This window comes from Gorilla gorilla, chromosome 19 (assembly GCF_029281585.2).
Source record: "Gorilla gorilla gorilla isolate KB3781 chromosome 19, NHGRI_mGorGor1-v2.1_pri, whole genome shotgun sequence".
NCBI classification, from domain to species: Eukaryota; Metazoa; Chordata; class Mammalia; order Primates; family Hominidae; genus Gorilla; species Gorilla gorilla.
Window position 1 is genome coordinate 113,290,113 of NC_073243.2, and position 72,089 is coordinate 113,362,201.

Consider the following 72,089-nt stretch of genomic DNA (forward strand, 5'->3'; position numbering starts at 1 on the left):
AAAGCTGTGTAGATATTTCCATGTATATGCAGATAGCTCTGTAGATATTTACATGTTAATGCAGCTAGCGGTGTAGATATTTCCATGTTCATACAGAGAGTGGTGTAGATATTTCCATGTTCATACAGATGGCGGTGTAAATATTTCCATGTTCATCCAGATGGCGGTGTAGATATTTCCATGTTCATTCAGATGGCGGTGAAGATATTTCCATGTTCATCCAGATGGCGGTGTAGATATTTCCATGTTCATACAGATGGCGGTGTAGATATTTCCATGTTCATAGAAGTAGCGGTGTAGTTATTTCCATGTTCATAGAGGTAACAGTTTAGATATTTCCATTTATATACAGATAGCTGTGTAGATATATTCATGTTCATACAGATAGCGGTGGAGATATTTTCATGTTCATAGAGATAGCGATGTAGATATTTCCATGTTCATAGAGATAGCGGTGTAGACATTTCCATGTTCATACAGATGGGCGTTTAAATATTTCCATCTTTATAGAGATGGCGGTGTAGCTGTTTCTATGTTTATAGAGATGGCGGTGTAGATATTTCCATGTTTATAGACAGAGGTGTAGATATTTCCATGTTTACACAGATAGCGGTGTAGACATTCCCATGTTTACACAGATAGCGTTGTAGATATTTCCATGTTCATAGAGATAGCATTGTAGATATTTCCATGTTTATACTGATAGCGTTAAAGATATTTCCATGTTTATATAGATGGCAGTGAAGATATTTCCATGTTTATACAGATGGCTGTGCAGATATTTCCATGTTTATAGAGATGGCGGTGTAGTTATTTCCATGTTTATACAGATAGCTGTGTAGATATTTCCATGTTCATACAGATAGCGGTGTAGATATTTCCGTGTTCATACAGATAGCGGTATAGATATTTCCATGTTCATACTTATAGCAGGGTAGATATTTCCACATTTATAGAGATGGCGGTGTAGATATTTCCATGTTTATACATATGGTGGTGTAGATGTTTCCATGTTTATAGAGATGACGGTGTAGATATTTCCATGTTTATACAGATGGCAGTGTACCTATTTCCATCTTTATAGAGATGGCGTTGCAGATATTTCCATGTTTATACAGAAAGTATTGTAGATATTTCCATGTTTACACAGATAGTGGTGTAGACCTTTCCATGTTTACACTGATAGCGTTGTAGATATTTACATGTTTATAGAGACAGCAGTATAGTTATTTCCTTGTTTATAAAGATGGCGGTGTAGATATTTCCATGTTTTTACAGGTAGCGATGTAGATATTTAAATCTTAATACAGATGGCGAAGATATTTCCTTGTTCATACAGATGGTGGTGCAGATATTCCCATGTTCATACAGATGGTGGTGTAGATATTTCCATGTTCATACAGATGGCGGTGTAGATATTTCCATGTCCATACAGATGGCGGTGTAGATATTTACATGTTTATAGTGATGGCGGTGTGGATATTTCCATGTTTGTTCAGACAGTGGAGTAGATATTTCCATCTTTATACAGATAGCGGTGTAGATATTTCCATGTTTATACAGATGGCGCTGTAGATATTTCATTCTTTATAGAGATAGCGGTGTAGATATTTCCATGTTCATACAGATGGCGGTTTAGATATTTCCATCTTTATAGAGATGGCAGTATTGGTATTTCCATGTTTATAGAGATGGCAGTGTAGATATTTTCATGTTCATACAGATGGCGGTGTAGATAATTCCATGTTTATAGAGATGGCGGTGAAGATATTTCCATGTTTATAGAGATAGTGGTGTATTTATTTCCAAGTTTATAGAGATGGCGGTGTAGATATTTCCATGTTCATACAGATGGCGGTGTAGATATTTCCTTGTTTATAGAGATGGAGGTGTAGATATTTCCATGTTTATACAGATGGCGATGTAGTTATTTCCATGTTTATAGAGATGGCGTTGTAAATATTTCCATGTTTACACAGATAGCGGTGTAGACATTCCCATGTTTACACAGATAGCGTTGTAGATATTTACATGTTTATAGAGATAGCAGTGTAGTTATTTCTATGTTTATACAGATAGCGGTGAAGATATTTGCATGTTTACACATATAGCGGTGTGGATATTTCCATGTTTATACAGATAGAGGTGCAGGTATTTCCATGTTTATACAGATAGCGGTGTAGGTATTTGCATGTTTATACAGATAGCCGTGTAGATATTTCCATGTTTATACAGATACCTGTGTAGGTATTTCCATGTTTATACAGATAGCGGTGTAAATATTTCCATCTAAATACAGATGGCGGTGTAGATATTTCCATGTTCTTACAGATGGCGGTGCAGATATTTCCATTTTCATATAGATGGCGATGTAGATATTTCCAAGTTTAAAGAGATAGCGGTGTAGTTATTTCCTGTTTATAGAGATAGAGGTGTAAATATTTCCATGTTCCTACAGATAGCAGTGTAGATATTTCCATGTTCATACAGATAGCGGTGTAGATATTTCCATGTTCATACAGATAGCGGTGTAGATATTTCCATGTTCATAGAGATAGCGGTGTAGATATTTCCATGTTCATAGAGATAGCGGTGTAGACATTTCCATGTTCATACAGATGGCGGTGTAGATATTTCCATGTTTATAGCGATGGCGGTGTCGATATTTCCATGTTTGTTCATACAGCGGTGTAGATATTTCCATCTTTATACAGATAGCGGTGTAGATATTTCCATGTTTATACAGATGGCGCTGTAGATATTTCCTTCTTTATAGATACAGCGGTGTAGATATTTCCATGCTCATGCAGATGGTGGTTTAGATATTTCCAACTTTATAGAGATGGCGGTAGAGCTATTTCCATGTTTATAGAGATGGCGGTGTAGATATTTTCATGTTCATACGGATGGCGGGGTAGATATTTCCTTGTTAATACAGATGGCGGTGGAGATATACCCATGTTCATACAGACGGCGGTGTAGACATTTCCATGTTCATACAGATAGCGGTGTAGATATCTCCATGTTCATACTGGCAGCGGTGTAGATATTTCCATGTTCATCCATATAGCAGTGTAGATATTTCCACATTTATAGAGATGGAGTTGTAGATATTTCCATGTTTATACAGATGGTGGTGTAGATATTTCCATGTTTATACAGATAGCGGTGTCGATATTTACATCTTAATAAAGATGGCAAAGATATTTCCTTGTTCATACAGATGGCGGTGCAGATATTCCCATGTTCATACTGAAGGTGGTTTAGATATTTCCATGTTCATACAGATAACGGTGTAGAGATTTCCATGATTATACAGATAGCGGTGTAGATAGTTCCACGTTTATACAGATAGCGGTGCAGATATTTCCAAGTTTACACAGATAGCGGTGTAGATATTTCCATGTTTATACAGATATCGGAGTAGATATTTCAATGTTTATACAGATAGCAGTGTGCATATTTGCATCTTAATACAGATGGCGGTGTAGATAAATCCATGCTCATACAGATGGCGGTGTATATGTTTCCAGTTTTATACAGATAGCGGTGTAGTTATTTCCATGTTTATAGAGAGAGCGGTGTAGAGTTTTCCATTTATATACAGATAGCTATGTAGATATTTCCATGTTCATACAGGTAGCGATGTAGATATTTCCATGTTCATACAGATAGCGCTGTAGATATTTCCATGTTTACACAGATAGCGTTGTAAATATTTTCATGTTTATAGAGATAGTGGTGTAGTTATTTCCATGTTTATACAGATAGCGGTGTAGATATTTCCATGTTCTTAGAGATGGCAGTGTAGATATTTCCATGTTTATAGAGAGAGCAGTGTAGTTATTTCCATGTTTATAGAAATAGTGTGGATATTTCCATTAATATACAGATAACTGTGTAGATATTTCCATGTTCATACAGATAGCGGTGAAGTTATTTCCATGTTCATACCGATAGCGGTGTAGATATTTCCATTTTAATTCAGATAGCGGTGTAGATATCTCCATGTTCATACAGACAGCGGTGTAGACATTTCCATCTTCATACAGATAGCTGTGTAGGTATTTCCATCTTCAATCAGATAGCGGTGTAGATATTTCCATGTTCATACACATGGCGGTGTAGACATTTCCATGTTCATAGAGATGGCGGTGTAGATATTTCCGTCTTTATGGAGATAGTGGTGTAGTTGTTTCCATGCTTATAGAGATAGCAATGTAGATATTTCCATTTATATACAGGTAGCTGTGTAGATATTTCCATGTTTATAGAGATAGCGGTGTTGATATTTCCATCTTTATAGGGATATCGGTGTAGATATTTCCCTTTTTATACAGATAGCAGTGTGAATTTTTCCATGCTCTTACAGATAGCGGTTTAGATATTTTCAACTTTATAGAGATGGCGGTGTAGATATTTCCATATTCATACAGTTGGCGGTGTAGATATTTACATGTTTATAGATATGGCGGTGTAGCTATTTCCATGTTTATACAGATGGTGGTGTAGATATTTCCATGTTTAGAGAGATGGCTGTGTAGATATTTCCATGTTTACATGGATAGCGGTGTAGATATCTCCATGTTTACACAGATAGCGGTGTACACATTTCCATGTTTACACAGATAGCGGTGTAGACATTTCCATGTTTACACTGATAGCGTTGTCAATATTTACAAGTTTATAGAGATCGCAGTGTAGTTATTTCCATGTTTACAGAGAAAGTGTAGATATTTCCGTTGATATACAGATAGCTGTGTAGATATTTCCATGTTCATACAGATAGCGGTGAAGATATTTCCATGTTCATACAGATAGCGGTGTAGAAATTTCCAACTTCATACAGATTGCGGTGTAGAAATTTCCATGTACATACATAAAGCGGTGTAGATATTTCCATGTTCATACTGATAGCGGTGTAGATATTTCCATGTTCTTCCAGATGGCGTTGTAGATATTTCCATGTTCATACAGATGGCGGTGGAGGTATTTCCATGTTCATACAGATGGCGGTGTAGGTATTTCCATGTTCGTACACATGGCGGTGTAGATATTTCCATGTTCATAGAGATGGCCGTGTAGATATTTCCATTTTTATACGGATGGAAATGTAGATATTTCCATGTTCATACAGATGGCGATGTAGATATTTCCATATTTATACAGATGGCAGTGTAGGTGTTTTCATGTTTATGCAGAGGGCGGTTTAGATATTTCCATGTTTACAGAGATAGTGGTGTAGATATTTTGATGTTGATACACATAGCGGTGTTGAGATTTCCAACTTTATAGAGATAGCCATGTAGAGATTTCCATGTTTATACAGATAGCGCTGAAGATATTTCCTTTTTTATACAGATAGCGGTATAGATATTTCCTTGTTTCTACAGATGGCGGTGTAGATATTTCCATGTTTATAGAGATGGCGGTCTAGATATTTCCTTGTTTATAGAGGTAGTGGTGTAGTTATTTCCAAGTTTATAGAGATAGCTTTGTAGATATTTCCATGTTTATACAGATAGCGGTGTAGATATTTCCATGTTTATACAGATAGCGGTGTAGATATTTCCATGTTTTTAGAGATGGCGGTCTAGATATTACCTTGTTTATACAGATAGTGTTGTAGATATTTCAATGTTTATAGAGATAGCGGTGTCGATATTTCCATTTTTATACAGATAGCAATGTAGATATTTCCACGTTCATACAGATAGCAGTGTAGATATTTCCATGTTTACACAGATAGCAATGTGGATATTTCCATGTTCATACAGATGGCGCTGTAGATATTTCTATGTTCATACAGATGGCGGTGTAGGTATTTACATGTTCATACAAATGGCCGTGTGGATATTTCCATGTCTTTAGAGATAGCGGTGTAGTTATTTCCATTTTTATTGAGATAGCAGTGTAGATATTTCCATGTGCATACAGATAGCGGTGTAGATATTTCCATGTTCATTCAGATAGCGGTGTAGATATTTCCATGTTTATAGAGATAGCGTTGTAGATATTTCCATGTTTGTTGAGATAGCGGTGTAGATATTTCCATTTTTATACAGTTAGCATTGTGAATTTTTCCATGTTCATACAGATAGCGGTGTATATATTTTCACCTTTAAAGAGATGGCGGTGTAGATATTTCCATGTTCATACAGTTGGCGATGTAGATATTTCCATGTTTATAGAGATGACGGTGTAGATATTTCCATGTTTATACAGATGGCGGTGTAGATATTTCCATGTTTACACAGATAGCGGTGTATACATTTCCATGTTTACACAGATAGCATTGTAGACATTTCCATGTTTACACAGATAGCGTTGTAAATATTTTCATGTTTATAGAGATAGCGGTGTAGTTATTTCCATGTTTATACAGATAGCGGTGTAGATATTACCATGTTCATACAGATGGCGGTGTAGATATTTCCATGTTCATACAGATGGCGGTGAAGATATTTCCATGTTCATTCAGATGGCGGTGTAGGTATTTCCATGTTCATACAAATGGCCGTGTGGATATTTCCATGTTCTTAGAGATGGCAGTGTAGATATTTCCATGTTTATAGAGATAGCAGTGTAGACATTTCCATTTATATACTGATAGCTGTGTAGATATTTCCATGTTCATACAGATAGCGGTGTAGGTATTTCCACGTTTATACAGATAGCGGTGTAGATATTTCCAAGTTTATACAGATTGCGGTGTAGATATTTCCACGTTTATACAGATTGCGGTGTACATATTTCCATGTTTATACAGATATCGGTGTAGATACTTCAATGTTTATACAGATAGTGGTGTGGATATTTGCATCTTAATACAGATGACGGTGTAGATTAGTCCATGTTCATACAGATGGCGGTAAATATGTTTCCAGTTTTATAGAGATAGCGGTGTATTTATTTCCATGTTTATAGAGATAGCGGTGTAGAGTTTTCCACGTATATACAGATAGCTATGTAGATATTTCCATGTTCATACAGACAGCGAAGTAGATATTTCCATGTTCATACAGATAGCGGTGTAGATATTTCCATGTTCATACAGATAGCAGTGTAGATATTTCCGTGTTAATTCAGATAGCGGTGTAGATACTTCCATGTTCATACAGACAGCGGTCTAGGTATTTCCATCTTCATACAGATAGTGGTGTAGATATTTCCATGTTCATACATATAGCGGTGTAGATATTTCCATGTTCATACAGATAGCGGTGTAGATATTTCCATGTTCATACAGATGGTGGTGTAGATATTTCCATGTTCATCCAGATGGTGGTGTAGATATTTCCATGTTCATACAGAAGGCGGTGAAGGTATTTCCATGTTCATACAGATGGCTGTGTAGATATTTCCATGTTCATACACATGGCGGTGTAGATATTTCCATGTTCATAGAGATGGCGGTGTAGATATTTCCGTGTTTATAGAGATAGCGGTGTAGTTGTTTCCATGTTTATAGAGATAGCAATGTAGATATTTCCATTTACATACAGGTATCTCTGTAGATATTTCCATGTTCATTCACATAGCGTTGTAGATATTTCCATGTTCATACCGATGGCGGTGTAGATATTTCCATGTTCATACAGAAGGCGGTGTAGATATTTCCATGTTTATAGAGATGGCGGTGTAGATATTTTCTTGTTTATACAGAGGGCGGTTTAGATATTTCCTTGATAACAGAGATAGCGGTGTAGATATTTCCATGTTGATACACATAGCGGTGTAGATATTTCCAAGTTTATAGAGATATCGGTGTAGATATTTCCATGTTTATGGAGATAGCGTTGTAGATATTTCCACGTTTATACAGATAGCGGTATAGATATTTCCATGTATATACACATGGCGGAGCAGATATTTCCACGTTTATAGAGATAGCGCTGTAGATGTTTACATGTTTATTCAGACAGCGGTGTACATTTTTCCTTGTTAATAGAGAGAGCGGAGTAGATATTTATATGTTTATCGAGAAGGCGGTCTAGATATTTCCTTGTTTATACAGAGAGCTTTGTAGATATTTCCATATTCATAGAGATATCGGTGTAGATATTTCCCTTTTTATACAGATAGCAGTGTGAATTTTTCCATGCTCTTACAGATAGCGGTTTAGATATTTTCAACTTTATAGAGATGGCGGTGTAGATATTTCCATATTCATACAGTTGGCGGTGTATATATTTCCGTGTTTATAGATATGGCGGTGTAGCTATTTCCATGTTTATACAGATGGCGGTGTAGATATTTCCATGTTTATACAGAAAGCGGTGTAGACATTTCCATGTTTACACAGATAGCGGTGTAGACATTTCCATGTTTACACTGATAGCGTTGTCAATATTTACATGTTTATAGAGATAGCAGTGTAGTTATTTCCATTTTTATACAGATAGCAGTGAAGATATTTCCATGTTTACACAGAAAAAGGTGCGGATATTTCCAAGGTAATACAGATAGCGGTGTAGATATTTCCATGTTCATACAGATAGCGGTGCAGTTATTTCCATGTTTATAGAGAAAGCGGTGCAGATATTTCCACGTTTATACAGATAGCGGTGTAGATATTTCCACGTTTATGCAGATAGCGGTGTAGATATTTCCACGTTTATACAGTTAGCGGTGTGGATATTTCCACGTTTATACAGATCGCAGTGTAGATATTTCCACGTTTATACAGATACTAGTGTAGATATTTCCATCTTAATACAGAGGGCGGAGTAGATATTTCCATGTTCCTACAGATGGCAGTGTAGATATTTCCAAGTTCGCGCAGATGGCGGTGTAGATATTTCCGTGTTTATAGAGATACCGCTGTAGTTATTTCCATGTTTATAGAGAAAGCTGTATAGATATTTCCATGTATACACAGATAGCTTTCTGGATATTTCCATGTTCATACACATAGCGGTGTAGATATTTCCATTTTCATACAGATAGCGGTGTAGACAATTCCATCTTCGTACAGATAGCGGTGTAGTTATTTGCATGTTCATCCAGATGGCCGTGTAGATATTTCCATGTTCATACAGATGGCGGTGTAGATATTTCCATGTTCATCCAGATGGCGGTGTAGATATTTCCATGTTCATATAGATAGCGGTGTAGATATTTCCATGTTGATACAAATGGCGGTGTAGATATTTCCATGTTCATAGAGATGGCGGTGTAGATATTTCCATGTTCAAACAGTTAGCGGTGTAAATATTTCCTTGTTCATACAGATAGCGGTGCAGATAATTCCATGTTCATACAGATAGTGGTGTAGATATTTCCATGTTCATACAGATGACGTTGTAGATATTTCCATGTTCATCCAGATGGCGGTGTAGTTATTTCCCTGTTCATACAGATGGCGGTGAAGATATTTCCATGTTCATACAGATGGCGTTGTAGATATTTCCATTTTCATACCGATGGCGGTGTAGATATTTCCATGTTCATACAGAAGGAAGTGTAGATATTTCCATGTTTATAGAGATGGCGGTGTAGATATTTTCATGTTTATACAGAGGGCTGTTTAGATGTTTCCTTGTTAACAGAGAGAGTGGTGTAGATATTTCCATGTTGATACACATAGCGGTGTAGATATTTCCAAGCTTATAGAGATATCGGTGTAGATATTTCCATGTTTATAGAGATAGCGTTGTAGATATTTCCATGTTTATACAGATAGCGGTATAGATATTTCCATGTATATACAGATGGCGGAGTAGATATTTCCATGTTTATAGAGATAGCGGTGTAGTTATTTCCATGTTTATTCAGACAGCGGTGTAGATTTTTCCATGTTAATACAGAGAGCGGTGTAGATATTTATATGTTGATAGAGATGGCGGTCTAGATATTTCCTTGTTTATACAGATGGCGGTGTAGGTATTTCCATGTCTATCGAGATAGCGGCATAGATATTTCCAGTTTTATACAGATAGCTGTGTAGATAATTCCATGTTCATACAGAGAGCAGTGTAGATATTTTCACGTTTATAGAGATGGCGGTATAGATATTTCCATGTTTATAGAGATGGTGATGTAGATATTTCCATTTTTATACAGATGGCGGTGTAGCTATTTCCATGTTTATAGAGATGGTGGTGTAGATATTTCCATTTTTATACAGATAGCGGTGTAGATATTTCCATGTTTACACAGATAGCGGTGTAGACATTTCCATGTTTACACTGATAGCGTTGTAGATATTGACATGTTTATAGAGATAGCGGTGTAGTCATCTAAATGATTATACAGATAGCGATGCAGATATTTCCATGTTTATACAGATAGCGGTGTAGATATTTCCATGTTTATACAGATAGCGGTGTGGATATTTCCATGTTTATGCAGATGGCGGTGTAGATATTTCCATGTTTATAGAGATAGCGGTGTAGTTACTTCCATGTATATAGAGATAGCGGTGTAGATATTTCCATGTGTATACAGATAGCTGTGTAGATATTTCCATGTTCATACTGATAGCGGTGAAGATATTTCCATGTTTATAGAGATGGCGGTGTAGATATTACCATGATTATACAGACGGCCGTGTAGATATTTCCATGTTTAGAGATGGCGGTGTAGATATTACCATGTTTATACAGATGGCGGTGTAGATATTTCCATGTTTAGAGACAGCGGTGTAGATATTTCCATGTTTATACAGATAGCGGTGCAGATATTTCCAATTTTACACAGATAGTAGTGTACATATTTCCATGTTCAGACAGATAGCGTTGTAGATATTTCCATGTTCATACAGATAGCGGTGCATAAATTTCCATGTTCATACAGATAGCGGTGTAGATATTTCAATGTTCATACAGATAGCGATGTAGATATTTCCATGTTCCTACAGATAGCGGTGTAGATATTTCTATGTTCATCCAGATGGCGGTGTAGATATTTCCATGTTCATACAGATGGCGGTGAAGGTATTTCCATGTTCATACAGATGGCGGTGTAGATATTTCCATGTTCACACACATGGCGGTGTAGTTATTTCAATGTTCATAAAGATGGCAGTGTAGATATTTCCATTTTCATACGGATGGCAGTGTAGATATTTCCATGTTCATACAGACGGCGGTGTAGATATTTCCATGTTTATAGGGATGGTGGTGTAGATATTTTCATGTTTACACAGAGGGCGGTTTAGATATTTCCATGTTTGCAGAGATAGCGGTGTAAATATTTCTATGTTGATACACATAGCGGTGTACGGATTTCCAAGTTTATAGAGATAACGGTGTAGATATATCCGTGTTTATACAGATAGCGGTATAGATATTTCCAAGTTTCTACAGATGGCGGTGTAGATATTTCCATGTTTATAGAGAAGGCGGTCTAGATATTTCCATGTTTATAGATATAGTGCTGTGGTTATTTCGAAGTTTACAGAGATAGAGCTGTAGATATTTCCATGTTTATACAGATAGCTGTGTATATATTTCCATGTTTATACAGATAGCGGTGTACATATTTACATGTTTATAGAGATGGCGATCTAGATATTTTCTTGTTTATACAGATGGCGGAGTAGATATTTCCATGTCTATCGAGATAGCGGCATAGATATTTCCAGTTTTATACAGATTGCAGTGTAGATAATTCCATGTTCATACAGAGAGCAGTGTAGATATTTCCACGTTTATAGAGACGGCAGTATAGATATTTCCATGTTTATAGAGATGGAGGTGTGGATATTTCCATGTTTATACAGATGGCGGTGTAGCTATTTCCATGTTTATAGAGATGGCGGTGTAGATATTTCCATTTTTATACAGATAGCGGTGTAGATATTTCCATTTTTACACAGATAGCGGTGTAGAGATTTCCATGTTTACACAGATAGCGTTGTAGATATTGACATGTTTATAGACATAGCGGTGTAGTCATCTAAATGTTTATACAGATAGCGGTGCAGATATTTCCATGTTTATACAGATAGCGGTGTAGATATTTCCATGTTTCTACAGATGGTGTTGCAGATATTTCCATGTTTATAGAGACGGCGGTCTTGATATTTCCTTCTTTATAGAGATAGTGGTGTAGTTATTTCCAAGTTTATAGAGATAGCACTGTAGACATTTCCACGTTTACAGAGATAGCGTTGTAAGTATTTACAAGTTTATAGAGATAGGGTTGTAGTTATTTCCATGTTTCTACAGATAGCGGTGAAGATATTTCCATGTTTACACAGATAGCGGTGCGGATATTTGCATGTTTACACAGATAGCGGTGTAGATGTTTCCATGCTTATACAGATAGCAATGCAGATATTTCCATGTTCATACAGACAGCGGTGTAGATATTTCCATCTTCATACAGATAGCGGTGTAGATATTTCCACGTTCATACAGATAGCGGTGTAGATATAACCGTGTTCATCCAGATGGCGGTGTAGATATTTCCATGTTCATACAGATGGCGGTGTACATATTTCCATGATCATACAAATGGCGGTTTAGATATTTCCATGTTCATAGAGATGGCGGTGTAGATATTTTCATGTTTATAGGGATAGCGGTGTAGTTATTTCCATGTTTATAGCGATAGCAGTGTAGATATTTCCATTTATATAGAGATGGCTGAGTAGATATTTCCATGTTCATACAGATAGCGGTGTAGATATTTTCATGTTCACACAGATAGCGGTGTAGGTATTTCCATGTTCATACAGATGGTTGTGTAGATATTTCCATGTTCATACAGATGGCGGTGTAGATATTTCCATGTTCATACACATGGGGGTGTAGATACTTCCATGTTTATAGAGATGGCGGTGTAGATATTTCCATGTTTATACAGAGGGCGGTTCGGATATTTCATTGTTAACAGAGATAGCGGTGTAGATGTTTCCATGTTGATACACACAGCGGTGTAGAGATATCCAAGTTTATAGAGATAGCGATGTAGATATTTCCATGTTTATAGAGATAGCGTTGTAGATATTTCCATGTTTATACAGATAGCAGTATAGATATTTCCATGTTTGTACAGATGGCGGTGTAGAGATTTCCATGTTTATAGAGATGGAGTTCCAGATATTTACATGTTTATAGAGGTAGTGGTGTAGTTATTTCCAAGTTTATAGAGATTGTGTTGTTGATATTTCCATGTTTACACAGATAGCGTTGTAGGTATTTACATGTTTATAGAGATAGCAGTGTAGTTATTTTCATGTTTATACAGATAACGGTGAAGGTATTTCCATGTTTACACCAATAGCAGTGTGGATATTTCCATGTTTATACAGATAGTGGTATAGATATTTCCATGTTCATACAGATGGCGGTGTAGATATTTCCAAGTTTATAGAGATAGCGGAGTAGTTATTTCCGTGTTTATAGAGAAAGCTGTGTGGATATTTCCATGTATATGCAGATAGCTGTGTAGATATTTCCATGTTCATACAGAGAGCGGTGTAGATATTTCCATGTTCATCCTGATGGCGGTGTAGATATATCCATTTTCATGCAGATGGCAGTGAAGATGTTTCCATGTTCATACAGACGGCAGTGTAGCTATTTCCATGTTCATTCACATGGCGGTGTAGATATTTCCATGTTCATAGAGATGGCGGTTTAGATATTTCCAAGTTTATACAGAGGGCGGTTTAGATATTTCCATGTTTACACAGATAGCGGTGTAGGTATTTCCATGTTGATACACATAGCGGTGTATATATTTTCAAGTGTATAGAGATAGTTGTTTAGATATTTCCATGTTTGTAGAGATAGCGTTGTAGATATTTCCATGTTTATACAGATAGCGGTATAGAAACTTCCATGTTTATACAGATGGCGGTGTAGATGTTTCCATGTTTATAGAGATGTCGGTCTAGATATTTCCATGTTTATAGAGATAGTCGTGTTGTTATTTCCAAGTTTATAGAGATAGCGGTGTAGCTATCTCCATGTTTATACAGATAGCGGTGTAGATAATTCCATGTTTATAGAGATGGCGGTCAAGATGTTTCCATGTTTATAGAGATAGTGGTGTTGTTATTTCCAAGTTTATAGAGATTGCGGTGTGGATATTTCCATGTTTATACAGATAGCGGTGCAGATATTTCCGATTTTACACAGATAGCAGTGTACATATTTCCATGTTCAAACAGATAGCGGTGTAGATATTTCCATGTTCATACAGATAGCGGTGCAAAAATTTCCATGTTCATACAGATAGCGGTGTAGATATTTCAATGTTCATACAGATAGCGATGTAGATATTTCCATGTTCATACTGATAGCGGTGTACATATTTCCATGTTCATACAGATGTCGGTGTAGTTATTTCCATGTTCATACAGATGGCGGTGAAGGTATTTCCATGTTCATACAGATGGCGGTGTAGATATTTCCATGTTCACACACATGGCGGTGTAGATATTTCAATGTTCATAGAGATGGCAGTGTAGATATTTCCATTTTCATATGGATGGCGGTGTAGATATTTCCATGTTCATACAGATGGCGGTGTAGATATTTCCATGTTTATAGGGATGGCGGTGTCGATATTTTCATGTTTATACAGAGGGCGGTTTAGATATTTCCGTGTTTACAGAGATAGCGGTGTAAATATATCCATGTTGATACACATAGCGGTGTACGGATTTCCAACATTATAGAGATAGCGGTGTAGATATATCTGTGTTAATACAGATAGCGGTATAGATATTTCCAAGTTTCTACAAATGGTGGTGTAGATATTTCCATGTTTATAGAGAAGGCGGTCTAGATATTTCCATATTTATAGATATAGTGCTGTGGTAATTTCCAAGTTAACAGAGATAGCGGTGTAGATATTTCCATGTTTATACAGATAGCGGTGTATATATTTCCATGTTTATACAGATAGCGGTGTAGATATTTACATGTTTATAGAGATGGCAGTCTAGATAATTTCTTGTTGATACAGATGGCGGTGTAGGTATTTCCATGTCTATCGAGATAGCGGCATAGATATTTTCAGTTTTATACAGATAGCTGTGTAGATAATTCCATTTTCATACAGAGAGCAGTGTAGATATTTTCACGTTTATAGAGATGGCGGTATAGGTATTTCGATGTTTATAGAGATGGTGGTGTAGATATTTCCATTTTTATACAGATGGCGGTGTAGCTATTTCCATGTTTATAGAGATGGCGGTGTAGATATTTCCATTTTATACAGATAGCGGTGTAGATATTTCCATGTTTACACAGATAGCGGTGTAGACATTTCCATGTTTACACAGATAGCGTTGTAGATATTGACATGTTTATAGAGATAGCGGTGTAGTCATCTAAATGTTTATACAGATAGCGGTGCAGATATTTCCATGTTTATACAGATAGCGGTGTAGATATTTCCATGTTTATACAGATAGCGGTGTGGATATTTCCATGTTTATGCAGATGGCGGTGTAGATATTTCCATGTTTATAGAGATAGCGGTGTAGTTACTTCCATGTATATAGAGATAGCGGTGTAGATATTTCCATGTATATACAGATAGCTGTGTAGATATTTCCATGTTCATACTGATAGTGGTGAAGATATTTCCATGTTTATAGGGATGGCGGTGTAGATATTGCCATGTTTATACAGACGGCGGTGTAGATATTTCCATGTTTAGAGATGGCGCTGTAGATATTACCATGTTTATACAGATGGCGGTGTAGATATTTCCATGTTTATACAGATAGCGGTGCAGATATTTCCAATTTTACACAGATAGTAGTGTACATATTTCCATGTTCAGACAGATAGCGTTGTAGATATTTCCATGTTCATACAGATAGCGATGAAGATATTTCCATGTTCATACAGATAGCGGTGTAGATATTTCCATGTTCATCCAGATGGCGGTGTAGATATTTCCATGTTCATACAGATGGCGGTGAAGGTATTTCCATGTTCATACAGATGGCGGTGTAGATATTTCCATGTTCACACACATGGTGGTGTAGATATTTCAATGTTCATAAAGATGGCGGTGTAGATATTTCCATTTTCATACGGATGGCGGTGTAGATATTTCCATGTTCATACAGACGGCGGTGTAGATATTTCCATGTTTATAGGGATGGTGGTGTAGATATTTTCATGTTTACACAGAGGGCGGTTTAGATATTTCCATGTTTGCAGAGATAGCGGTGTAAATATTTCCATGTTGATACACATAGCGGTGTACGGATTTCCAAGTTTATAGAGATAGCGGTGTAGATATATCCATGTTTATACAGATAGCGGTATAGATATTTCCAAGTTTCTACAGATGGCGGTGTAGATATTTCCATGTTTATTGAGAAGGCGGTCTAGATATTTCCATGTTTATAGATATAGTGCTGTGGTTATTACGAAGTTTACAGAGATAGCGCTGTAGATATTTCCAAGTTTGTACAGATAGCGGTGTGTATATTTCCATGTTTATACAGATAGCGGTGTAGATATTTACATGTTTATAGAGATGGCGGTCTAGATATTTTCTTGTTTATACAGATGGCGGTGTAGATATTTCCATGTCTATCGAGATAGCGGCATAGATATTTCCAGTTTTATACAGATTGCCGTGTAGATAATTCCATGTTCATACAGAGAGCAGTGTAGATATTTCCACGTTTATAGAGATGGTGGTATAGATATTTCCATGTTTATAAAGATGGAGGTGTGGATATTTCCATGTTTATACAGATGGCGGTGTAGCTATTTCCATGTTTATAGAGATAGCGGTGTAGATATTTCCATTTTTATACAGATAGCGGTGTAGATATTTCCATGTTTACACAGATAGCGGTGTAGACATTTCCATGTTTACACAGATAGCGTTGTAGATATTGACATGTTTATAGAGATAGCGGTATCGTCATCTAAATGTTTATACAGATAGCGGTGCAGATATTTCCATGTTTATACAGATAGCGGTGTAGGTATTTCCATGTTTATACAGAAGTCGGTGTGGATATATCCATGTTTATGCGGATGGCCGTGTAGATATTTCCATGTTTATAGAGATAGCAGAGTAGTTACTTCCATGTATATAGAGATAGCGGTGTAGATATTTCCATGTATATACAGATAGCTGTGTAGATATTTCCATGTTCATACTTATAGCGGTGAAGATATTTCCATGTTCATACAGATAGCGGTGTAGATATTCCCATGTGCATACAGATAGCGGTGTAGATATTTCCATGTTCTTACAGATAACGGTTTAGATATTTCCATGTTCATACAGATAGCTGTGTAGATAATTCCAACTTTATAGACATGGCGGTGTAGATATTTCTATGTTCATACTGATGGCGGTGTAGATATTTTCAAGTTTATAGAGATGGCGGTGTAGATATTACCATGTTTATACAGATGGCGGAGTAGATATTTCTATGTTTAGAGATGGCGGTGTAGATATTTCCATGTTTATACACAAAGCGGTGTAGATATTTCCATGTTTACACAGATAGCGGTGTAGACCTTTCCATGTTTACACAGATAGCATTGTAGATATTTACATGTTTATAGAGATAGCGGTGTACTTATTTCCATGCTTATACAGATAGCGCTGAAGATATTTCCATGGTTACACAGATAGCGGTGTGGATATTTCCATGTTTATACAGATAGCAGTGTAGATATTTCCATCTTAATACAGATGGCGGTGTTGATATTTCCATGTTACTACAGGTGGCGGTGTAGATATTTCCATGTTCCTACAGATGGCGGAGTAGATATTTCCATGTTTCTACAGATGGCGGTGTATATATTTCCATGTTCATACAGATGGCGGTGTAGATATTCCCAAGTTTATACACATAGCGGTGTAGTTATTTCCATGTTTATAGAGAAAGCTGTGTAGATATTTCCATGTTTATGCAGATAGCTCTGTAGATATTTCCATGTTCATACAGACAGCGTTGTAGATATTTTCATGTTCATCCAGATGGCGGTGTAGATATATCCAAATTCATACAGATGGCAGTGAAGATATTTCCATGTTCATTCAAATGGCAGTGTAGATATTTCCGTGTTCATACAAATGTCGGTGTCGATATTTACATGTTCATACAGATGGCGGTGCAGATATTTCCATGATTATACTGAAAGCGGTGTAGATATTTCCATGTTTACACAGACAGCAGAGTAGACCGTTCCATGTTTACACAGATAGAATTGTAGATATTTGAATATTTATAGAGATAGCGGTGTACTTATTTCCATGTTTATACAGATAGCGCTGAAGATATTTCCATGTTTACACAGACAGCGGTGTGGATATTTCCGTGTATATACAGATAGCGGTGTAGATATTTCCATCTTAATACAGATGGTGGTGCAGATATTTCCATGTTCCTACAGATGGCGGTGTAGATATTTCCATGTTCATACAGATGGCGGTGTAGATATTTCCAAGTTTACAGAGATAGCGGTGTAGGTCTTTCCATGTATATAGAGAAAGCTGTGTAGATATTTCCATGTATATGCAGATAGCTCTGTTGATATTTCCATGTTCATATAGATGGCGGAGTAGATATTTCCATGTTCATCCAGATGGCGGTGTAGATATATCCATTTTCATACAGATGGTGGTGAAGATATTTCCATGTTCATACAGATAGCTGTGTAGATATTTCCATGCTCATACAGAGAGCGTTGTAGATATTTCCATGTTCACAGATAGCGGTGTAGATAATTCCACCTTTATAGAGAGGGCAGTGTAGATATTTCTATGTTCATACAGATGGCAGTGTAGATATTTCCATGTTTATAGAGATGGCGGTGTAGATATTTTCATGTTTATACAGAAGGCGGTGTAGATATTTCCATGTTTACACAGATGGCGGTGTACACATTTCCGTGTTTACACAGATAGCGTTGTAGGCATTTACATGTTTATAGAAATAGCAGTGTAGTTATTTCCAAGTTTATAGAGATAGCGGTGTAGATATTTCCATGTTCATACAGATAGAGGTGTAGATATTTCCATGTTTATAGAGATGGCGGCGTAGATATTTCCATGTTCATAGAGATGGCGGTGTAGATATATCCATGTTTATACAGATAGCGGTGTAGTTATTTCCATGATTATAGAGATAGCAGTGTAGATATTTCCATTGATATACAGATAGCTGTGTAGATATTTCCATGTTCATACAAATAGCGATGTAGATATTTCCATCTTCATACAGATAGCGGTGTGGATATTTCCATGTTTATACAGAAAGCGGTGTAGATATTTCCATGTTCATACTGATAGCGGTTTAGATATTTCCATGTTCATACAGATAGCGGTGTAGATAATTCAACCTTTATAGAGACTGCGGTGTAGATATTTCTACGTTCATACAGATGGAGGTGTAGATATTTCCATGTTTATTGAGATAGAGGTGTAGATATTTCCATGTTTATACAGATAGCAGTGTAGATATTTCCATCTTAATACAGATGGCTGTGTTGATATTTCCATGTTCCTACAGATGGCGGTGTAGATATTTCCATGTTCCCAAAGATGGCGGTGTAGATATTTCCATGTTCATACAGATGGCGGTGTAGATATTTCCAAGTTTATAGACATAGCGGTGTAGATATTTCCATGTATATAGAGAAAACTGTGTAGATACTTCCATGTATATGCAGATAGCTCTGTTGATATTTCCATGTTCGTATAGATACCGGTGTAGATATTTCCGTGTTCATCAAGATGGCGGTGAAGATATATCCATTTTCATACAGATATTGGTGAAGATATTTCCATGTTCATACAGATGGCTTTGTAGATATTTCCATGTTCATACAAATGGCGGTGTAGATATTTCCATGTTCATAGAGATTGCGGTGTAGATATTTCCATGTTTATACAGATAGCGGTGTAGTTATTTCCATGTTTATAGAGGTAGCAGTGTAGATATTTCCAGTGATATACAGACAGCTGTGTAGATATTTCCATGTTCATACAGATGGCGATGTAGATATTTCCATGTTCATACAGATGGCGGTGATGGTACTTACATGTTCATACAGATGGCGGTGTAGATATTTACATGTTTATAGAGATGGAGGTGTAGATATTTCCATGTTTATATAGATGGCGGTGTAGATATTTCCATGTTCATAGAGATGGAGGTGTAGATATTTTCATGTTTATACAGATGGCGTTGTAGATATTTCCATGTTTACACAGATGGCGTTGTAGTTATTTACATGTTTATAGAGATGGCGGTGTAGTTATTTCCATGTTTATACAGATAGCGGTGAAGATATTTTCATGTTTACACAGATAGCGGTGTGGATATTTCCATGTTTATACAGATAGCTGTGTACATATTTAAATGTTTATACAGAGAGCGGTGCAGATATTTCCATGTTCATACAGATAGCGGTGTAGATATTTCCATGTTCATACAGAAAGCGTTGTAGATATTTCCATGTTCATACAGATAGCGGTGGAGATAATTCCACCTTTATAGAGAGGGCGGTGTAGATATTTCTATGTTCATACAGATGGCGGTGTTGATATTTAAATGTTTAAAGAGATGGCGGTGAAGATATTTCCATGTTTATAGAGATGGAGTTGTAGATATTTCCATGTTTATTCAGATGGCCGCGTAGATATTTCCATGTTTATAGAGATGGCGTTGTAGATATTTCCATGTTTATACAGAAAGCGGTGTAGATATTTCCATGTTTACACAAATAGCGTTGTAAATATTTCCATGTTGATACACATAGCGGTGTAGATATTATCAAGTTTATAGAGATAGCAGTGTAGTTATTTCCATGTTTATAGAGATAACATTGTAGATGTTTCCATGTTTATACAGATAGCGGTATAGATATTTCCATGTTTATAAAGATGGTGGTGTAGATATTTCCATTTTTATAGACATTGCGGTCTAGATATTTCCATGTTTATAGAGATAGTCGTGTAGTTATTTCCAAGTTTATAGAGATAGCGTTGTAGATATTTCCATGTTTATACACATAGCGGTGAAGGTATTTCCATGATTATACAGATAGCGGTGTAGATATTTCCATGTTCATACAGATAGCGGTGTAGATATTTCCATGTTCATACAGATAGCGGTTTAGATATTTCAATGTTCATACAGATAGCGGTTAAATTTTTCCATGTTCATACAGATAGCTGTGAAGATATTTCCATGTTCATAGAGATAGCGGTGTAGGTAATTCCACCTTTATGGAGAGGGCGGTGTGGATATTTCTATGTTCATACAGATGGCGATGTAGATATTTCCATGTTTATAGAGATGACGGTGTAGATATTTCCATGTTTATACAGATAGTGGTGAAGATATTTCCATGTTTATAGAGATGGAGGTGTAGATATTTCCATGTTTATTCACATGGCCGTGTAGATATTTCCATGTTTATAGAGATGGCGGTGTAGTTATTTCCATGTTTATACAGAAAGCGGTGTAGATATTTTCATGTTTACACAAATAGCGTTGTAAATATTTCCATGTTGATACACATAGCGGTGTAGATATTATCAAGTTTATAGAGATAGCAGTGTAGATATTTCCACGTTTATAGAGATAGCATAGTAGATATTTCCATGTTTATACAGATAGCGGTATAGATATTTGCATGTTTATATAGATGGCGGTGTAGATATTTCCATGTTTATAGAGATTGCGCTCTAGATATTTCCAAGTTTATAGAGATAGTCGTGTAGTTATTTCTAAGTTTATAGAGATAGCGTTGTAGATATTTCCATGTTTATACACATAGCGGTGAAGTTTTCTCCATGATTATACAGATAGCGGTGTAGATATTTCCATGTTCATACAGATAGCGGTGTAGATATTTCCATTTTCATACAGATAGCGTTTTACATTTTTCCATGTTCATACAGATAGCTGTGTAGATATTTCCATGTTCATACAGATAGCGGTGTAGATAATTCCACCTTTATAGAGAGGGCGGTGTGGATATTTCTATGTTCATACAGATAGCGGTATAGATATTTCCATGTTTATACAGATGACGGTGTAGATATTTCCATGTTTATAGAGATTGCGGTCTAGATATTTCCATGTTTATAGAGATAGTCGTGTAGTTATTTCCAAGTTTATAGAGATACCGTTGTAGATATTTCCATGTTAATACAGATAGCGGTGTAGATATTTCCATGTTCATACAGATCGCGGTTTAGGTTTCTCCATGTTCATACGGATAGCGGTGTAGATATTTCCATGTTCTTCCAGATGGCGATGCAGATATATCTATGTTCATACAGATGGTGGTGATGATATTTACATGTTTATAGACATAGCGGTGTAATTATTTCAATGTTTATACAGATAGTGGTGTAGATATTTCCATGTTTATACAGATTGCGGTGTAGATATTTCCATGTTTATAGAGATAGCGGTGTAGGTATTTCCATGTTTATACAGATAGCTGTGTAGATATTTCCATGTTCATACAGATAGCGGTGTAGATATTTCCATGTTCCTAGAGATAGCGGTGTAGATATTTCCATGTTCATACAGATGGCCGTGTAGATATTTCCATGTTTATAGAGATGGCGGTGTAATTATTTCCATGTTCATACAGATGGCTGTGTAGATATTTCCATGTTTATAGAGATGGCGGTGTAGATATTTAAATGATTATACAGATAGGGGTGTAGATATTTCCATGTTTACACAGATAGCGGTGTAGACCATTCCATGTTTACACAAATAGCGTTGTAGGTATTTACATGTTTTTAGAGATATCGGTGTAGTTATTTCCATGTTTATACAGATAGCGCTGAAGATATTGCCATGTTTTCACAGATAGCGGTGTGGATATTTCCATGTTTATACAGATAGCGGTGTAGATATTTCCATGTTAATACAGATGGCGTGTAGTTATTTCCGTGTTCCTACAGATGGCAGGGTAGATATTTCCATGTTCATACAGATGGCGGTGTAGATATTTCCATGTTTATAGAGATGGCGGTGTAGATATTTCCATGTGTATACAGAAAGCGGTGTAGGTATTTCCATGTTTACACAGATTGCTGTGTAGTTATTTCCATGTTTATAGGGATAGCAGTGTAGATATTTCCACTGATATACAGATAGCTGTGTAGATATTTCCATGTTCATACAGATAGCGGTGTAGATATTTCCATGTTCATACAGATATCGGTGTAGATATTTCCATGTTCGTACATATAGCGTTGTAGATATTTCCATATTCATACAGAAAGCGGTGTAGATATTTCCAAGTTCATACAGGTAGCGGTGTAGATATTTCCATGTTTATACAGATGGTGGTGTAGATATTTCCATGTTCATAGAGATGGCGGTGTAGATATTTCCATTTTTATACTGAGGGCGGTTTAGATATTTCCATGTTTAAACAGATAGCGGTGAAGATATTTCCATGTTGATACACAAAGCTGTGTAGATATTTCCAAGTTTATAGACATAGCGGTGTAGATATTTCTATTTTTATAATGATAGCGTTGTAGATATTTCCATGTTTATACAGATAGCGGCATAGATATTTCCATGTTTATAGAGACGGCGGTCTAGATATTTCCATGTTTATAGAGATAGTGGTGTAGTTATTTCCAAGTTTATAGAGAGAGCGGTGTAGATATTTCCATGTTTATACAGATAGCGGTGTAGATATTTCAATGTTTATAGAAATAGCAGTGTAGATATTTCCATGTTCATACAGATAGCGGTGTAGACCTTTCCATTTTCCTACAGATGGCGGTGTAGATATTTCCATGTTTATACAGATAGCTGTGTAGATATTTCCATGTTCATACAGATAGCGGTGTAGATATTTCCATGTTCATACAGATAGCGGTGTAGATATTTCCATGTTCATACAGATAGCAGTTAAATTTTTCCATGTTCATACAGATAGCTGTGAAGATAATTCCATGTTCATACAGATAGCGGTGTAGGTAATTCCACCTTTATAGAGAGGGCGGTGTGGATATTTCTGTGTTCATACAGATGGCGGTGTAGATATTTCCATGTTTGTAGAGATGACAGTGTAGATATTTCCATGTTTATACAGATAGTGGTGAAGTTATTTCCATGTTTATAGAGATGGAGGTGTAGATATTTCCATGTTCATACAGATAGCGGTTTACATTTTTCCATGTTCATACAGATAGCTGTGTAGATATTTCCATGTTCATACAGATAGCGGTGTAGATAATTCCACCTTTATAGAGAGGGCGGTGTGGATATTTCTATGTTCATACAGATGGCGGTGTAGATATTTCCATGTTTATAGAGATGATGGTGTAGATATTTCCATGTTTATACAGATGGCAGTGTAGATATTTCCATGTTTATAGAGATGGCGGTGTAGATATTTCCATGTATAGATAGGTGGCGGTGTAGATATTTCCATGTTTATACAGATGGCGGTGTAGATATTTCCATCTTTATACAGATGGCGGTGTAGATATTTCCATGTTTATAGAGATGGCGGTGTAGATATTTCCATGTTTATTCAGATGGCGGTGTAGATATTTCCATGTTTATAGAGATGGCCGTGTTGATGTTTCCATGTTTATGCAGAAAGCGGTGTAGATATTTCCATGTTTACAAAAATAGCGTTGTAAATATTTCCATGTTGCTACACATATCGGTGTAGATATTTCGAAGTTCATAGAGATAGCGGTGTAGATTTTCCATGTTTATAGAGATGGCATTGTAGATATTTCCATGTTTATACAGATAGCGGTATGGATATTTCCATGTTTATACAGATGACGGTGTAGATATTTCCATGTTTATAGAGATTGCGGTCTAGATATTTCCATGTTTATAGAGATAGTCGTGTAGTTATTTCCAAGTTTATAGAGATAGCGTTGTAGATATTTCCATGTTAATACAGATAGCGGTGAAGATATTTCCATGTTCATACTGATAGCGGTGTAGATATTTCCATGTTCATACAGATTGCGGTTTAGGTTTTTCCATGTTCATACAGATAGCGGTGTAGATATTTCCATGTTCATCCAGATGGCGATGCAGATACATCTATGTTCATTCAGATGGTGGTGATGATATTTACATGTTTATAGACATAGCGGTGTAATTATTTCCATGTTTATACAGATAGTGGTGTAGATATTTCCATGTTTATACAGATTGCGGTGTAGATATTTCCATGTTTATAGAGATAGCGGTGTAGATATTTCCATGTTTATACAGATAGCGGTGAAGATATTTCCATGTTGATACACAAAGCTGTGTAGATATTTCCAAGTTTATAGACATAGCGGTGGAGATATTTCCGTTTTTATAATGATAGCGTTGTAGATATTTCCATGTTTATACAGATAGCGGCATAGATATTTCCATGTTTATAGAGACGGCGGTCTAGATATTTCCATGTTTATAGAGATAGTGGTGTAGTTATTTCCAAGTTTATAGAGAGAGTGGTGTAGATATTTCCATGTTTATACAGATAGCGGTGTAGATATTTCAATGTTTATAGAAATAGCAGTGTAGATATTTCCATGTTTACACAGATAGCTGTGTAGATATTTCCATGTTCATACAGATAGCAGTGGAGTTATTTCCATGTTCATACAGATAGCGGTGTAGATATTTCCATGTTCATACAGATAGTGGTGTAGTTATTTCCATGGTCATACAGATAGCGGTTTAGATATTTCCATGTTCATTCAGATAGTGGTGTAGATAATTCCACCTATATATAGATGGCGGTGTAGATATTTCTATGTTCATACAGATGGCGGTGAAGATATTTACATGTTTATAGAGATGGCGTTGTAGATATTTCCATGTTTATACAGATGGCGGTATAGTTATTTCCAAGTTTAGAGAAGGCGTTGTAGATATTTCCATGTTTATACAGAAAGCGGTGTAGATATTTCCATGTTTACACAGATAGCGGTGTAGACCTTTCCATGTTTACACAGATAGCATTATAGATATTTACGTGTTGATAGAGATAGCGGTGTACTTATTTCCATGTTTATACAGATAGCCCTGAAGATATTTCCATGTTTACACAGATAGCGGTGTGGATATTTCCACGTTTATACAGATAGCGGTGTAGATATTTCCATCTTAATACAGACGGCGGTGTACATGTTTCCATTTTCCTACAGATAGTGGTGTAGATATTTCCATGTTCCTACAGATGGCGGTGTAGATATTTCCATGTTCATACGGATGGCGGTGTAGATATTTCCAAGTTTATAGAGATAGCGTTGTAATTATTTCCATGTTTATCGAGAATGCTGTGTAGATGTTTCCATGTATACGCAGATAGCTGTTTAGATATTTCCATGTTGATACAGATAGCGGTGTAGATATTTCCATGTTCATCCAGATGGCGGTGTAGATATATCCATTTTCATACAGATGGCGGTGAAGATACTTCCATGTTCATACAAATGGCGGTGTAGATATTTCCATGTTCATACAAATGGCGGTGTAGATATTTCCATGTTCATAGAGATAGCGTTGTAGATATTTCCATGTTCATACAGATGGCCGAGTAGATATTTCCATGTTTATAGAGATGGTCGTGTAGATATTTAAATGTTTATACAGATACGGGTGTAGATATTTCCATGTTTCCACAGATAGCGGTGTAGACATTTCCATGTTTACACAGATAGCGTGGTAGATATTTACATGTTTATAGAGATTGCGGTGTAGATATTTCCATGTTTATACAGATAGCGTTGTAGATATTTCCATGTTTATACAGATAGCGGTGTAGATATTTCCATGTTTATAGAGATAGCGCTGTAGATATTTCCATGTTCATAGAGATATCTGTGTAGATGTTTCCGTTTTCATACAGATACCGGTGTAGATATTTCCATGTTCATACAGATAGCGGTGTAGATATTTCCAATTTTATACAGATAGCGTTGTAGATATTTCCATGTTCATACAGATAGCGGTGTAGATATTTCCAAGATTATATAGATGGTGGTGTAGATATTTCCATGTTCATGCAGATGGCGGTCATGATATTTCCATGTTTATAGAGATGGAGGTGTAGATATTTCCATGTTTAAACAAATGGCGGTGTAGATATCTTCATGTTTATACAGACGGCGGTGTAGATATTCCCATGTTTATACAGATAGCGGTGTAGATATTTCCATGTTTAAACAAATACCAGTGTAGACATTTCCATGTTTACACAGATAGCGTTGTAGATATTTACATGTTTATGGAGACGGCGGTGTAGTTATTTCCATCTTTATACAGATACCGGTGAAGATATTTCCATGTTTACAAAGATAGTGGTGCTGATATTTCCATGTTTATACAGATAGCAGTGTAGGTATTTCCATGCTTATACAGATAGCGGAGCAGATATTTCCATGTTTATACAGATAGCGGTGTAGATATTTCCATGTTCATACAGATAGCGGTGTAGATATTTCCATGTTCATACAGTTAGCGGTGCAGATATTTCCATGTTCATACAGATGGCGATGTAGATATTTCCATGTTCATACGGATGGCGGTGAAGATATTTACATGTTCATACAGATGGCTGTGTAGATATTTCCATGTTCATAGAGATGGCGGTGTAGATATTTCCATGTTCATAGAGATGGTGGTGAAGATATTTCCATGTTCATACGGGTGGCGGTGTAGATATTTCCGTGTTCATACAGATGGCCATGTAGATATTTCCATGTTTATAGAGATGGTGGTGTAGATATTTCCATGTTTATACAGAGGGCCGTTTAGATATTTCCATATTTACACAGATAGTGGTGTAGATATTTCCATGTTGTTACACAAAACAGTGAAGATATTTCCAAGTTTATAGACATAGCGGTGTAGATATTTCCATGTTTATAATGGTAGAGTTGTAGATATTTCCTTGTTTATACAGATAGCGGTATAGATATTTCCATGTTTATACCGATAGCGGTGTAGATATTTCCATCTATATACAGACGGCGGTGTAGATATTTCCATTTTCCTACAGATGGCGGTGTAGGTATTTCCTTGTTCCTAGAGATGGCGGTGTAGATATTTCCATGTTCCTACAGATGGCGGTGTAGATATTTTCATGTTCATATGGATGGCGGTGTAGATATTTCCATGTTTATAGAGACAGCGGTGTTGTTATTTCCATGTTTATTGAGAATGCTGTGTAGATATTTCCATGTATATGCAGATAGCTGTGTAGATATTTCCATGTTCATACAGATAGCGGTGTAGTTATTTCCAGGTTTATAGAGATAGCAGTGTAGATATTTCCATTGATATACAGATACCTGTGTAGATATTTCCATGTTCATACAGATAGCTGTATAGATATTTCCATGTTCATACAGAAAGCGGTGTAGATATTTCCATGTTCATACATATTGCAGTGTAGATATTTCCATATTCATACAGATAGCAGTGTAGATATTTCCATGTTCATACAGATGGCGATGTAGATATTTCCATGTTCATACGGATGGCAGTGAAGATATTTACATGTTCATACAGATTCCGGTGTAGATATTTCCATGTTCATAGAGATGGTGGTGTAGATATTTCCATGTTCATAGAGATGGTGGTGTAGATATTTCCATGTTCATAGGGGTGGCGGTGTAGATATTTCCATGTTCATACAGATGGCCGTGTAGATATTTCCATGTTTTTAGAGATGGCGGTGTAGATATTTCCATGTTTATACAGAGGGCCATTTAGGTATTTCCATGTTTACACAGATAGCAGTGTAGATATTTCCAGGTTGTTACACAAAGCGGTGTAGATATTTAAAAGTTTATAGACATAGCGGTGTAGATATTTCCATGTTTATAATGATAGCGTTGTAGATATTTCCTTGTTTATACAGATAGCGGTACAGATATTTCCATGTTTATACAGATGGCAGTGTAGATATTTCCAAGTTTATAGAGATGGCGGTCTAGATATTTCCATGTTTATAGAGATAGTGGTCTAGTTATTTCCAAGTTTATAGAGAGAGCGGTGTAGATATTTCCATGTTTATACAGATAGCGGTGTAGATATTTCAATGTTTATACAGATAGCGGTGTAGATATTTACATGTTTATTGAGATGGCGGTCTAGATATTTTCTCGTCTATACAGATAGTGGTGTAGATATTTATATGTTTATAGAGATAGCGGTGTAGATATTTCCAATTTTATACAGATAGCGTTGTAGATATTTCCATGTTCATACAGATAGCGGTGTAGATATTTCCAAGTTTATATAGATGGTGGTGTAGATATTTCCATGTTGATGCAGATGGCGGTCATGATATTTCCATGTTTATAGAGATGGAGGTGTAGATATTTCCATGTTTATACAAATGGCGGTGTAGATATCTCCATGTTTATACAGACGGCGGTGTAGATATTCCCATGTTTATACAGATAGCGGTGTAGATATTTCCATGTTTAAACAAATACCAGTGTAGACATTTCCATGTTTACACAGATAGCGTTGTAGATATTTACATGTTTATGGAGACGGCGGTGTAGTTATTTCCATCTTTATACAGATACCGGTGAATATATTTGAATGTTTACAAAGATAGTGGTGCCGATATTTCCATGTTTATACAGATAGCAGTGTAGGTATTTCCATGCTTATACAGATAGCGGAGCAGATATTTCCATGTTTATACAGATAGCGGTGTAGATATTTACATGTTCATACAGATAGCGGTGTAGATATTTCCATGTTCATACAGTTAGCGGTGCAGATATTTCCATGTTCATACAGATGGCGATGTAGATATTTCCATGTTCATACGGATGGCGGTGAAGATATTTACATGTTCATACAGATGGCTGTGTAGATATTTCCATGTTCATAGAGATGGCGGTGTAGATATTTCCATGTTCATAGAGATGGTGGTGAAGATATTTCCATGTTCATACGGGTGGCGGTGTAGATATTTCCGTGTTCATACAGATGGCCGTGTAGATATTTCCATGATTATAGAGATGGTGGTGTAGATATTTCCATGTTTATACAGAGGGCCGTTTAGATATTTCCATATTTACACAGATAGCGGTGTAGATATTTCCATGTTGTTACACAAAACAGTGAAGATATTTCCAAGTTTATAGACATAGCGGTGTAGATATTTCCATGTTTATAATGGTAGAGTTGTAGATATTTCCTTGTTTATACAGATAGCGGTATAGATATTTCCATGTTTATACTGATAGCGGTGTAGATATTTCCATCTATATACAGACGGCGGTGTAGATATTTCCATTTTCCTACAGATGGCGGTGTAGGTATTTTCATGTTCATATGGATGGCGGTGTAGATATTTCCATGTTTATAGAGACAGCGGTGTTGTTATTTCCATGTTTATTGAGAATGCTGTGTAGATATTTCCATGTATATGCAGATAGCTGTGTAGATATTTCCATGTTCATACAGATAGCGGTGTAGTTATTTCCAGGTTTATAGAGATAGCAGTGTAGATATTTCCATTGATATACAGATACCTGTGTAGATATTTCCATGTTCATACAGATAGCTGTATAGATATTTCCATGTTCATACAGAAAGCGGTGTAGATATTTCCATGTTCATATATATTGCAGTGTAGATATTTCCATATTCATACAGATAGCAGTGTAGATATTTCCATGTTCATACAGATGGCGATGTAGATATTTCCATGTTCATACGGATGGCGGTGAAGATATTTACATGTTCATACAGATTCCGGTGTAGATATTTCCATGTTCATAGAGATGGTGGTGTAGATATTTCCATGTTCATAGAGATGGTGGTGTAGATATTTCCATGTTCATAGGGGTGGCGGTGTAGATATTTCCATGTTCATACAGATGGCCGTGTAGATATTTCCATGTTTTTAGAGATGGCGGTGTAGATATTTCCATGTTTATACAGAGGGCCATTTAGGTATTTCCATGTTTACACAGATAGCAGTGTAGATATTTCCAGGTTGTTACACAAAGCGGTGTAGATATTTAAAAGTTTATAGACATAGCGGTGTAGATATTTCCATGTTTATAATGATAGCATTGTAGATATTTCCTTGTTTATACAGATAGCGGTACAGATATTTCCATGTTTTTACAGATGGCAGTGTAGATATTTCCAAGTTTATATAGATGGCGGTCTAGATATTTCCATGTTTATAGAGATAGTGGTCTAGTTATTTCCACGTTTATAGAGAGAGCGGTGTAGATATTTCCATGTTTATACAGATAGCGGTGTAGATATTTCAATGTTTATACAGATAGCGGTGTAGATATTTACATGTTTATAGAGATGGCGGTCTAGATATTTTCTTGTCTATACAGATAGTGGTGTAGATATTTATGTGTTTATAGAGATAGCTGTGTAGATATTTCCAATTTTATACAGATAGCGTTGTAGATATTTCCATGTTCATACAGATAGCGGTGTAGATATTTCCAAGTTTATATAGATGGTCGTGTAGATATTTCCATGTTCATGCAGATGGCGGTCATGATATTTCCATGTTTATAGAGATGGAGGTGTAGATATTTCCACGTTTATACAACTGGCGCTGTAGATATCTCCATGTTTATACAGACGGCGGTGTAGATATTCCCATGTTTATACAGATAGCGGTGTAGATATTTCCATGTTTAAACAAATACCAGTGTAGACATTTCCATGTTTACACAGATAGCGTTGTAGATATTTACATGTTTATGGAGACGGCGGTGTAGTTATTTCCATCTTTATACAGATACCGGTGAATATATTTCCATGTTTACAAAGATAGTGGTGCCGATATTTCCATGTTTATACAGATAGCAGTGTAGGTATTTCCATGCTTATACAGATAGCGGAGCAGATATTTCCATGTTTATACAGTTAGCGGTGTAGATATTTCCATGTTCATACAGATAGCGGTGTAGATATTTCCATGTTCATACAATTAGCGGTGCAGATATTTCCATGTTCATACAGATGGCGATGTAGATATTTCCATGTTCATACGGATGGCGGTGAAGATATTTACATGTTCATACAGATGGCTGTGTAGATATTTCCATGTTCATAGAGATGGCGGTGTAGATATTTCCATGTTCATAGAGATGGTGGTGAAGATATTTCCATGTTCATACGGGTGGCGGTGTAGATATTTCCGTGTTCATACAGATGGCCGTGTAGATATTTCCATGTTTATTGAGATGGTGGTGTAGATATTTCCATGTTTATACAGAGGGCCGTTTAGATATTTCCATATTTACACAGATAGCGGTGTAGGTATTTCCATGTTGTTACACAAAACAGTGAAGATATTTCCAAGTTTATAGACATAGCGGTGTAGATATTTCCATGTTTATAATGGTAGAGTTGTAGATATTTCCTTGTTTATACAGATAGCGGTATAGATATTTCCATGTTTATACAGATGGCAGTGTAGATATTTCCATGTTTATAGAGATGGCGGTCTAGCTATTTCCATGTTTATAGAGAGAGTGGTGTAGTTATTCCCAAGTTTATAGAGAGAGCGGTGTAGATATTTCCATGTTTATACAGAAAGCGGTGTAGATATTTACATGTTTATAGAGACGGCGGTCTAGATATTTTCTGGTTTATACAGATAGCGGTGTAGATATTTCCATGTTTATACAGATAGCGTTGTAGATATTTACATGTTTATAGAGATGGCGGTGTAGTTATTTCCATCTTTATACAGATAGCGGTGAAGATATTTCCATGTTTATGCAGATAGCAGTGTAAGTATTTCCATGCTTATACAGACAGCGGAGCAGATATTTCCCTGTTTATACAGACAGTGGTGTAGATATTTCCATGATTATAGAGATAGCTGTGTAGTTATTTCCATGTTTATACAGATAGCGGTGAAGATATTTCCATGTTTACACAAATAGAGGTGTGGATATTTCCATGTTTATACAGATAGCGGTGTAGATATTTCCATGTTCATACAGATGGCGGTGTAGATATTTCCATGTTTATAGAGATGACGGTGTAGATATATCCATGTTTATACAGATGGCGGTGTAGATATTTTCATGTTTATACAGACGGCGGTGTAGATATTTCCATGTTTATTCAGATGTTGTTGTAGATATTTCCATGTTTATAGAGATCGCGGTGTAGATGTTTCCATGTTTATACAGAAAGCGGTGTAGATATTTCCATGTTTACACAGATAGCAGTTTAGATATTTCCATGTTTATAGAGAAAGCGGTGTAGATATTTCCATGTTCATAGAGATATCTGTGTAGATGTTTCCATGTTCATACAGATACCGGTGTAGATATTTCCATGTTCATACAGATAGATGTGCAGATATTTCCATGTTCATACAGATGGCGGTGTAGATATTTCCATGTTCATAGAGATAGCAGTTTAGATATTTCCATGTTCATACAGATAGCGGTGTGGATAATTCCACCTTTATATAGATGGCGGTGTACATATTTCTATGTTCATACAGATGGCGGTGTAGATTTTCCATGTTTATAGAGAGGGCGGTGTAGATATTTACATGTTTATACAAATGGCGGTGTAGATATTTCCATGTTTAGAGATGGCGGTGTAGATATTTCCATGTTTATACAGAAAGCGGTGTAGATATTTCCATGTTTACACAGATAGCGGTGTAGACCTTTCCATGTTTGCACAGATAGCATTGTAGATATTTACAAGTTTATAGAGATATTGGTGTACTTATTTCCATGTTTATACAGATAGCGCTGAAGATATTTCCATGTTTACTCAGATAGCGGTGTGGATATTTCCATGTTTATTGAGATAGCGGTGTAAATATTTCCATCTAAATACAGAAGGCGGAGTAGATATTTCCATTTTCCTACAGATGGCGGTGTAGGTATTTCCTTGTTCCAAGAGATGGCGGTGTAGATAATTCCATGTTCCTACAGATGGCGGTGTAGATATTTTCATGTTCATATGGATGGCGGTGTAGATATTTCCATGTTTATAGAGACAGCGGTGTTGTTATTTCCATGTTTATTGAGAATGCTGTGTAGATATTTCCATGTATATGCAGATAGCTGTGTAGATATTTCCATGTTCATGCAGATAGCGGTGTAGTTATTTCCACGTTTATAGAGATAGCAGTGTAGATATTTCCATTGATATACAGATACCTGTGTAGATATTTCCATGTTCATACAGATAGCGGTATAGATATTTCCATGTTCATACAGAAAGCGGTGTAGATATTTCCATGTTCATACATATTGCAATGTAGATATTTCCATATTCATACAGATAGCAGTGTAGATATTTCCATGTTCTTACAGTTAGCGGTGTAGATATTTCCATGTTGATTCAGATGGAGATGTAGATATTTCCATGTTCATACGGATGGCGGTGAAGATATTTACATGTTCATACAGATTCCGGTGTAGATATTTCCATGTTCATAGAGATGGTGGTGTAGATATTTCCATGTTCATAGAGATGGTGGTGTAGATATTTCCATGTTCATAGGAGTGGCGGTGTAGATATTTCCATGTTCATACAGATGGCCGTGTAGATATTTTCATGTTTATAGAGATGGCGGCGTAGATATTTCCATGTTTATACAGAGGGCCATTTAGATATTTCCATGTTTACACAGATAGCTTTGTAGATATTTCCATGTTGTTACACAAAGCGGTGTAGATATTTCCAAGTTTATAGACATAGCGGTGTAGATATTTCCATCTTTATTATGATAGCGTTGTAGATATTTCCTTGTTTATACAGATTGCGGTACAGATATTTCCATGTTTATACAGATGGCAGTGTAGGTATTTCCAAGTTTATAGAGATGGCGGTCTAGATTTTCCATGTTTATAGAGATAGTGCTCTAGTTATTTCCAAGTTTATAGAGAGAGCGGTGTAGATATTTCCATGTTTATACATATAGCGGTGTAGATATTTCCATGTTTATACAGATAGCGGTGTAGATATTTACATGTTTATAGAGATGGCGGTCTAGATATTTTCTGGTTTATACAGATAGTGGTGTAGATATTTATATGTTTATAGAGATAGCGGTGTAGATATTTCCAATTTTATACAGATAGCGTTGTAGATATTTCCATGTTCATACAGATAGCGGTGTAGATATTTCCACGTTTATATAGATGCTGGTGTAGATATTTCCATGTTCATGCAGATGGCGGTCAAGATATTTCCATGTTTATAGAGATGGAGGTGTAGATATTTCCATGTTTATACATATGGCGGTGTAGATATTTCCATGTTTATACAGATGGCGGTGTAGATATTCCCATGTTTATACAGATAGCTGTGTAGATATTTCCATGTTTAAACAAATAGCAGAGTAGACATTTCCATGTTTACACAGATAGCGTTGTAGGTATTTACATGTTTATAGAGATGGCGGTGTAGTTATTTCCATCTTTGTACAGATAGCGGTGAAGATATTTCCATGTTTACAAAGATAGTGGTGCCGATATTTCCATGTTCATACAGATAGCAGTGTAGGTATTTCCATGCTTATACAGATAGCGGAGCAGATATTTCCATGTTTATACAGATAGTGGTGTAGATATTTCCATGTTCATACAGATAGCGGTGTAGATATTTCCATGTTCATACAGTTAGCGGTGCAGATATTTCCATGTTCATACAGATGGCGATGTAGATATTTCCATGTTCATACGGATGGCGGTGAAGATATTTACATGTTCATACAGATGGCTGTGTAGATATTTCCATGTTCATAGAGATGGCGGTGTAGATATTTCCATGTTCATAGAGATGGTGGTGAAGATATTTCCATGTTCATACGGGTGGCGGTGTAGATATTTCCGTGTTCATACAGATGGCCGTGTAGATATTTCCATGTTTATAGAGATGGTGGTGTAGATATTTCCATGTTTATACAGAGGGCCGTTTAGATATTTCCATATTTACACAGATAGTGGTGTAGATATTTCCATGTTGTTGCACAAATCAGTGAAGATATTTCCAAGTTTATAGACATTGCGGTGTAGATATTTCCATGTTTATAATGGTAGAGTTGTAGATATTTCCTTGTTTATACAGATAGCGGTATAGATATTTCCATGTTTATACCGATAGCGGTGTAGATATTTCCATCTATATACAGACGGCGGTGTAGATATTTCCATTTTCCTACAGATGGCGGTGTAGGTATTTCCTTGTTCCTAGAGATGGCGGTGTAGATATTTCCATGTTCCTACAGATGGCGGTGTAGATATTTTCATGTTCATATGGATGGCGGTGTAGATATTTCCATGTTTATAGAGACAGCGGTGTTATTTCCATGTTTATTGAGAATGCTGTGTAGATATTTCCATGTATATGCAGATAGCTGTGTAGATATTTCCATGTTCATACAGATAGCGGTGTAGTTATTTCCAGGTTTATAGAGATAGCAGTGTAGATATTTCCATTGATATACAGATACCTGTGTAGATATTTCCATGTTCATACAGATAGCTGTATAGATATTTCCATGTTCATACAGAAAGCGGTGTAGATATTTCCATGTTCATACATATTGCAGTGTAGATATTTCCATATTCATACAGATAGCAGTGTAGATATTTCCATGTTCATACAGATGGCGATGTAGATATTTCCATGTTCATACGGATGGCGGTGAAGATATTTACATGTTCATACAGATTCCGGTGTAGATATTTCCATGTTCATAGAGATGGTGGTGTAGATATTTCCATGTTCATAGAGATGGTGGTGTAGATATTTCCATGTTCATAGGGGTGGCGGTGTAGATATTTCCATGTTCATACAGATGGCCGTGTAGATATTTCCATGTTTTTAGAGATGGCGGTGTAGATATTTCCATGTTTATACAGAGGGCCATTTAGGTATTTCCATGTTTACACAGATAGCAGTGTAGATATTTCCAGGTTGTTACACAAAGCGGTGTAGATATTTAAAAGTTTATAGACATAGCGGTGTAGATATTTCCATGTTTATAATGATAGCGTTGTAGATATTTCCTTGTTTATACAGATAGCGGTACAGATATTTCCATGTTTATACAGATGGCAGTGTAGATATTTCCAAGTTTATAGAGATGGCGGTCTAGATATTTCCATGTTTATAGAGATAGTGGTCTAGTTATTTCCAAGTTTATAGAGAGAGCGGTGTAGATATTTCCATGTTTATACAGATAGCGGTGTAGATATTTCAATGTTTATACAGATAGCGGTGTAGATATTTACATGTTTATTGAGATGGCGGTCTAGATATTTTCTCGTCTATACAGATAGTGGTGTAGATATTTATATGTTTATAGAGATAGCGGTGTAGATATTTCCAATTTTATACAGATAGCGTTGTAGATATTTCCATGTTCATACAGATAGCGGTGTAGATATTTCCAAGTTTATATAGATGGTGGTGTAGATATTTCCATGTTGATGCAGATGGCGGTCATGATATTTCCATGTTTATAGAGATGGAGGTGTAGATATTTCCATGTTTATACAAATGGCGGTGTAGATATCTCCATGTTTATACAGACGGCGGTGTAGATATTCCCATGTTTATACAGATAGCGGTGTAGATATTTCCATGTTTAAACAAATACCAGTGTAGACATTTCCATGTTTACACAGATAGCGTTGTAGATATTTACATGTTTATGGAGACGGCGGTGTAGTTATTTCCATCTTTATACAGATACCGGTGAATATATTTCCATGTTTACAAAGATAGTGGTGCCGATATTTCCATGTTTATACAGATAGCAGTGTAGGTATTTCCATGCTTATACAGATAGCGGAGCAGATATTTCCATGTTTATACAGATAGCGGTGTAGATATTTCCATGTTCATACAGATAGCGGTGTAGATATTTCCATGTTCATACAGTTAGCGGTGCAGATATTTCCATGTTCATACAGATGGCGATGTAGATATTTCCATGTTCATACGGATGGCGGTGAAGATATTTACATGTTCATACAGATGGCTGTGTAGATATTTCCATGTTCATAGAGATGGCGGTGTAGATATTTCCATGTTCATAGAGATGGTGGTGAAGATATTTCCATGTTCATACGGGTGGCGGTGTAGATATTTCCGTGTTCATACAGATGGCCGTGTAGATATTTCCATGATTATAGAGATGGTGGTGTAGATATTTCCATGTTTATACAGAGGGCCGTTTAGATATTTCCATATTTACACAGATAGCGGTGTAGATATTTCCATGTTGTTACACAAAACAGTGAAGATATTTCCAAGTTTATAGACATAGCGGTGTAGATATTTCCATGTTTATAATGGTAGAGTTGTAGATATTTCCTTGTTTATACAGATAGCGGTATAGATATTTCCATGTTTATACTGATAGCGGTGTAGATATTTCCATCTATATACAGACGGCGGTGTAGATATTTCCATTTTCCTACAGATGGCGGTGTAGGTATTTTCATGTTCATATGGATGGCGGTGTAGATATTTCCATGTTTATAGAGACAGCGGTGTTGTTATTTCCATGTTTATTGAGAATGCTGTGTAGATATTTCCATGTATATGCAGATAGCTGTGTAGATATTTCCATGTTCATACAGATAGCGGTGTAGTTATTTCCAGGTTTATAGAGATAGCAGTGTAGATATTTCCGTTGATATACAGATACCTGTGTAGATATTTCCATGTTCATACAGATAGCTGTATAGATATTTCCATGTTCATACAGAAAGCGGTGTAGATATTTCCATGTTCATATATATTGCAGTGTAGATATTTCCATATTCATACAGATAGCAGTGTAGATATTTCCATGTGCATACAGATGGCGATGTAGATATTTCCATGTTCATACGGATGGCGGTGAAGATATTTACATGTTCATACAGATTCCGGTGTAGATATTTCCATGTTCATAGAGATGGTGGTGTAGATATTTCCATGTTCATAGAGATGGTGGTGTAGATATTTCCATGTTCATAGGGGTGGCGGTGTAGATATTTCCATGTTCATACAGATGGCCGTGTAGATATTTCCATGTTTTTAGAGATGGCGGTGTAGATATTTCCATGTTTATACAGAGGGCCATTTAGGTATTTCCATGTTTACACAGATAGCAGTGTAGATATTTCCAGGTTGTTACACAAAGCGGTGTAGATATTTAAAAGTTTATAGACATAGCGGTGTAGATATTTCCATGTTTATAATGATAGCATTGTAGATATTTCCTTGTTTATACAGATAGCGGTACAGATATTTCCATGTTTTTACAGATGGCAGTGTAGATATTTCCAAGTTTATAGAGATGGCGGTCTAGATATTTCCATGTTTATAGAGATAGTGGTCTAGTTATTTCCACGTTTATAGAGAGAGCGGTGTAGATATTTCCATGTTTATACAGATAGCGGTGTAGATATTTCAATTTTTATACAGATAGCGGTGTAGATATTTACATGTTTATAGAGATGGCGGTCTAGATATTTTCTTGTCTATACAGATAGTGGTGTAGATATTTATATGTTTATAGAGATAGCTGTGTAGATATTTCCAATTTTATACAGATAGCGTTGTAGATATTTCCATGTTCATACAGATAGCGGTGTAGATATTTCCAAGTTTATATAGATGGTGGTGTAGATATTTCCATGTTCATGCAGATGGCGGTCATGATATTTCCATGTTTATAGAGATGGAGGTGTAGATATTTCCACGTTTATACAACTGGCGCTGTAGATATCTCCATGTTTATACAGACGGCGGTGTAGATATTCCCATGTTTATACAGATAGCGGTGTAGATATTTCCATGTTTAAACAAATACCAGTGTAGACATTTCCATGTTTACACAGATAGCGTTGTAGATATTTACATGTTTATGGAGACGGCGGTGTAGTTATTTCCATCTTTATACAGATACCGGTGAATATATTTCCATGTTTACAAAGATAGTGGTGCCGATATTTCCATGTTTATACAGATAGCAGTGTAGGTATTTCCATGCTTATACAGATAGCGGAGCAGATATTTCCATGTTTATACAGTTAGCGGTGTAGATATTTCCATGTTCATACAGATAGCGGTGTAGATATTTCCATGTTCATACAATTAGCGGTGCAGATATTTCCATGTTCATACAGATGGCGATGTAGATATTTCCATGTTCATACGGATGGCGGTGAAGATATTTACATGTTCATACAGATGGCTGTGTAGATATTTCCATGTTCATAGAGATGGCGGTGTAGATATTTCCATGTTCATAGAGATGGTGGTGAAGATATTTCCATGTTCATACGGGTGGCGGTGTAGATATTTCCGTGTTCATACAGATGGCCGTGTAGATATTTCCATGTTTATTGAGATGGTGGTGTAGATATTTCCATGTTTATACAGAGGGCCGTTTAGATATTTCCATATTTACACAGATAGCGGTGTAGGTATTTCCATGTTGTTACACAAAACAGTGAAGATATTTCCAAGTTTATAGACATAGCGGTGTAGATATTTCCATGTTTATAATGGTAGAGTTGTAGATATTTCCTTGTTTATACAGATAGCGGTATAGATATTTCCATGTTTATACAGATGGCAGTGTAGATATTTCCATGTTTATAGAGATGGCGGTCTAGCTATTTCCATGTTTATAGAGAGAGTGGTGTAGTTATTCCCAAGTTTATAGAGAGAGCGGTGTAGATATTTCCATGTTTATACAGAAAGCGGTGTAGATATTTACATGTTTATAGAGACGGCGGTCTAGATATTTTCTGGTTTATACAGATAGCGGTGTAGATATTTCCATGTTTATACAGATAGCGTTGTAGATATTTACATGTTTATAGAGATGGTGGTGTAGTTATTTCCATCTTTATACAGATAGCGGTGAAGATATTTCCATGTTTATGCAGATAGCAGTGTAAGTATTTCCATGCTTATACAGACAGCGGAGCAGATATTTCCCTGTTTATACAGACAGTGGTGTAGATATTTCCATGATTATAGAGATAGCCGTGTAGTTATTTCCATGTTTATACAGATAGCGGTGAAGATATTTCCATGTTTACACAAATAGAGGTGTGGATATTTCCATGTTTATACAGATAGCGGTGTAGATATTTCCATGTTCATACAGATGGCGGTGTAGATATTTCCATGTTTATAGAGATGACGGTGTAGATATATCCATGTTTATACAGATGGCGGTGTAGATATTTTCATGTTTATACAGACGGCGGTGTAGATATTTCCATGTTTATTCAGATGTTGTTGTAGATATTTCCATGTTTATAGAGATCGCGGTGTAGATGTTTCCATGTTTATACAGAAAGCGGTGTAGATATTTCCATGTTTACACAGATAGCAGTTTAGATATTTCCATGTTTATAGAGAAAGCGGTGTAGATATTTCCATGTTCATAGAGATATCTGTGTAGATGTTTCCATGTTCATACAGATACCGGTGTAGATATTTCCATGTTCATACAGATAGATGTGCAGATATTTCCATGTTCATACAGATGGCGGTGTAGATATTTCCATGTTCATAGAGATAGCAGTTTAGATATTTCCATGTTCATACAGATAGCGGTGTGGATAATTCCACCTTTATATAGATGGCGGTGTACATATTTCTATGTTCATACAGATGGCGGTGTAGATTTTCCATGTTTATAGAGAGGGCGGTGTAGATATTTACATGTTTATACAAATGGCGGTGTAGATATTTCCATGTTTAGAGATGGCGGTGTAGATATTTCCATGTTTATACAGAAAGCGGTGTAGATATTTCCATGTTTACACAGATAGCGGTGTAGACCTTTCCATGTTTGCACAGATAGCATTGTAGATATTTACAAGTTTATAGAGATATTGGTGTACTTATTTCCATGTTTATACAGATAGCGCTGAAGATATTTCCATGTTTACTCAGATAGCGGTGTGGATATTTCCATGTTTATTGAGATAGCGGTGTAAATATTTCCATCTAAATACAGAAGGCGGAGTAGATATTTCCATTTTCCTACAGATGGCGGTGTAGGTATTTCCTTGTTCCAAGAGATGGCGGTGTAGATAATTCCATGTTCCTACAGATGGCGGTGTAGATATTTTCATGTTCATATGGATGGCGGTGTAGATATTTCCATGTTTATAGAGACAGCGGTGTTGTTATTTCCATGTTTATTGAGAATGCTGTGTAGATATTTCCATGTATATGCAGATAGCTGTGTAGATATTTCCATGTTCATGCAGATAGCGGTGTAGTTATTTCCACGTTTATAGAGATAGCAGTGTAGATATTTCCATTGATATACAGATACCTGTGTAGATATTTCCATGTTCATACAGATAGCGGTATAGATATTTCCATGTTCATACAGAAAGCGGTGTAGATATTTCCATGTTCATACATATTGCAATGTAGATATTTCCATATTCATACAGATAGCAGTGTAGATATTTCCATGTTCTTACAGTTAGCGGTGTAGATATTTCCATGTTGATTCAGATGGAGATGTAGATATTTCCATGTTCATACGGATGGCGGTGAAGATATTTACATGTTCATACAGATTCCGGTGTAGATATTTCCATGTTCATAGAGATGGTGGTGTAGATATTTCCATGTTCATAGAGATGGTGGTGTAGATATTTCCATGTTCATACAGATGGCCGTGTAGATATTTTCATGTTTATAGAGATGGCGGCGTAGATATTTCCATGTTTATACAGAGGGCCATTTAGATATTTCCATGTTTACACAGATAGCTTTGTAGATATTTCCATGTTGTTACACAAAGCGGTGTAGATATTTCCAAGTTTATAGACATAGCGGTGTAGATATTTCCATCTTTATTATGATAGCGTTGTAGATATTTCCTTGTTTATACAGATTGCGGTACAGATATTTCCATGTTTATACAGATGGCAGTGTAGGTATTTCCAAGTTTATAGAGATGGCGGTCTAGATTTTCCATGTTTATAGAGATAGTGCTCTAGTTATTTCCAAGTTTATAGAGAGAGCGGTGTAGATATTTCCATGTTTATACATATAGCGGTGTAGATATTTCCATGTTTATACAGATAGCGGTGTAGATATTTACATGTTTATAGAGATGGCGGTCTAGATATTTTCTGGTTTATACAGATAGTGGTGTAGATATTTATATGTTTATAGAGATAGCGGTGTAGATATTTCCAATTTTATACAGATAGCGTTGTAGATATTTCCATGTTCATACAGATAGCGGTGTAGATATTTCCACGTTTATATAGATGCTGGTGTAGATATTTCCATGTTCATGCAGATGGCGGTCAAGATATTTCCATGTTTATAGAGATGGAGGTGTAGATATTTCCATGTTTATACATATGGCGGTGTAGATATTTCCATGTTTATACAGATGGCGGTGTAGATATTCCCATGTTTATACAGATAGCTGTGTAGATATTTCCATGTTTAAACAAATAGCAGAGTAGACATTTCCATGTTTACACAGATAGCGTTGTAGGTATTTACATGTTTATAGAGATGGCGGTGTAGTTATTTCCATCTTTGTACAGATAGCGGTGAAGATATTTCCATGTTTACAAAGATAGTGGTGCCGATATTTCCATGTTCATACAGATAGCAGTGTAGGTATTTCCATGCTTATACAGATAGCGGAGCAGATATTTCCATGTTTATACAGATAGTGGTGTAGATATTTCCATGTTCATACAGATAGCGGTGTAGATATTTCCATGTTCATACAGTTAGCGGTGCAGATATTTCCATGTTCATACAGATGGCGATGTAGATATTTCCATGTTCATACGGATGGCGGTGAAGATATTTACATGTTCATACAGATGGCTGTGTAGATATTTCCATGTTCATAGAGATGGCGGTGTAGATATTTCCATGTTCATAGAGATGGTGGTGAAGATATTTCCATGTTCATACGGGTGGCGGTGTAGATATTTCCGTGTTCATACAGATGGCCGTGTAGATATTTCCATGTTTATAGAGATGGTGGTGTAGATATTTCCATGTTTATACAGAGGGCCGTTTAGATATTTCCATATTTACACAGATAGTGGTGTAGATATTTCCATGTTGTTGCACAAATCAGTGAAGATATTTCCAAGTTTATAGACATTGCGGTGTAGATATTTCCATGTTTATAATGGTAGAGTTGTAGATATTTCCTTGTTTATACAGATAGCGGTATAGATATTTCCATGTTTATACCGATAGCGGTGTAGATATTTCCATCTATATACAGACGGCGGTGTAGATATTTCCATTTTCCTACAGATGGCGGTGTAGGTATTTCCTTGTTCCTAGAGATGGCGGTGTAGATATTTCCATGTTCCTACAGATGGCGGTGTAGATATTTTCATGTTCATATGGATGGCGGTGTAGATATTTCCATGTTTATAGAGACAGCGGTGTTGTTATTTCCATGTTTATTGAGAATGCTGTGTAGATATTTCCATGTATATGCAGATAGCTGTGTAGATATTTCCATGTTCATACAGATAGCGGTGTAGTTATTTCCAGGTTTATAGAGATAGCAGTGTAGATATTTCCATTGATATACAGATACCTGTGTAGATATTTCCATGTTCATACAGATAGCTGTATAGATATTTCCATGTTCATACAGAAAGCGGTGTAGATATTTCCATGTTCATACATATTGCAGTGTAGATATTTCCATATTCATACAGATAGCAGTGTAGATATTTCCATGTTCATACAGATGGCGATGTAGATATTTCCATGTTCATACGGATGGCGGTGAAGATATTTACATGTTCATACAGATTCCGGTGTAGATATTTCCATGTTCATAGAGATGGTGGTGTAGATATTTCCATGTTCATAGAGATGGTGGTGTAGATATTTCCATGTTCATAGGGGTGGCGGTGTAGATATTTCCATGTTCATACAGATGGCCGTGTAGATATTTCCATGTTTTTAGAGATGGCGGTGTAGATATTTCCATGTTTATACAGAGGGCCATTTAGGTATTTCCATGTTTACACAGATAGCAGTGTAGATATTTCCAGGTTGTTACACAAAGCGGTGTAGATATTTAAAAGTTTATAGACATAGCGGTGTAGATATTTCCATGTTTATAATGATAGCGTTGTAGATATTTCCTTGTTTATACAGATAGCGGTACAGATATTTCCATGTTTATACAGATGGCAGTGTAGATATTTCCAAGTTTATAGAGATGGCGGTCTAGATATTTCCATGTTTATAGAGATAGTGGTCTAGTTATTTCCAAGTTTATAGAGAGAGCGGTGTAGATATTTCCATGTTTATACAGATAGCGGTGTAGATATTTCAATGTTTATACAGATAGCGGTGTAGATATTTACATGTTTATTGAGATGGCGGTCTAGATATTTTCTCGTCTATACAGATAGTGGTGTAGATATTTATATGTTTATAGAGATAGCGGTGTAGATATTTCCAATTTTATACAGATAGCGTTGTAGATATTTCCATGTTCATACAGATAGCGGTGTAGATATTTCCAAGTTTATATAGATGGTGGTGTAGATATTTCCATGTTGATGCAGATGGCGGTCATGATATTTCCATGTTTATAGAGATGGAGGTGTAGATATTTCCATGTTTATACAAATGGCGGTGTAGATATCTCCATGTTTATACAGACGGCGGTGTAGATATTCCCATGTTTATACAGATAGCGGTGTAGATATTTCCATGTTTAAACAAATACCAGTGTAGACATTTCCATGTTTACACAGATAGCGTTGTAGATATTTACATGTTTATGGAGACGGCGGTGTAGTTATTTCCATCTTTATACAGATACCGGTGAATATATTTCCATGTTTACAAAGATAGTGGTGCCGATATTTCCATGTTTATACAGATAGCAGTGTAGGTATTTCCATGCTTATACAGATAGCGGAGCAGATATTTCCATGTTTATACAGATAGCGGTGTAGATATTTACATGTTCATACAGATAGCGGTGTAGATATTTCCATGTTCATACAGTTAGCGGTGCAGATATTTCCATGTTCATACAGATGGCGATGTAGATATTTCCATGTTCATACGGATGGCGGTGAAGATATTTACATGTTCATACAGATGGCTGTGTAGATATTTCCATGTTCATAGAGATGGCGGTGTAGATATTTCCATGTTCATAGAGATGGTGGTGAAGATATTTCCATGTTCATACGGGTGGCGGTGTAGATATTTCCGTGTTCATACAGATGGCCGTGTAGATATTTCCATGATTATAGAGATGGTGGTGTAGATATTTCCATGTTTATACAGAGGGCCGTTTAGATATTTCCATATTTACACAGATAGCGGTGTAGATATTTCCATGTTGTTACACAAAACAGTGAAGATATTTCCAAGTTTATAGACATAGCGGTGTAGATATTTCCATGTTTATAATGGTAGAGTTGTAGATATTTCCTTGTTTATACAGATAGCGGTATAGATATTTCCATGTTTATACTGATAGCGGTGTAGATATTTCCATCTATATACAGACGGCGGTGTAGATATTTCCATTTTCCTACAGATGGCGGTGTAGGTATTTTCATGTTCATATGGATGGCGGTGTAGATATTTCCATGTTTATAGAGACAGCGGTGTTGTTATTTCCATGTTTATTGAGAATGCTGTGTAGATATTTCCATGTATATGCAGATAGCTGTGTAGATATTTCCATGTTCATACAGATAGCGGTGTAGTTATTTCCAGGTTTATAGAGATAGCAGTGTAGATATTTCCGTTGATATACAGATACCTGTGTAGATATTTCCATGTTCATACAGATAGCTGTATAGATATTTCCATGTTCATACAGAAAGCGGTGTAGATATTTCCATGTTCATATATATTGCAGTGTAGATATTTCCATATTCATACAGATAGCAGTGTAGATATTTCCATGTGCATACAGATGGCGATGTAGATATTTCCATGTTCATACGGATGGCGGTGAAGATATTTACATGTTCATACAGATTCCGGTGTAGATATTTCCATGTTCATAGAGATGGTGGTGTAGATATTTCCATGTTCATAGAGATGGTGGTGTAGATATTTCCATGTTCATAGGGGTGGCGGTGTAGATATTTCCATGTTCATACAGATGGCCGTGTAGATATTTCCATGTTTTTAGAGATGGCGGTGTAGATATTTCCATGTTTATACAGAGGGCCATTTAGGTATTTCCATGTTTACACAGATAGCAGTGTAGATATTTCCAGGTTGTTACACAAAGCGGTGTAGATATTTAAAAGTTTATAGACATAGCGGTGTAGATATTTCCATGTTTATAATGATAGCATTGTAGATATTTCCTTGTTTATACAGATAGCGGTACAGATATTTCCATGTTTTTACAGATGGCAGTGTAGATATTTCCAAGTTTATAGAGATGGCGGTCTAGATATTTCCATGTTTATAGAGATAGTGGTCTAGTTATTTCCACGTTTATAGAGAGAGCGGTGTAGATATTTCCATGTTTATACAGATAGCGGTGTAGATATTTCAATTTTTATACAGATAGCGGTGTAGATATTTACATGTTTATAGAGATGGCGGTCTAGATATTTTCTTGTCTATACAGATAGTGGTGTAGATATTTATATGTTTATAGAGATAGCTGTGTAGATATTTCCAATTTTATACAGATAGCGTTGTAGATATTTCCATGTTCATACAGATAGCGGTGTAGATATTTCCAAGTTTATATAGATGGTGGTGTAGATATTTCCATGTTCATGCAGATGGCGGTCATGATATTTCCATGTTTATAGAGATGGAGGTGTAGATATTTCCACGTTTATACAACTGGCGCTGTAGATATCTCCATGTTTATACAGACGGCGGTGTAGATATTCCCATGTTTATACAGATAGCGGTGTAGATATTTCCATGTTTAAACAAATACCAGTGTAGACATTTCCATGTTTACACAGATAGCGTTGTAGATATTTACATGTTTATGGAGACGGCGGTGTAGTTATTTCCATCTTTATACAGATACCGGTGAATATATTTCCATGTTTACAAAGATAGTGGTGCCGATATTTCCATGTTTATACAGATAGCAGTGTAGGTATTTCCATGCTTATACAGATAGCGGAGCAGATATTTCCATGTTTATACAGTTAGCGGTGTAGATATTTCCATGTTCATACAGATAGCGGTGTAGATATTTCCATGTTCATACAATTAGCGGTGCAGATATTTCCATGTTCATACAGATGGCGATGTAGATATTTCCATGTTCATACGGATGGCGGTGAAGATATTTACATGTTCATACAGATGGCTGTGTAGATATTTCCATGTTCATAGAGATGGCGGTGTAGATATTTCCATGTTCATAGAGATGGTGGTGAAGATATTTCCATGTTCATACGGGTGGCGGTGTAGATATTTCCGTGTTCATACAGATGGCCGTGTAGATATTTCCATGTTTATTGAGATGGTGGTGTAGATATTTCCATGTTTATACAGAGGGCCGTTTAGATATTTCCATATTTACACAGATAGCGGTGTAGGTATTTCCATGTTGTTACACAAAACAGTGAAGATATTTCCAAGTTTATAGACATAGCGGTGTAGATATTTCCATGTTTATAATGGTAGAGTTGTAGATATTTCCTTGTTTATACAGATAGCGGTATAGATATTTCCATGTTTATACAGATGGCAGTGTAGATATTTCCATGTTTATAGAGATGGCGGTCTAGCTATTTCCATGTTTATAGAGAGAGTGGTGTAGTTATTCCCAAGTTTATAGAGAGAGCGGTGTAGATATTTCCATGTTTATACAGAAAGCGGTGTAGATATTTACATGTTTATAGAGACGGCGGTCTAGATATTTTCTGGTTTATACAGATAGCGGTGTAGATATTTCCATGTTTATACAGATAGCGTTGTAGATATTTACATGTTTATAGATATGGTGGTGTAGTTATTTCCATCTTTATACAGATAGCGGTGAAGATATTTCCATGTTTATGCAGATAGCAGTGTAAGTATTTCCATGCTTATACAGACAGCAGAGCAGATATTTCCCTGTTTATACAGACAGTGGTGTAGATATTTCCATGATTATAGAGATAGCCGTGTAGTTATTTCCATGTTTATACAGATAGCGGTGAAGATATTTCCATGTTTACACAAATAGAGGTGTGGATATTTCCATGTTTATACAGATAGCGGTGTAGATATTTCCATGTTCATACAGATGGCGGTGTAGATATTTCCATGTTTATAGAGATGACGGTGTAGATATATCCATGTTTATACAGATGGCGGTGTAGATATTTTCATGTTTATACAGACGGCGGTGTAGATATTTCCATGTTTATTCAGATGTTGTTGTAGATATTTCCATGTTTATAGAGATCGCGGTGTAGATGTTTCCATGTTTATACAGAAAGCGGTGTAGATATTTCCATGTTTACACAGATAGCAGTTTAGATATTTCCATGTTTATAGAGAAAGCGGTGTAGATATTTCCATGTTCATAGAGATATCTGTGTAGATGTTTCCATGTTCATACAGATACCGGTGTAGATATTTCCATGTTCATACAGATAGATGTGCAGATATTTCCATGTTCATACAGATGGCGGTGTAGATATTTCCATGTTCATAGAGATAGCAGTTTAGATATTTCCATGTTCATACAGATAGCGGTGTGGATAATTCCACCTTTATATAGATGGCGGTGTACATATTTCTATGTTCATACAGATGGCGGTGTAGATTTTCCATGTTTATAGAGAGGGCGGTGTAGATATTTACATGTTTATACAAATGGCGGTGTAGATATTTCCATGTTTAGAGATGGCGGTGTAGATATTTCCATGTTTATACAGAAAGCGGTGTAGATATTTCCATGTTTACACAGATAGCGGTGTAGACCTTTCCATGTTTGCACAGATAGCATTGTAGATATTTACAAGTTTATAGAGATATTGGTGTACTTATTTCCATGTTTATACAGATAGCGCTGAAGATATTTCCATGTTTACTCAGATAGCGGTGTGGATATTTCCATGTTTATTGAGATAGCGGTGTAAATATTTCCATCTAAATACAGAAGGCGGAGTAGATATTTCCATTTTCCTACAGATGGCGGTGTAGGTATTTCCTTGTTCCAAGAGATGGCGGTGTAGATAATTCCATGTTCCTACAGATGGCGGTGTAGATATTTTCATGTTCATATGGATGGCGGTGTAGATATTTCCATGTTTATAGAGACAGCGGTGTTGTTATTTCCATGTTTATTGAGAATGCTGTGTAGATATTTCCATGTATATGCAGATAGCTGTGTAGATATTTCCATGTTCATGCAGATAGCGGTGTAGTTATTTCCACGTTTATAGAGATAGCAGTGTAGATATTTCCATTGATATACAGATACCTGTGTAGATATTTCCATGTTCATACAGATAGCGGTATAGATATTTCCATGTTCATACAGAAAGCGGTGTAGATATTTCCATGTTCATACATATTGCAATGTAGATATTTCCATATTCATACAGATAGCAGTGTAGATATTTCCATGTTCTTACAGTTAGCGGTGTAGATATTTCCATGTTGATTCAGATGGAGATGTAGATATTTCCATGTTCATACGGATGGCGGTGAAGATATTTACATGTTCATACAGATTCCGGTGTAGATATTTCCATGTTCATAGAGATGGTGGTGTAGATATTTCCATGTTCATAGAGATGGTGGTGTAGATATTTCCATGTTCATAGGAGTGGCGGTGTAGATATTTCCATGTTCATACAGATGGCCGTGTAGATATTTTCATGTTTATAGAGATGGCGGCGTAGATATTTCCATGTTTATACAGAGGGCCATTTAGATATTTCCATGTTTACACAGATAGCTTTGTAGATATTTCCATGTTGTTACACAAAGCGGTGTAGATATTTCCAAGTTTATAGACATAGCGGTGTAGATATTTCCATCTTTATTATGATAGCGTTGTAGATATTTCCTTGTTTATACAGATTGCGGTACAGATATTTCCATGTTTATACAGATGGCAGTGTAGGTATTTCCAAGTTTATAGAGATGGCGGTCTAGATTTTCCATGTTTATAGAGATAGTGCTCTAGTTATTTCCAAGTTTATAGAGAGAGCGGTGTAGATATTTCCATGTTTATACATATAGCGGTGTAGATATTTCCATGTTTATACAGATAGCGGTGTAGATATTTACATGTTTATAGAGATGGCGGTCTAGATATTTTCTGGTTTATACAGATAGTGGTGTAGATATTTATATGTTTATAGAGATAGCGGTGTAGATATTTCCAATTTTATACAGATAGCGTTGTAGATATTTCCATGTTCATACAGATAGCGGTGTAGATATTTCCACGTTTATATAGATGCTGGTGTAGATATTTCCATGTTCATGCAGATGGCGGTCAAGATATTTCCATGTTTATAGAGATGGAGGTGTAGATATTTCCATGTTTATACATATGGCGGTGTAGATATTTCCATGTTTATACAGATGGCGGTGTAGATATTCCCATGTTTATACAGATAGCTGTGTAGATATTTCCATGTTTAAACAAATAGCAGAGTAGACATTTCCATGTTTACACAGATAGCGTTGTAGGTATTTACATGTTTATAGAGATGGCGGTGTAGTTATTTCCATCTTTGTACAGATAGCGGTGAAGATATTTCCATGTTTACAAAGATAGTGGTGCCGATATTTCCATGTTCATACAGATAGCAGTGTAGGTATTTCCATGCTTATACAGATAGCGGAGCAGATATTTCCATGTTTATACAGATAACGGTGTAGATATTTCCATGTTCATACAGATAGCGGTGTAGATATTTCCATGTTCATACAGTTAGCGGTGCAGATATTTCCATGTTCATACAGATGGCGATGTAGATATTTCCATGTTCATACGGATGGCGGTGAAGATATTTACATGTTCATACAGATGGCTGTGTAGATATTTCCATGTTCATAGAGATGGCGGTGTAGATATTTCCATGTTCATAGAGATGGCGGTGTAGATATTTCCATGTTCATAGAGATGGTGGTGAAGATATTTCCATGTTCATACGGGTGGCGGTGTAGATATTTCCGTGTTCATACAGATGGCCGTGTAGATATTTCCATGTTTATAGAGATGGTGGTGTAGATATTGCCATGTTTATACAGAGGGCCGTTTAGATATTTCCATATTTACACAGATAGTGGTGTAGATATTTCCATGTTGTTACACAAAACAGTGAAGATATTTCCAAGTTTATAGACATAGCGGTGTAGATATTTCCATGTTTATAATGGTAGAGTTGTAGATATTTCCTTGTTTATACAGATAGCGGTATAGATATTTCCATGTTTATACCGATAGCGGTGTAGATATTTCCATCTATATACAGACGGCGGTGTAGATATTTCCATTTTCCTACAGATGGCGGTGTAGGTATTTCCTTGTTCCTAGAGATGGCGGTGTAGATATTTCCATGTTCCTACAGATGGCGGTGTAGATATTTTCATGTTCATATGGATGGCGGTGTAGATATTTCCATGTTTATAGAGACAGCGGTGTTGTTATTTCCATGTTTATTGAGAATGCTGTGTAGATATTTCCATGTATATGCAGATAGCTGTGTAGATATTTCCATGTTCATACAGATAGCGGTGTAGTTATTTCCAGGTTTATAGAGATAGCAGTGTAGATATTTCCATTGATATACAGATACCTGTGTAGATATTTCCATGTTCATACAGATAGCTGTATAGATATTTCCATGTTCATACAGAAAGCGGTGTAGATATTTCCATGTTCATACATATTGCAGTGTAGATATTTCCATATTCATACAGATAGCAGTGTAGATATTTCCATGTTCATACAGATGGCGATGTAGATATTTCCATGTTCATACGGATGGCGGTGAAGATATTTACATGTTCATACAGATTCCGGTGTAGATATTTCCATGTTCATAGAGATGGTGGTGTAGATATTTCCATGTTCATAGAGATGGTGGTGTAGATATTTCCATGTTCATAGGGGTGGCGGTGTAGATATTTCCATGTTCATACAGATGGCCGTGTAGATATTTCCATGTTTTTAGAGATGGCGGTGTAGATATTTCCATGTTTATACAGAGGGCCATTTAGGTATTTCCATGTTTACACAGATAGCAGTGTAGATATTTCCAGGTTGTTACACAAAGCGGTGTAGATATTTAAAAGTTTATAGACATAGCGGTGTAGATATTTCCATGTTTATAATGATAGCGTTGTAGATATTTCCTTGTTTATACAGATAGCGGTACAGATATTTCCATGTTTATACAGATGGCAGTGTAGATATTTCCAAGTTTATAGAGATGGCGGTCTAGATATTTCCATGTTTATAGAGATAGTGGTCTAGTTATTTCCAAGTTTATAGAGAGAGCGGTGTAGATATTTCCATGTTTATACAGATAGCGGTGTAGATATTTCAATGTTTATACAGATAGCGGTGTAGATATTTACATGTTTATTGAGATGGCGGTCTAGATATTTTCTGGTCTATACAGATAGTGGTGTAGATATTTATATGTTTATAGAGATAGCGGTGTAGATATTTCCAATTTTATACAGATAGCGTTGTAGATATTTCCATGTTCATACAGATAGCGGTGTAGATATTTCCAAGTTTATATAGATGGTGGTGTAGATATTTCCATGTTGATGCAGATGGCGGTCATGATATTTCCATGTTTATAGAGATGGAGGTGTAGATATTTCCATGTTTATACAAATGGCGGTGTAGATATCTCCATGTTTATACAGACGGCGGTGTAGATATTCCCATGTTTATACAGATAGCGGTGTAGATATTTCCATGTTTAAACAAATACCAGTGTAGACATTTCCATGTTTACACAGATAGCGTTGTAGATATTTACATGTTTATGGAGACGGCGGTGTAGTTATTTCCATCTTTATACAGATACCGGTGAATATATTTCCATGTTTACAAAGATAGTGGTGCCGATATTTCCATGTTTATACAGATAGCAGTGTAGGTATTTCCATGCTTATACAGATAGCGGAGCAGATATTTCCATGTTTATACAGATAGCGGTGTAGATATTTACATGTTCATACAGATAGCGGTGTAGATATTTCCATGTTCATACAGTTAGCGGTGCAGATATTTCCATGTTCATACAGATGGCGATGTAGATATTTCCATGTTCATACGGATGGCAGTGAAGATATTTACATGTTCATACAGATGGCTGTGTAGATATTTCCATGTTCATAGAGATGGCGGTGTAGATATTTCCATGTTCATAGAGATGGTGGTGAAGATATTTCCATGTTCATACGGGTGGCGGTGTAGATATTTCCGTGTTCATACAGATGGCCGTGTAGTTATTTCCATGATTATAGAGATGGTGGTGTAGATATTTCCATGTTTATACAGAGGGCCGTTTAGATATTTCCATATTTACACAGATAGCGGTGTAGATATTTCCATGTTGTTACACAAAACAGTGAAGATATTTCCAAGTTTATAGACATAGCGGTGTAGATATTTCCATGTTTATAATGGTAGAGTTGTAGATATTTCCTTGTTTATACAGATAGCGGTATAGATATTTCCATGTTTATACTGATAGCGGTGTAGATATTTCCATCTATATACAGACGGCGGTGTAGATATTTCCATTTTCCTACAGATGGCGGTGTAGGTATTTTCATGTTCATATGGATGGCGGTGTAGATATTTCCATGTTTATAGAGACAGCGGTGTTGTTATTTCCATGTTTATTGAGAATGCTGTGTAGATATTTCCATGTATATGCAGATAGCTGTGTAGATATTTCCATGTTCATACAGATAGCGGTGTAGTTATTTCCAGGTTTATAGAGATAGCAGTGTAGATATTTCCATTGATATACAGATACCTGTGTAGATATTTCCATGTTCATACAGATAGCTGTATAGATATTTCCATGTTCATACAGAAAGCGGTGTAGATATTTCCATGTTCATATATATTGCAGTGTAGATATTTCCATATTCATACAGATAGCAGTGTAGATATTTCCATGTTCATACAGATGGCGATGTAGATATTTCCATGTTCATACGGATGGCGGTGAAGATATTTACATGTTCATACAGATTCCGGTGTAGATATTTCCATGTTCATAGAGATGGTGGTGTAGATATTTCCATGTTCATAGAGATGGTGGTGTAGATATTTCCATGTTCATAGGGGTGGCGGTGTAGATATTTCCATGTTCATACAGATGGCCGTGTAGATATTTCCATGTTTTTAGAGATGGCGGTGTAGATATTTCCATGTTTATACAGAGGGCCATTTAGGTATTTCCATGTTTACACAGATAGCAGTGTAGATATTTCCAGGTTGTTACACAAAGCGGTGTAGATATTTAAAAGTTTATAGACATAGTGGTGTAGATATTTCCATGTTTATAATGATAGCATTGTAGATATTTCCTTGTTTATACAGATAGCGGCACAGATATTTCCATGTTTTTACAGATGGCAGTGTAGATATTTCCAAGTTTATAGAGATGGCGGTCTAGATATTTCCATGTTTATAGAGATAGTGGTCTAGTTATTTCCACGTTTATAGAGAGAGCGGTGTAGATATTTCCATGTTTATACAGATAGCGGTGTAGATATTTCAATGTTTATACAGATAGCGGTGTAGATATTTACATGTTTATAGAGATGGCGGTCTAGATATTTTCTTGTCTATACAGATAGTGGTGTAGATATTTATATGTTTATAGAGATAGCTGTGTAGATATTTCCAATTTTATACAGATAGCGTTGTAGATATTTCCATGTTCATACAGATAGCGGTGTAGATATTTCCAAGTTTATATAGATGGTCGTGTAGATATTTCCATGTTCATGCAGATGGCGGTCATGATATTTCCATGTTTATAGAGATGGAGGTGTAGATATTTCCACGTTTATACAACTGGCGCTGTAGATATCTCCATGTTTATACAGACGGCGGTGTAGATATTCCCATGTTTATACAGATAGCGGTGTAGATATTTCCATGTTTAAACAAATACCAGTGTAGACATTTCCATGTTTACACAGATAGCGTTGTAGATATTTACATGTTTATGGAGACGGCGGTGTAGTTATTTCCATCTTTATACAGATACCGGTGAATATATTTCCATGTTTACAAAGATAGTGGTGCCGATATTTCCATGTTTATACAGATAGCAGTGTAGGTATTTCCATGCTTATACAGATAGCGGAGCAGATATTTCCATGTTTATACAGTTAGCGGTGTAGATATTTCCATGTTCATACAGATAGCGGTGTAGATATTTCCATGTTCATACAATTAGCGGTGCAGATATTTCCATGTTCATACAGATGGCGATGTAGATATTTCCATGTTCATACGGATGGCGGTGAAGATATTTACATGTTCATACAGATGGCTGTGTAGATATTTCCATGTTCATAGAGATGGCGGTGTAGATATTTCCATGTTCATAGAGATGGTGGTGAAGATATTTCCATGTTCATACGGGTGGCGGTGTAGATATTTCCGTGTTCATACAGATGGCCGTGTAGATATTTCCATGTTTATTGAGATGGTGGTGTAGATATTTCCATGTTTATACAGAGGGCCGTTTAGATATTTCCATATTTACACAGATAGCGGTGTAGGTATTTCCATGTTGTTACACAAAACAGTGAAGATATTTCCAAGTTTATAGACATAGCGGTGTAGATATTTCCATGTTTATAATGGTAGAGTTGTAGATATTTCCTTGTTTATACAGATAGCGGTATAGATATTTCCATGTTTATACAGATGGCAGTGTAGATATTTCCATGTTTATAGAGATGGCGGTCTAGCTATTTCCATGTTTATAGAGAGAGTGGTGTAGTTATTCCCAAGTTTATAGAGAGAGCGGTGTAGATATTTCCATGTTTATACAGAAAGCGGTGTAGATATTTACATGTTTATAGTGACGGCGGTCTAGATATTTTCTGGTTTATACAGATAGCGGTGTAGATATTTCCATGTTTATACAGATAGCGTTGTAGATATTTACATGTTTATAGAGATGGCGGTGTAGTTATTTCCATCTTTATACAGATAGCGGTGAAGATATTTCCATGTTTATGCAGATAGCAGTGTAAGTATTTCCATGCTTATACAGACAGCGGAGCAGATATTTCCCTGTTTATACAGACAGTGGTGTAGATATTTCCATGATTATAGAGATAGCTGTGTAGTTATTTCCATGTTTATACAGATAGCGGTGAAGATATTTCCATGTTTACACAAATAGAGGTGTGGATATTTCCATGTTTATACAGATAGCGGTGTAGATATTTCCATGTTCATACAGATGGCGGTGTAGATATTTCCATGTTTATAGAGATGACGGTGTAGATATATCCATGTTTATACAGATGGCGGTGTAGATATTTTCATGTTTATACAGACGGCGGTGTAGATATTTCCATGTTTATTCAGATGTTGTTGTAGATATTTCCATGTTTATAGAGATCGCGGTGTAGATGTTTCCATGTTTATACAGAAAGCGGTGTAGATATTTCCATGTTTACACAGATAGCAGTTTAGATATTTCCATGTTTATAGAGAAAGCGGTGTAGATATTTCCATGTTCATAGAGATATCTGTGTAGATGTTTCCATGTTCATACAGATACCGGTGTAGATATTTCCATGTTCATACAGATAGATGTGCAGATATTTCCATGTTCATACAGATGGCGGTGTAGATATTTCCATGTTCATAGAGATAGCAGTTTAGATATTTCCATGTTCATACAGATAGCGGTGTGGATAATTCCACCTTTATATAGATGGCGGTGTACATATTTCTATGTTCATACAGATGGCGGTGTAGATTTTCCATGTTTATAGAGAGGGCGGTGTAGATATTTACATGTTTATACAAATGGCGGTGTAGATATTTCCATGTTTAGAGATGGCGGTGTAGATATTTCCATGTTTATACAGAAAGCGGTGTAGATATTTCCATGTTTACACAGATAGCGGTGTAGACCTTTCCATGTTTGCACAGATAGCATTGTAGATATTTACAAGTTTATAGAGATATTGGTGTACTTATTTCCATGTTTATACAGATAGCGCTGAAGATATTTCCATGTTTACTCAGATAGCGGTGTGGATATTTCCATGTTTATTGAGATAGCGGTGTAAATATTTCCATCTAAATACAGAAGGCGGAGTAGATATTTCCATTTTCCTACAGATGGCGGTGTAGGTATTTCCTTGTTCCAAGAGATGGCGGTGTAGATAATTCCATGTTCCTACAGATGGCGGTGTAGATATTTTCATGTTCATATGGATGGCGGTGTAGATATTTCCATGTTTATAGAGACAGCGGTGTTGTTATTTCCATGTTTATTGAGAATGCTGTGTAGATATTTCCATGTATATGCAGATAGCTGTGTAGATATTTCCATGTTCATGCAGATAGCGGTGTAGTTATTTCCACGTTTATAGAGATAGCAGTGTAGATATTTCCATTGATATACAGATACCTGTGTAGATATTTCCATGTTCATACAGATAGCGGTATAGATATTTCCATGTTCATACAGAAAGCGGTGTAGATATTTCCATGTTCATACATATTGCAATGTAGATATTTCCATATTCATACAGATAGCAGTGTAGATATTTCCATGTTCTTACAGTTAGCGGTGTAGATATTTCCATGTTGATTCAGATGGAGATGTAGATATTTCCATGTTCATACGGATGGCGGTGAAGATATTTACATGTTCATACAGATTCCGGTGTAGATATTTCCATGTTCATAGAGATGGTGGTGTAGATATTTCCATGTTCATAGAGATGGTGGTGTAGATATTTCCATGTTCATAGGAGTGGCGGTGTAGATATTTCCATGTTCATACAGATGGCCGTGTAGATATTTTCATGTTTATAGAGATGGCGGCGTAGATATTTCCATGTTTATACAGAGGGCCATTTAGATATTTCCATGTTTACACAGATAGCTTTGTAGATATTTCCATGTTGTTACACAAAGCGGTGTAGATATTTCCAAGTTTATAGACATAGCGGTGTAGATATTTCCATCTTTATTATGATAGCGTTGTAGATATTTCCTTGTTTATACAGATTGCGGTACAGATATTTCCATGTTTATACAGATGGCAGTGTAGGTATTTCCAAGTTTATAGAGATGGCGGTCTAGATTTTCCATGTTTATAGAGATAGTGCTCTAGTTATTTCCAAGTTTATAGAGAGAGCGGTGTAGATATTTCCATGTTTATACATATAGCGGTGTAGATATTTCCATGTTTATACAGATAGCGGTGTAGATATTTACATGTTTATAGAGATGGCGGTCTAGATATTTTCTGGTTTATACAGATAGTGGTGTAGATATTTATATGTTTATAGAGATAGCGGTGTAGATATTTCCAATTTTATACAGATAGCGTTGTAGATATTTCCATGTTCATACAGATAGCGGTGTAGATATTTCCACGTTTATATAGATGCTGGTGTAGATATTTCCATGTTCATGCAGATGGCGGTCAAGATATTTCCATGTTTATAGAGATGGAGGTGTAGATATTTCCATGTTTATACATATGGCGGTGTAGATATTTCCATGTTTATACAGATGGCGGTGTAGATATTCCCATGTTTATACAGATAGCTGTGTAGATATTTCCATGTTTAAACAAATAGCAGAGTAGACATTTCCATGTTTACACAGATAGCGTTGTAGGTATTTACATGTTTATAGAGATGGCGGTGTAGTTATTTCCATCTTTGTACAGATAGCGGTGAAGATATTTCCATGTTTACAAAGATAGTGGTGCCGATATTTCCATGTTCATACAGATAGCAGTGTAGGTATTTCCATGCTTATACAGATAGCGGAGCAGATATTTCCATGTTTATACAGATAGCGGTGTAGATATTTCCATGTTCATACAGATAGCGGTGTAGATATTTCCATGTTCATACAGTTAGCGGTGCAGACATTTCCATGTTCATACAGATGGCGATGTAGATATTTCCATGTTCATACGGATGGCGGTGAAGATATTTACATGTTCATACAGATGGCTGTGTAGATATTTCCATGTTCATAGAGATGGCGGTGTAGATATTTCCATGTTCATAGAGATGGTGGTGAAGATATTTCCATGTTCATACGGGTGGCGGTGTAGATATTTCCGTGTTCATACAGATGGCCGTGTAGATATTTCCATGTTTATAGAGATGGTGGTGTAGATATTTCCATGTTTATACAGAGGGCCGTTTAGATATTTCCATATTTACACAGATAGTGGTGTAGATATTTCCATGTTGTTGCACAAATCAGTGAAGATATTTCCAAGTTTATAGACATAGCGGTGTAGATATTTCCATGTTTATAATGGTAGAGTTGTAGATATTTCCTTGTTTATGCAGATAGCGGTATAGATATTTCCATGTTTATACCAATAGCGGTGTAGATATTTCCATCTATATACAGACGGCGGTGTAGATATTTCCATTTTCCTACAGATGGCGGTGTAGGTATTTCCTTGTTCCTAGAGATGGCGGTGTAGATATTTCCATGTTCCTACAGATGGCGGTGTAGATATTTTCATGTTCATATGGATGGCGGTGTAGATATTTCCATGTTTATAGAGACAGCGGTTTTGTTATTTCCATGTTTATTGAGAATGCTGTGTAGATATTTCCATGTATATGCAGATAGCTGTGTAGATATTTCCATGTTCATACAGATAGCGGTGTAGTTATTTCCAGGTTTATAGAGATAGCAGTGTAGATATTTCCATTGATATACAGATACCTGTGTAGATATTTCCATGTTCATACAGATAGCTGTATAGATATTTCCATGTTCATACAGAAAGCTGTGTAGATATTTCCATGTTCATACATATTGCAGTGTAGATATTTCCATATTCATACAGATAGCAGTGTAGATATTTCCATGTTCATACAGATGGCGATGTAGATATTTCCATGTTCATACGGATGGCGGTGAAGATATTTACATGTTCATACAGATTCCGGTGTAGATATTTCCATGTTCATAGAGATGGTGGTGTAGATATTTCCATGTTCATAGAGATGGTGGTGTAGATATTTCCATGTTCATAGGGGTGGCGGTGTAGATATTTCCATGTTCATACAGATGGCCGTGTAGATATTTCCATGTTTTTAGAGATGGCGGTGTAGATATTTCCATGTTTATACAGAGGGCCATTTAGGTATTTCCATGTTTACACAGATAGCAGTGTAGATATTTCCAGGTTGTTACACAAAGCGGTGTAGATATTTAAAAGTTTATAGACATAGCGGTGTAGATATTTCCATGTTTATAATGATAGCGTTGTAGATATTTCCTTGTTTATACAGATAGCGGTACAGATATTTCCATGTTTATACAGATGGCAGTGTAGATATTTCCAAGTTTATAGAGATGGCGGTCTAGATATTTCCATGTTTATAGAGATAGTGGTCTAGTTATTTCCAAGTTTATAGAGAGAGCGGTGTAGATATTTCCATGTTTATACAGATAGCGGTGTAGATATTTCAATGTTTATACAGATAGCGGTGTAGATATTTACATGTTTATTGAGATGGCGGTCTAGATATTTTCTGGTCTATACAGATAGTGGTGTAGATATTTATATGTTTATAGAGATAGCGGTGTAGATATTTCCAATTTTATACAGATAGCGTTGTAGATATTTCCATGTTCATACAGATAGCGGTGTAGATATTTCCAAGTTTATATAGATGGTGGTGTAGATATTTCCATGTTGATGCAGATGGCGGTCATGATATTTCCATGTTTATAGAGATGGAGGTGTAGATATTTCCATGTTTATACAAATGGCGGTGTAGATATCTCCATGTTTATACAGACGGCGGTGTAGATATTCCCATGTTTATACAGATAGCGGTGTAGATATTTCCATGTTTAAACAAATACCAGTGTAGACATTTCCATGTTTACACAGATAGCGTTGTAGATATTTACATGTTTATGGAGACGGCGGTGTAGTTATTTCCATCTTTATACAGATACCGGTGAATATATTTCCATGTTTACAAAGATAGTGGTGCCGATATTTCCATGTTTATACAGATAGCAATGTAGGTATTTCCATGCTTATACAGATAGCGGAGCAGATATTTCCATGTTTATACAGATAGCGGTGTAGATATTTCCATGTTCATACAGATAGCGGTGTAGATATTTCCATGTTCATACAGTTAGCGGTGCAGATATTTCCATGTTCATACAGATGGCGATGTAGATATTTCCATGTTCATACGGATGGCGGTGAAGATATTTACATGTTCATACAGATGGCTGTGTAGGTATTTCCATGTTCATAGAGATGGCGGTGTAGATATTTCCATGTTCATAGAGATGGTGGTGAAGATATTTCCATGTTCATACGGGTGGCGGTGTAGATATTTCCGTGTTCATACAGATGGCCGTGTAGATATTTCCATGATTATAGAGATGGTGGTGTAGATATTTCCATGTTTATACAGAGGGCCGTTTAGATATTTCCATATTTACACAGATAGCGGTGTAGATATTTCCATGTTGTTACACAAAACAGTGAAGATATTTCCAAGTTTATAGACATAGCGGTGTAGATATTTCCATGTTTATAATGGTAGAGTTGTAGATATTTCCTTGTTTATACAGATAGCGGTATAGATATTTCCATGTTTATACTGATAGCGGTGTAGATATTTCCATCTATATACAGACGGCGGTGTAGATATTTCCATTTTCCTACAGATGGCGGTGTAGGTATTTTCATGTTCATATGGATGGCGGTGTAGATATTTCCATGTTTATAGAGACAGCGGTGTTGTTATTTCCATGTTTATTGAGAATGCTGTGTAGATATTTCCATGTATATGCAGATAGCTGTGTAGATATTTCCATGTTCATACAGATAGCGGTGTAGTTATTTCCAGGTTTATAGAGATAGCAGTGTAGATATTTCCATTGATATACAGATACCTGTGTAGATATTTCCATGTTCATACAGATAGCTGTATAGATATTTCCATGTTCATACAGAAAGCGGTGTAGATATTTCCATGTTCATATATATTGCAGTGTAGATATTTCCATATTCATACAGATAGCAGTGTAGATATTTCCATGTTCATACAGATGGCGATGTAGATATTTCCATGTTCATATGGATGGCGGTGAAGATATTTACATGTTCATACAGATTCCGGTGTAGATATTTCCATGTTCATAGAGATGGTGGTGTAGATATTTCCATGTTCATAGAGATGGTGGTGTAGATATTTCCATGTTCATAGGGGTGGCGGTGTAGATATTTCCATGTTCATACAGATGGCCGTGTAGATATTTCCATGTTTTTAGAGATGGCGGTGTAGATATTTCCATGTTTATACAGAGGGCCATTTAGGTATTTCCATGTTTACACAGATAGCAGTGTAGATATTTCCAGGTTGTTACACAAAGCGGTGTAGATATTTAAAAGTTTATAGACATAGCGGTGTAGATATTTCCATGTTTATAATGATAGCATTGTAGATATTTCCTTGTTTATACAGATAGCGGCACAGATATTTCCATGTTTTTACAGATGGCAGTGTAGATATTTCCAAGTTTATAGAGATGGCGGTCTAGATATTTCCATGTTTATAGAGATAGTGGTCTAGTTATTTCCACGTTTATAGAGAGAGCGGTGTAGATATTTCCATGTTTATACAGATAGCGGTGTAGATATTTCAATGTTTATACAGATAGCGGTGTAGATATTTACATGTTTATAGAGATGGCGGTCTAGATATTTTCTTGTCTATACAGATAGTGGTGTAGATATTTATATGTTTATAGAGATAGCTGTGTAGATATTTCCAATTTTATACAGATAGCGTTGTAGATATTTCCATGTTCATACAGATAGCGGTGTAGATATTTCCAAGTTTATATAGATGGTGGTGTAGATATTTCCATGTTCATGCAGATGGCGGTCATGATATTTCCATGTTTATAGAGATGGAGGTGTAGATATTTCCACGTTTATACAACTGGCGCTGTAGATATCTCCATGTTTATACAGACGGCGGTGTAGATATTCCCATGTTTATACAGATAGCGGTGTAGATATTTCCATGTTTAAACAAATACCAGTGTAGACATTTCCATGTTTACACAGATAGCGTTGTAGATATTTACATGTTTATGGAGACGGCGGTGTAGTTATTTCCATCTTTATACAGATACCGGTGAATATATTTCCATGTTTACAAAGATAGTGGTGCCGATATTTCCATGTTTATACAGATAGCAGTGTAGGTATTTCCATGCTTATACAGATAGCGGAGCAGATATTTCCATGTTTATACAGTTAGCGGTGTAGATATTTCCATGTTCATACAGATAGCGGTGTAGATATTTCCATGTTCATACAATTAGCGGTGCAGATATTTCCATGTTCATACAGATGGCGATGTAGATATTTCCATGTTCATACGGATGGCGGTGAAGATATTTACATGTTCATACAGATGGCTGTGTAGATATTTCCATGTTCATAGAGATGGCGGTGTAGATATTTCCATGTTCATAGAGATGGTGGTGAAGATATTTCCATGTTCATACGGGTGGCGGTGTAGATATTTCCGTGTTCATACAGATGGCCGTGTAGATATTTCCATGTTTATTGAGATGTTGGTGTAGATATTTCCATGTTTATACAGAGGGCCGTTTAGATATTTCCATATTTACACAGATAGCGGTGTAGGTATTTCCATGTTGTTACACAAAACAGTGAAGATATTTCCAAGTTTATAGACATAGCGGTGTAGATATTTCCATGTTTATAATGGTAGAGTTGTAGATATTTCCTTGTTTATACAGATAGCGGTATAGATATTTCCATGTTTATACAGATGGCAGTGTAGATATTTCCATGTTTATAGAGATGGCGGTCTAGCTATTTCCATGTTTATAGAGAGAGTGGTGTAGTTATTCCCAAGTTTATAGAGAGAGCGGTGTAGATATTTCCATGTTTATACAGAAAGCGGTGTAGATATTTACATGTTTATAGTGACGGCGGTCTAGATATTTTCTGGTTTATACAGATAGCGGTGTAGATATTTCCATGTTTATACAGATAGCGTTGTAGATATTTACATGTTTATAGAGATGGCGGTGTAGTTATTTCCATCTTTATACAGATAGCGGTGAAGATATTTCCATGTTTATGCAGATAGCAGTGTAAGTATTTCCATGCTTATACAGACAGCGGAGCAGATATTTCCCTGTTTATACAGACAGTGGTGTAGATATTTCCATGATTATAGAGATAGCTGTGTAGTTATTTCCATGTTTATACAGATAGCGGTGAAGATATTTCCATGTTTACACAAATAGAGGTGTGGATATTTCCATGTTTATACAGATAGCGGTGTAGATATTTCCATGTTCATACAGATGGCGGTGTAGATATTTCCATGTTTATAGAGATGACGGTGTAGATATATCCATGTTTATACAGATGGCGGTGTAGATATTTTCATGTTTATACAGACGGCGGTGTAGATATTTCCATGTTTATTCAGATGTTGTTGTAGATATTTCCATGTTTATAGAGATCGCGGTGTAGATGTTTCCATGTTTATACAGAAAGCGGTGTAGATATTTCCATGTTTACACAGATAGCAGTTTAGATATTTCCATGTTTATAGAGAAAGCGGTGTAGATATTTCCATGTTCATAGAGATATCTGTGTAGATGTTTCCATGTTCATACAGATACCGGTGTAGATATTTCCATGTTCATACAGATAGATGTGCAGATATTTCCATGTTCATACAGATGGCGGTGTAGATATTTCCATGTTCATAGAGATAGCAGTTTAGATATTTCCATGTTCATACAGATAGCGGTGTGGATAATTCCACCTTTATATAGATGGCGGTGTACATATTTCTATGTTCATACAGATGGCGGTGTAGATTTTCCATGTTTATAGAGAGGGCGGTGTAGATATTTACATGTTTATACAAATGGCGGTGTAGATATTTCCATGTTTAGAGATGGCGGTGTAGATATTTCCATGTTTATACAGAAAGCGGTGTAGATATTTCCATGTTTACACAGATAGCGGTGTAGACCTTTCCATGTTTGCACAGATAGCATTGTAGATATTTACAAGTTTATAGAGATATTGGTGTACTTATTTCCATGTTTATACAGATAGCGCTGAAGATATTTCCATGTTTACTCAGATAGCGGTGTGGATATTTCCATGTTTATTGAGATAGCGGTGTAAATATTTCCATCTAAATACAGAAGGCGTAGTAGATATTTCCATTTTCCTACAGATGGCGGTGTAGGTATTTCCTTGTTCCAAGAGATGGCGGTGTAGATAATTCCATGTTCCTACAGATGGCGGTGTAGATATTTTCATGTTCATATGGATGGCGGTGTAGATATTTCCATGTTTATAGAGACAGCGGTGTTGTTATTTCCATGTTTATTGAGAATGCTGTGTAGATATTTCCATGTATATGCAGATAGCTGTGTAGATATTTCCATGTTCATGCAGATAGCGGTGTAGTTATTTCCACGTTTATAGAGATAGCAGTGTAGATATTTCCATTGATATACAGATACCTGTGTAGATATTTCCATGTTCATACAGATAGCGGTATAGATATTTCCATGTTCATACAGAAAGCGGTGTAGATATTTCCATGTTCATACATATTGCAATGTAGATATTTCCATATTCATACAGATAGCAGTGTAGATATTTCCATGTTCTTACAGTTAGCGGTGTAGATATTTCCATGTTGATTCAGATGGAGATGTAGATATTTCCATGTTCATACGGATGGCGGTGAAGATATTTACATGTTCATACAGATTCCGGTGTAGATATTTCCATGTTCATAGAGATGGTGGTGTAGATATTTCCATGTTCATAGAGATGGTGGTGTAGATATTTCCATGTTCATAGGAGTGGCGGTGTAGATATTTCCATGTTCATACAGATGGCCGTGTAGATATTTTCATGTTTATAGAGATGGCGGCGTAGATATTTCCATGTTTATACAGAGGGCCATTTAGATATTTCCATGTTTACACAGATAGCTTTGTAGATATTTCCATGTTGTTACACAAAGCGGTGTAGATATTTCCAAGTTTATAGACATAGCGGTGTAGATATTTCCATCTTTATTATGATAGCGTTGTAGATATTTCCTTGTTTATACAGATTGCGGTACAGATATTTCCATGTTTATACAGATGGCAGTGTAGGTATTTCCAAGTTTATAGAGATGGCGGTCTAGATTTTCCATGTTTATAGAGATAGTGCTCTAGTTATTTCCAAGTTTATAGAGAGAGCGGTGTAGATATTTCCATGTTTATACATATAGCGGTGTAGATATTTCCATGTTTATACAGATAGCGGTGTAGATATTTACATGTTTATAGAGATGGCGGTCTAGATATTTTCTGGTTTATACAGATAGTGGTGTAGATATTTATATGTTTATAGAGATAGCGGTGTAGATATTTCCAATTTTATACAGATAGCGTTGTAGATATTTCCATGTTCATACAGATAGCGGTGTAGATATTTCCACGTTTATATAGATGCTGGTGTAGATATTTCCATGTTCATGCAGATGGCGGTCAAGATATTTCCATGTTTATAGAGATGGAGGTGTAGATATTTCCATGTTTATACATATGGCGGTGTAGATATTTCCATGTTTATACAGATGGCGGTGTAGATATTCCCATGTTTATACAGATAGCTGTGTAGATATTTCCATGTTTAAACAAATAGCAGAGTAGACATTTCCATGTTTACACAGATAGCGTTGTAGGTATTTACATGTTTATAGAGATGGCGGTGTAGTTATTTCCATCTTTGTACAGATAGCGGTGAAGATATTTCCATGTTTACAAAGATAGTGGTGCCGATATTTCCATGTTCATACAGATAGCAGTGTAGGTATTTCCATGCTTATACAGATAGCGGAGCAGATATTTCCATGTTTATACAGATAACGGTGTAGATATTTCCATGTTCATACAGATAGCGGTGTAGATATTTCCATGTTCATACAGTTAGCGGTGCAGATATTTCCATGTTCATACAGATGGCGATGTAGATATTTCCATGTTCATACGGATGGCGGTGAAGATATTTACATGTTCATACAGATGGCTGTGTAGATATTTCCATGTTCATAGAGATGGCGGTGTAGATATTTCCATGTTCATAGAGATGGCGGTGTAGATATTTCCATGTTCATAGAGATGGTGGTGAAGATATTTCCATGTTCATACGGGTGGCGGTGTAGATATTTCCGTGTTCATACAGATGGCCGTGTAGATATTTCCATGTTTATAGAGATGGTGGTGTAGATATTGCCATGTTTATACAGAGGGCCGTTTAGATATTTCCATATTTACACAGATAGTGGTGTAGATATTTCCATGTTGTTACACAAAACAGTGAAGATATTTCCAAGTTTATAGACATAGCGGTGTAGATATTTCCATGTTTATAATGGTAGAGTTGTAGATATTTCCTTGTTTATACAGATAGCGGTATAGATATTTCCATGTTTATACCGATAGCGGTGTAGATATTTCCATCTATATACAGACGGCGGTGTAGATATTTCCATTTTCCTACAGATGGCGGTGTAGGTATTTCCTTGTTCCTAGAGATGGCGGTGTAGATATTTCCATGTTCCTACAGATGGCGGTGTAGATATTTTCATGTTCATATGGATGGCGGTGTAGATATTTCCATGTTTATAGAGACAGCGGTGTTGTTATTTCCATGTTTATTGAGAATGCTGTGTAGATATTTCCATGTATATGCAGATAGCTGTGTAGATATTTCCATGTTCATACAGATAGCGGTGTAGTTATTTCCAGGTTTATAGAGATAGCAGTGTAGATATTTCCATTGATATACAGATACCTGTGTAGATATTTCCATGTTCATACAGATAGCTGTATAGATATTTCCATGTTCATACAGAAAGCGGTGTAGATATTTCCATGTTCATACATATTGCAGTGTAGATATTTCCATATTCATACAGATAGCAGTGTAGATATTTCCATGTTCATACAGATGGCGATGTAGATATTTCCATGTTCATACGGATGGCGGTGAAGATATTTACATGTTCATACAGATTCCGGTGTAGATATTTCCATGTTCATAGAGATGGTGGTGTAGATATTTCCATGTTCATAGAGATGGTGGTGTAGATATTTCCATGTTCATAGGGGTGGCGGTGTAGATATTTCCATGTTCATACAGATGGCCGTGTAGATATTTCCATGTTTTTAGAGATGGCGGTGTAGATATTTCCATGTTTATACAGAGGGCCATTTAGGTATTTCCATGTTTACACAGATAGCAGTGTAGATATTTCCAGGTTGTTACACAAAGCGGTGTAGATATTTAAAAGTTTATAGACATAGCGGTGTAGATATTTCCATGTTTATAATGATAGCGTTGTAGATATTTCCTTGTTTATACAGATAGCGGTACAGATATTTCCATGTTTATACAGATGGCAGTGTAGATATTTCCAAGTTTATAGAGATGGCGGTCTAGATATTTCCATGTTTATAGAGATAGTGGTCTAGTTATTTCCAAGTTTATAGAGAGAGCGGTGTAGATATTTCCATGTTTATACAGATAGCGGTGTAGATATTTCAATGTTTATACAGATAGCGGTGTAGATATTTACATGTTTATTGAGATGGCGGTCTAGATATTTTCTGGTCTATACAGATAGTGGTGTAGATATTTATATGTTTATAGAGATAGCGGTGTAGATATTTCCAATTTTATACAGATAGCGTTGTAGATATTTCCATGTTCATACAGATAGCGGTGTAGATATTTCCAAGTTTATATAGATGGTGGTGTAGATATTTCCATGTTGATGCAGATGGCGGTCATGATATTTCCATGTTTATAGAGATGGAGGTGTAGATATTTCCATGTTTATACAAATGGCGGTGTAGATATCTCCATGTTTATACAGACGGCGGTGTAGATATTCCCATGTTTATACAGATAGCGGTGTAGATATTTCCATGTTTAAACAAATACCAGTGTAGACATTTCCATGTTTACACAGATAGCGTTGTAGATATTTACATGTTTATGGAGACGGCGGTGTAGTTATTTCCATCTTTATACAGATACCGGTGAATATATTTCCATGTTTACAAAGATAGTGGTGCCGATATTTCCATGTTTATACAGATAGCAGTGTAGGTATTTCCATGCTTATACAGATAGCGGAGCAGATATTTCCATGTTTATACAGATAGCGGTGTAGATATTTACATGTTCATACAGATAGCGGTGTAGATATTTCCATGTTCATACAGTTAGCGGTGCAGATATTTCCATGTTCATACAGATGGCGATGTAGATATTTCCATGTTCATACGGATGGCGGTGAAGATATTTACATGTTCATACAGATGGCTGTGTAGATATTTCCATGTTCATAGAGATGGCGGTGTAGATATTTCCATGTTCATAGAGATGGTGGTGAAGATATTTCCATGTTCATACGGGTGGCGGTGTAGATATTTCCGTGTTCATACAGATGGCCGTGTAGTTATTTCCATGATTATAGAGATGGTGGTGTAGATATTTCCATGTTTATACAGAGGGCCGTTTAGATATTTCCATATTTACACAGATAGCGGTGTAGATATTTCCATGTTGTTACACAAAACAGTGAAGATATTTCCAAGTTTATAGACATAGCGGTGTAGATATTTCCATGTTTATAATGGTAGAGTTGTAGATATTTCCTTGTTTATACAGATAGCGGTATAGATATTTCCATGTTTATACTGATAGCGGTGTAGATATTTCCATCTATATACAGACGGCGGTGTAGATATTTCCATTTTCCTACAGATGGCGGTGTAGGTATTTTCATGTTCATATGGATGGCGGTGTAGATATTTCCATGTTTATAGAGACAGCGGTGTTGTTATTTCCATGTTTATTGAGAATGCTGTGTAGATATTTCCATGTATATGCAGATAGCTGTGTAGATATTTCCATGTTCATACAGATAGCGGTGTAGTTATTTCCAGGTTTATAGAGATAGCAGTGTAGATATTTCCATTGATATACAGATACCTGTGTAGATATTTCCATGTTCATACAGATAGCTGTATAGATATTTCCATGTTCATACAGAAAGCGGTGTAGATATTTCCATGTTCATATATATTGCAGTGTAGATATTTCCATATTCATACAGATAGCAGTGTAGATATTTCCATGTTCATACAGATGGCGATGTAGATATTTCCATGTTCATACGGATGGCGGTGAAGATATTTACATGTTCATACAGATTCCGGTGTAGATATTTCCATGTTCATAGAGATGGTGGTGTAGATATTTCCATGTTCATAGAGATGGTGGTGTAGATATTTCCATGTTCATAGGGGTGGCGGTGTAGATATTTCCATGTTCATACAGATGGCCGTGTAGATATTTCCATGTTTTTAGAGATGGCGGTGTAGATATTTCCATGTTTATACAGAGGGCCATTTAGGTATTTCCATGTTTACACAGATAGCAGTGTAGATATTTCCAGGTTGTTACACAAAGCGGTGTAGATATTTAAAAGTTTATAGACATAGTGGTGTAGATATTTCCATGTTTATAATGATAGCATTGTAGATATTTCCTTGTTTATACAGATAGCGGCACAGATATTTCCATGTTTTTACAGATGGCAGTGTAGATATTTCCAAGTTTATAGAGATGGCGGTCTAGATATTTCCATGTTTATAGAGATAGTGGTCTAGTTATTTCCACGTTTATAGAGAGAGCGGTGTAGATATTTCCATGTTTATACAGATAGCGGTGTAGATATTTCAATGTTTATACAGATAGCGGTGTAGATATTTACATGTTTATAGAGATGGCGGTCTAGATAT